Below are 72,089 nucleotides of genomic sequence, written 5' to 3'. Positions count from 1 at the left end.
TGATAATGGAAGACCATTTAAAAATCAAGATGTGAAAGAACTATGTGAGCGATTCCAAATCCAACATAGGTTCTCAATACCATATTATCCACAATGAAATGGTCAAGTTGAGGCATCAAATAAAACAATCCTCAAGATTCTGAAGAAGACAGTCAATGAGGCCGATAGAGACTGGCACATTCAGTTGAACCTTGCTCTATGGGCATATCGCACTAGAATTTGTACACCAATGGGGGTGACTTCATATTGCCTTGTGTATGGATCAGAAGAAATATTACCAATTGAAGTAGAGATACCTTCTCTATGAGTGTCATTGAAAGGACTTATCCCAGAAGAAGAACAAAGAGTTTCTAGGTTACAAAGAATTAGAACTGACACAAGAACATCACCAAAATGCTTTAGATTACTTGAAGGCATATCAGAAAAGAATGAAAAGAATCTATAATCACAAACCAAAGCCAAGAGTATTTCAAATAGGAGATCTTGTTCTGGGAGAAAATCCACACAACCAACAAGATCGAGAGAAAAAGGGCAAATTTGAGCCAAACTAGTTGGGTCCTTTTGTCATGGTAGCAACATATGGATCAGAAGCATAAACATTGTGTACACTAGAGGGTGAATGGTTTGATGAACCTATCAACACCATTCATATCAAGAAGTTCTATGCTTGAAATATCATCAAAATACCATAAAAAGTATAAAAGCAGCAAAATCCAAAAAATAGTACAAAAGAGAAAATCCCTAAAAAGTAGAAGAGAAGAAAATACAAAAATAGTGAAAAAAATGAAAATAGTAAAAAACATTAAATATATGGGAAAATACAATAAATTTAGATGGTGAAAACCTAGCAAACAGGCACTATCTAACAGTCTTCTCTTTTGTCTATGAGTTTGCCTTTTTCTTTTGCATCCATTTGACCTAAGCCATTAGCAGAAATCTGTAGCTCACAAAGCTTATCAAACATGGACATACTTAGCGTAGTCACTTTGCTTGTGTATCTGAACATTTATCTATATCGCATCCCACCATGGTTTGGATCATTAGTGTACATTCATAATAAAGTTTGTTTCTAGCTGGGGGCAACATTGAAATCTAGAAAATCCAAAAACATCAGAAAACATAGAAAAACCAAAAACAATAGGATTTTGAAACAGACGATAAGTGGTAAGGAAAGAAGGCCTAAAAAAAATCAAGATATCCAACAAATCGAATCGTATAATTTGGAGAATCGACAAAGAAAGTGACAACACATATCAAGAATCATTAATCATGATGATTAAGTCTTCTTTTGAGAATGTACATGTGGCATGCATGATTCAATGTTTGTATCTTGATTTCCGTTAATCATGTATCTTATGCAACTTGATTATGTTCAAAACTAGAGGAGCTATGATGGGACGTGGTTATTTTTCTTTGTCTATTGTTTATGGTTTATCTCTTAGTAATGTATGTACTTGTCTAAGGACATGACCGACAAAAGATCATCAGGAACGTTCTGAGCCATATATGGAAGGGGATAATCCTTGTTTGTTATGCAAGAAATATTCAGGTCATCTCGGTTCCTTGCACCTAAATGCATGTAATAACTTTCTATATCAAAATCCATGTAAGAAGTACTTAGGTCATCTTGAATCCTTATATCAAGATGCTTGTATTTTCTTACAACATTTTAAAATCTCAATGATGAATTTAAGCGTTGTTTCAAAAACGTTGAAAATATGGAAATGTCATTTAGGTCTTTGCACTTCCATGGCATTTTCATTTGCATTATAAGAATTCATTATTATTCAAGATCAACGATTGAAATAATGATTGAGTATACTTGGAAAAACAAAAAAAAATCATTTATTCTGGCATTTAGATTCATTTGTATTCTCTAAAGATCATCTCATTATTAATCACATGAAGTGCATTTCATTAAATCATCAATCATGGTAAAATGCATTAGTTTCATTTTATTCATTTAGGTTCATTTGTATGAAATTAATTTGCATTTACAACATTACATCATATCATCATTATAAGCATTTAAGTATCATTTTCATCATTAATAAATATCATTTTCATATCATTTCATTTATAAGCATCATATCATCTATACACATCATCTATATCATCATATAGATTATCAAAACATAAAATAGAAACATGTCATCAACATCAATGCATAACATCATATAATTGTTATGTAAAGATCATCATCATAAATGCATATAATTCATCCTATATCATAATCATGTAGCTCATCTAAAGATCTAATCTATATCATCATCTCATAATCATCAATATCATAGGTGCATCACATAAACATCATCGTCAAGATAAAGAAATAAAGTCATCATCATATAGGTCATCATGAAGAAGTCATAGCAATAAGGAAATCATTATCATGCAGTAGAATCATATAGAGTCCATCAATGTCTGCATATCATCATAAATCAATCCAAGTATACAATGATATCAACAAAAATAATCAATAGTGTACAATGTCCCATAATACAATAAGATACAATCAACTCTCAAATCATGTGGCACTGCCACTAGAATCAGTATGCCTCTGTCAAGAAGGGCATGCCCCACTTGATGGTCCTGCCCTAGGATTCAGATCTTTGTCCCAACAAGGTGGTCCCATGACACCACCACTATCTGTTTGGCCCTATCTACCCAATCACTATGTAGAGACATAACTGCCCACTCTCTAGCTAGGAGGAACCACACTCTCATATATCCCATGCCAGTGTCCGATCTCCTTCCTAGCATGAATCAAAGATCTAACGATATCACCTGAGAGAGCACCTGACCCAAACTATTGAATCTTCTCTAGAGTACTCTCTGCTCGACCATATCTCTCAATGGCAGTATCTCTCTCAAGAGTCAGAGCCTGAACATGTGCCTGCAGCTATGCAATCTGTGCTCTCAAGCTGGCAGTGTCATCTAGGATCTTAGGAGCATCATCATCACCCCCTACATGTAACTCTGGCATATCCTACATCAGATCATTCTCTCTTCCCACCTACTAGAGCTTGTACTGCTACAACTCTAGTGATCATGTGCCTAATCATTTTCACATCATCCTCAGAATCCTCCTCTTCAAATTCCCCATGAGAAGCCAATACACTAGGATCAAGATGAACCTACCCAAAATCAATACCTCCTCAGCCTCTGCTCTTGCTCTCCCTACCTCCATCCTAAACCCTAACTCTCCTAGTTGGTCTACCTCCATCTCTGCCACCCAATCGACCTCTATCGACACCTCTTTGGCCTCTATCTCCCTCTCCCCAGCCTCTATCCCTGCCGCCATCCCTACCTGGCAAAGGTAGTGGTCCACCCCTACCTTGATAACCAAATGGTCCTCCTCATACCCATGTATGACTACCTCTCCTACTACCCCTCTTGCCTCCTCTATCATCATCCCCCTCCTCCACATCCCCTCCTCTGCCACTTCGTCATTGTCTTCTCTCCTCCTCTATCGGGATCATGGTCATCATCATCCTCTTCTCCAGAGCTAGGTGGGGGATCTGCTTGATTTGTGATCCTCAAGAAAAGATGTGCTGCTAGAAATCGAGCATACTCATTAGTGGCAACCGCATCTAAAACATGTGGCAGTAAATCAAATGGAACCATGGGTAATGAAATGAAATCTGCATGAGTTGCATCAAAGGAAAGAGAAGGACCCCAGTCTCACTTGTCCTTGTATGTCCGAGCATACAAGGCAACACCCTGTGGCATCCCCTATGGTCTACCAAACTATCTCAATACTAAAAAAATCAGTTGTCTCTCTATAGAAAAAGGAGTCATGCCAATCAAGTATCTAGTCTGCATGATGAAAGGTAATGATCTTGCATCATCATATCATGGATCATAGTCTACATATGATCTCCAAATCATTGATTCCATAGTGTCAAGAACCCATCACTAGTACTCAATCTTACCTAGCTTGTGATGGGTAATCATGCCACTATACAGATAAATATATGGCTTCTCATCTTCCTGTACCCTATCATGAACAGGTCATGTGATATCTATATGCTCCCAACACCAAACCTATAAGAGAGTCACTCTGGTGGAAAGACTAGATGCACCATCATATACAATCTGATGTAAATCATGATATAAATGAGTTAACACACATACACCCCATGTGTATCTTGTCTTGTGTTGCATCATGCTCAAAAGAACCTTGCCCCATCCAGCTGACAATCCTCGTGATCTTTTATCAAGGAAAATGAAACCTCCAACTAATCCGACCATAATGGAAGGTAGAGTGTCATAGTACATCAACATATTCTCCCATATGATCTCAGACCCATCAATCAACTCATCTCCAAAAACAATCCTCAATGCTACTACTCCTCCCATCTCTCGATAACCATATTGTACAAGCTCTCTAATATTGGGAATATGAATAATCCTATATACATCCTCTATTGTCACACTAATCTCGCTAGTGGGTACGTGAAAGGAGTTGTGGTCATTATGCCACCTCTCCATAAGAGTTGTCAATAATCCCCTATTTATCTTGATATCAAGCATATACAAGAGATATATCAATCTGCATGCAGATCAATATGGCTAATAGCTGCAACATCTAGCTCGAGATCTAAGTCTCTCATCGACAGAAACTATTCATGACACTGTAGAACATCTAATCTCTGGACTATTTTCGCAATCAAGTATGTCTAAGTCAATCAAATCATCTATCCTAGCAAGCAAATCATCTATCATACCTATCAATCCTACCCTATTTATCAGACAATCTATGCAATCAGTCAACAAGTGGTACTCAGTTGCCTAAATTTATCAAGTCTTCATTAGAGACTAGATCGGTCTCTTAGAGCTTCTATCTAATCAATAACCAGTCATCATGGTTATCAATATATCAAATCTATCAATTAAATCTATGGTTGCATTTTTGTTAGAATTTTTCACGCATATACATGTTATTATAGCGCATTTGATTGTTTTAGCATTTTGGTTCATTTTTTTCGCGCTTTTGATTAATGTTCTCACGCATTTGGGATTTGTTATGGCACATATATTTGATTTAGCACTTTTGCTAAGAGTTATCTCACATTTGCCATTTGGTGTAGCACTTTTGTCTAGATAATTATATCTAAGTCAAGTTTTGATTGATTAATGAAGGTTTTGAAGACTAACTTAGCTAGTGTTGTGCAAATATTATCTCCTAAGACCTTGGATATTACTATGAAGGCCTAAATTATATAATATAATAGAAGAAATGCTAAAAATATAGGAGGTATAGTTATTTAAACTTGTGATCAATTACATAAGGTAATGTCTTTATGTGTGATGGATCAATATATAATTCTAATTACTTCATTTACCACCAAAATAGGTTAAGGATATGTTTTACAAAAATGGCGATGTTGGCATTGTGTTGTCATTGATGTCAATCGGTATAGAATGGCAACCAATATGGGAAATTGATGTGTAGTGTTGTCATTGATGTCAAGTGGAAATGGTGTCATTGATGTCAACTAGTATAGCAGGTTACCGGTAAAGCTTGTCATTGGTAAGAAGAGGATGTCAACCTGCATTGTGATCATTGGAGTCATCGATACACAAGTTAGTGTTGGCTTATGTTGAATACATAAGGATTGTGGCCAGTAAGAAAGTAAGGAGAATCCAGATGAAGAGAGTGCAGAACTACTATGCAGTTGGATGTCAATCAGTAGGACTACCACTAAAAGAAGAGGTCATTAGAGGATAATGATATGACCAATAGAGTTTGGAGTGCTACAAGTTAGTAAGGTAGACAAAGTGTATGTCTACCGGCTTATGTGCCAGATTTAAGGCATATCAGTACAATGCAGTAAGAAAAATGTGATGACAAGGATCTACTCCCACCTGTAAGTGATAATGCTCTAGGTCAAGATAGAGAAGTTAGAAGCCAGGTGATTGAAGGCTCACACTGGATCTACTGGTGAAACACTAAGATGCCTGAGGTGCATGAAATCAGAGATGCACCGAATCAGCAAGGGTAGGCATGTTGGGCTATCAGGACAAAGAAGGAAGAGTAAAGAAGTGATACTTGAGATGATGTCTGAGCTGATGAAAAAGAAGGCAAAGTTGAGCAGTTGCAGACAAAGAGTGCAACCAGAATTCAGATGCCTTAGATGGAAACAGTTGAAGATTAATGACATGGTGTCATTAAGGTGGTTACTAGTAAGTATGTCCACTAGTAAAGTTGACAAAGTGATAAGTGAATATCTCTTGTTTGATGAAGATGAGAATGTTGTGGATTGGCATGTTTGGTGAACAGTTAAGGTGTTCCACCGGTAGAACAACAAAGTGCAAGCTTGAAGGTAGATCAGCTAGGGTATAATCGGTAGGGTTAGAGAACCGATAGATGAAGCAACAATATTGTGTGTTGGTCGATGATAGAGACTAAACCGACATGGTGACTAAGCTGAGGTGCATGCCGACAAAGATGCCACGTGGATTCCAGGTCTCAAACAAGTGGATTGTGCATTGTCGGTTAGGTAGTTGGTGATTGGTCAACATTAATATCGATGGCATAAATTACAGGTCGAGAGAAGAAGGATATGACTCGAGACTGATTAGAGGACAGACATCTAATTCATTGGCATCATGATCAATTCAATGTATCTAGGTACTGATCAAGGTAGGTGAAGCCAACTACGTGATCGCTTGATGGTGATTGACAAGTGCAAACTGACAAAGGTGTCATGTTTGCTAAATATGGTACCTATTTTGGAAGCAGCGTGATTGGCGATGATGGGTGATTGAATGTAGGTTGACTATCTCAAGGAGGAGATCCAATCCAATCTGATATGCCTCATGGTTGATGAAGGAACCCTAGTGCGCAAGAGATTTGAATGTCGGTCATGGCGGGAAAACTCAGGTATAAATATGTCGACTAAAGACTAAAGATGATTGATGCTGCCAGATGATTAGGTGTCGGATGTTGAAGAGTGGAGTGTGAAAGTGTAGCAGAGAGCTAGACATCCAGAGACTTCATCAAATATCATAGAGACTGAGTGTTGCAGGTGAAACCAGTGAGAGGGTTTAGCAGAGGCTTAATCGGAAAGGTCAGAGTTATCAGTAAACTACAAAGTGAGTTGCAGTGGTGTAAACCAGTGGTGCTAGAACCTATAGAAAGGAAGAGAAGGAGTTTCAGTGCAGTGTGAGTGGTTTAGGAGATCTGGCAAGCTACAGAGCAGTGCAGGGTTATACCGGCAAGTGGAGTAATTGGTAAGCAGAGAACCGGTAGAGATCAGAGTGGACATAACCGACATAGAGTAGAGTACCGACAGAGAAGAGGTATAGGATGAACCAGTAAGGTTGCAGCAGAAAGTGAAGGAGAGGAGGATCCAAGTGAGCAGAGAATCGACAGAGAGCAGAGTAGGGGAAGACCAGTTGAGAGGAGTAAAACTGGAAGAGAATTTGAAGAGGTTACATAACTCATTTGTAACCAAGTTATCACTTTTGTATTGATACATGATATTGTAATCACTGAGTTGGAGCTTGTTGCAGGGGTTGGTACTCCTTGGGTTGGTGCCCTAAAATTAGGGGTTGGTGCCCTAAATCAGGGGTTGGTGCCCTAAATATTGTAATAGTGTTTATTGTGAGGTTGGATTGGAGGAGTATACTCCAGCAACATTTCTCATCAAGGTTTTTCTCATGTTGGGTTTTCCTCGTACATCCGATGTTATGTGATGTTCCTTTTGTGTGTGGTTGCATTTGTGTTATCCTCTCCCTATCTCACTGGTATGTTTACTTTGTGTTAGATCTACTAATCGGTACACCTTTTAGGAATTAAAAGGGTTAAGTTTGGAAACCACTGATTCACCCCCCTCTCAGTGGCATCTTGTGTTCTACAATTGGTATCAGAGCCTAGGTTCTCGGTTTATAAGATTTCTCCAGCTTGGGTAGATTTTGGTATAAGAACAAAATGGTTTGTTTAGTGTCAACCCCTACTCTGGTGTTTGATGGTTCAAACTAATCTATTTGGAGTTGTAGGATGGAAGTCTACCTATCCTCTCTATGGTATGTTGTCTAGATGTCGGTTGTAAATGGTCTCCCTAGTCATGTCAGTCCTCCCACCGGTTCAGAAGAAGAAATAAAATGTCAATGTAATGATGTAGCAATGAAGGCTATACTCTGTGGGCTTTCCGGTGATGTTTCATCACAAGTGGACAGATGCAAATTAACAAAGAGCTTATGGGACAAACTGAAGAAGTTCTATGGAAATGAACTTACCCCTACAGAACCGGTTTGTGAGAGTAAGAAAAGAAATGGAACACATGAGTCTACATAGATTAGTTAGCAAAAACAACAATGATGAAGAGGAAACCCATCTCTTCATGGCTCAAGACACAAAAGGTGAGAGGCACGCATCTGAATGTGATCATGAAGATCAATCCTACCGAAAAGATGTGTTTGGGTGTGACAGTGAAGATGAAGCGAAAGTTGATCTTGAAGGAGAACTTGTATGTGCACTAGAGGAGATTAGCAGAGTTAGAAATGAATACAAGTTGTTCAAGAATGTTGCAATTGTGGAACAAGACCAATTAATCAAATGCCTTTAAGAGTTATAGCCAATCATTGCAAATCTGACAGCACAAGTGGATGATGCAAAAAGGGTGAGTGTATATTCAAACTCAGATTTGCATATCAAGGTGTGCAGGTGTAAAGATATAGCATCAGAGCTAGAGGCCAAAGACAAAGAATGTCACGGGCTAAAAGATGATGTGGAGAAACTCAACAAAGACCTTGAGAAATGTCAAGATGAACTCAAGTTAAGGATCCGGTTTGATGGCATCAGTGATGCCTTGGACAAGATGTTGAAGAAGCAAAAACACTCCAAGGATACTAGAGGATTAGGTTGTGATGTCGGTGAATGCTCCACCAACAAGAATGTCTCCCACAAGGACATTCAGTTTGTCTCCTCTAATAGAGATAAAAAAGGACATACCTTCACTGTCTGAAATACTCCTAGGAAGAAGGTTGATCTAACAACAACCGGTGAAGATATGAGGATGAAGATTGGTGTTGTTGCAGGAAGGAACAATACAGATCCCAAAGGAAAAGGAAAGTTGAGAGAAGATAGCTTCACTAGAAGAAAGAGCTTGAGAATAAGATATCATAGAAGACATCCTACCAGTAGAAGACAAAGAGATGATGTTGTCCACAAGTCAAAGCAAGTGTGGGAGAAGAAGGGATCATATGGAAGAACTGCAAAGAGTGGACAATCTAAGGTCTATCCTCGGAGAAGAAAAAATAGAGATGCTAAACTGGTAAGATCTCCTCATGCATGGAAGAACAAGTTTGCAAGTTGTAAATCTTCTTTCCATGGTTATTTCTTTGCTTGCAAAGATTATGGCCATAAAGAAGTTGTATGCAAAATGAGGTCTAGGGATGAACAAAATGTTTTTCCTAGGAATGACAATCTAGTATGTCAAAGCTGCAATAGTTTTGGCCATAGAAGTCATGATTGTAGAAAGAAGAACTTGCAGTCATATGGCAGCCGATATAACATCTATGCTCAATATGATAATGGTTATAGAGCATATGGGAGTCAAATTGTTGCATGTAACAAAAGGAGAAGTGTTCCTGCAAGATCAAGATATCCACCGATTCTAGCAGCTGATTACAACAACATGATCAGAGGAAGGAGATCAAATCTGTATGAAAGAAGGTCCTCATATTATGTGTTTGGTATGAACACAATTTGCTTCTACAACAATGCTTCTGATCATGCTGCAGAAGCTGATGGTGCAAGGAGAAATCAGCAAAAGAAGGTAAGACCTTCTCCCAAGACTACAAATGAGAAGAAAAGGGAGATCAAGTAGGTATGGAGGAAGAAGGAAGAAAATAGAACCATGGACCAGCACTGTGCATTCAATGCATAGGTGATATCTCCTAAAGCTTAAAGAAGATGCAGGACCTTAGGGGGAATTACTTATTAACAATATTATTCACCCCCTTAGTGAAAAGGACAAATGGAAGAACAAGTTGTTGCCGGTATAAAGGAAGAAGATGAGATGGTAGTGTGTGTAGTTTCTGCCTTGGCTACACATCTAAAAATGAGAGATGGATTAGTGACATGTGTGTCAGTGGATGGTTCAAATTTCCATGGGAATCAGAGGCACTTGACACAAGAAGATAGAGGTTAGAGGAAGGTGCTCTGGTGGAGATGTTGGTCTAGTATAGTAAACCAGTATGTGCAGTATGTTACTGGTATGGATATTGACCGGTATTGCAGGTTATGTAAGTCAATGAGGTTCGAGATCATTGCAATAACTCTAGTGGTGTGGTGTGAGGAAGGTATGTCTCAGGTGATATTGGAAAAGAACTGAATGACATTGTGTTGGTTTGGTAGCTGACCTTATGTGCATACATTATTTTGGGCTAACCGGTTTGATATTTGGCATGATAGTGATGTAGTATGGTATTGTGTTCACATAAGATCATGTCATAAGCTGTGATGGATATCATGGAGCTGGAAGATCATCAGTAGATCACATATGCATGACTCAACTATTATAAGGTGTATATTGGGTCTCCAGTTTAGGACTTGAGATCTATAGCTTAGGGGGAGTTCACAACCATATTTTTTTGATTTATATCAAACATGCTAGACAAAGGGAGAGAGAAAGTGTGTATGGATGTAGTAGTATGATTGAGACCTTGGAATGTTCTCATCGGTTCATGTTAATGAGTTATTTCAATGCCTATTCAATTTGTACTTATTGAAATCATAATCGGACCACTGGGAGAGTTGCTTGCAAAGAGGAAGAGTTACCTACATAGGGGGAGAACATACATTTGGTATTAGTGTCATCCTCAACACTTGGTATCAGCAAATCATGGTCAGAATAACTTTTTGCATATCAAAAGGGAGATGTTGCAATCTTACTAACAGGTAAGTGGAATTCACTACACATTTTCCTATAATTGATATTAGACTTGTATGTACAAATTGGTATCTGGTTTGTATATGCATTTGGTTGCTGAGCAATTGGTGTCAGTTGGTGTCTGAGCCTTCCATCTCAAGTGTTGCTGATTGAGAGGATGCCAAGTAAATGGTCAAAAGAGGGAGAAACAACCAGTAGAGAAAATAGAGAGAGAAACTATGTCAGTGCCCTTTGCCATTGTTGTCAAAAGGGGAGAGAGAATATGTAGTATGTCAGATACTACATGTGTTGACATCAATGCCAAAGGGGGAGATTCTTGGCATTGTGTTGTCTTTGATGTCAACTGGTATAGCATGGCCATTGGTATGGGAAATTGATGTGTAGTGTTATCATTGATGTCAATCGTAAATGGTGTCATCGATGTCAACTAGTATAACAAGTTATCGATATAGATTGTCACCAGTAAGAAGAGGATGTCAACCTGCATTGTGATCATTAGAGTCATCGGTACACAAGTTAGTGTTAGCTTGTGTTGAAGACATAAGGAATGTGGCCAATAAGAAAGAAAGGAGGATCCAGGTGAAGAGAGTGTAGAACCGGTATGCAGTCCAATGTCAATCAATAGGACTCCCACCGGAAGAAGAGGTCATCATCGGCTAATGATATGACCAATAAAGTTTGGATTGCTGCAAGTTAGTAAGGTAGACAAAGGGTATGTCTACCAGGTTATGTGCCAAATTGAAGGCATATTAGTACAATGTCAGAAGTAGAATGTGATGACAAGGATCTACTCATATCGGTAAGTGATAATGCTCTAGGTCAAGATAAAGAAGTTAGAAGGCAGGTGATTGAAGGCTCATACTGGATCTACTGATGAAACACTAAGATGCCTTAGGAGCATGTAATCAGAGATATGCACAAGATCAACAAGGGTAGGCATGTTGGGCTACAGAGACAGAGAAGGAAGAGTAAAGAAGTGATGGGTTTGTCACTTTGACAAACTAGTTGAGATGATGTTTGGGCTGATCAAGAAGAAGGCAAGGTTGAGCAGCTGCAGATAAAGAGAGCAATAGAAATGCAAATACCTCAGATGGAAACAATTGAAGATTAATGACATGGTGTCATCAAGGTGGTTACCAATAAGTATGTCCACTGGTAACGCTAACAAAGTGACAAGTGAAGAGTTCTTGTCTGATGAAGATGAGCATGTTGTGGATTGGCATGTTTGGTGACTGGTTAAGGTGTTCCACCGATAGATTAGCAAAGTGCAAGATTGAAGGCAGACTGGCTAGGGTATAGCCGATAGGGTTAGAGAACCAGTAGATGAAGCACTGGTATTGTGTGTTGGTCGATGACAAAGTCTAAACCGACATGGTGACTGAGTTGAGGTGCATGCCAACGGAAACACCACATGGATTCTAGGTGTCAAACAAGTGGATCGTGCATTGTCGGTGAGGTAGTTGGTGAATGGTTGACATTAATGTTGATCACGTAAATCATGGGTTGATAGCAGAAGGATGTGGCTCAAGACTGACCAGAGGACAAAGATCTAATTCGTTGGCATCATGATCGATTCAATGTATCTAGGTGTTGATCAAGGTAGGTGACACCAATTATGTGATTGCTTCATGGTGATTGACAAGTGTAGACCGACAAAGGTATCGTGTTTGCTAAATATGGCAAACATGTTTTGGAAGTAGTGTAATTGGTGGTGATGGGTGATCAGATGTAGGTTGACTATCTCTGAGAGGAGATCTGATATGATCTGATATGCCAAGTGGTTGATGAAGGAACCCTAACGTGCTAGAGATTTGAATGTTGGTCATGGCGGGAAAACTCAGGTATAAATATGTCGACTAAAGACCAAAGATGATTAGGTGTCGAATGTTGAAGAGTGGAGTGTGAAAGTGCAATAGAGAGCCAACCAGTCAGAGACTTCATCGAAGATCAAAGAGACTAAGTGTTGCAGGTGCAACTGGTGAGAGGGTTTAGCAGAGGCTTAACCGAAAAGGTCAGAGTGACCGGTAAACTGCAAAGTGAGTTGCAGTGGTGTAAACTGGTGGTGCTAGAACCTTTAGAAAGGCAGAGAAGGATTTGTAGTGCAGTGTGAGTGGTTGAAGAGATTCGATAAGCTAGAGAGAAATGTAGGGTTATACCGGCAAGTGGAGTAACCGGTAAGCAGAGAACCAGTAGAGATCAGAGTGGACAAAACTGATAGAGAGAAGAGTATTGACAGAGAAGAGGTAGAGGCTAAACTAATAAGGTTGCAGAGAATCGACAAAGAGCACAATAGAGGAAGACCGGTTGAGAGCAGTAAAACTAAAAGAGAAGTTACAGAGGTTACATAACTCATTTGTAACCAAGTTATCACTTTTTTATTGATACATGATATTATAATCACTGAGTTGTAGCTTGGTGTAGGGGTTGGTGCTCCTTGGGTTGGTGCCCCAAATATTGTAATAGTGTTTATTGTGAGGCTAGATTAGAGAAGTAGACTCGAACAATGTTTCTCATTGAGGTTTTTTCCAAGATGGGTTTTCCTCGTACATCTAGTGTTATGCGATGTTCCTTTTGTGTGTGGTTGCATTTGTGTTATCCTCTCCCTATCTCACCGGTATGTTTACATTGTGTTAGAGCTGCTAACTGGTACAACTTTTAAGAATTAAAAGGGTTAAGTTTGGAAACCACTGATTCCCCCCCCCTCCCCCCCCTCAGTGGCATCTTGTGTTCTACAGGTGAGATATATTGGTCAATCCTTTAAAATTTATGAAGTGGTCAATAATTACCAGATAGATCAACAAACCATCATGGCAAAAATTGTAGATATGATTATTGTGGTTCTGATTTAAATACTATTTTGATTCTACAATTTATAATTATTTATATCACCTTCTATAGTGGAGGGATCGATTATAATATATAAGTTATAAGATAGGTAGAAAGTTGAGGGCTATAGTGATCAAGCTTGTACTTGACTCCTTTTCCGGTAGTAACAAGTTGGAACTAGTAGCTTTAATCAATATTATCAAACTATTGGATATAACATTACGTAATATAAGTTTTTTTTAGGGATGGATAGGCTTAGTACCCATTAGTCCAAGTTTATCTTAGATCACCACAAGGAGATTGAATTTTGTGCCAAACTTTATGTAAATTTAATGATCATAGTAGTTTGAAAACTTGTCTCTCTTTGTGTAATCACCTTGAAACTAAAGTAGATTATGTAGAAATATACATCGTTTTTTTCATTATATTCAATAATATTTTAGATGATGCAATCTAATAGTTGTCTTGATGATAAACTCATTCTTTGGAATTTTGTAGATGTGTTCCCTGTTGGCAATTTGGAGGAATTGATTATGTGTTGCATTGATGTTTTTCATTGATGTCAACACTAGCTATTTTGGTTGTCTACCGGATTTCGATAGAGTGGTTGAAATTTGATATTGATCTGGAGATCATCTCTAGTATGCTTCGTTTTGTGGAATTGGTTTGGATTGGTTATTCATGTGGTTCAGATGCTTGGCACACTCAATTGGTTAGGGATATGGTGATCCAGAAGCTATCATATGTTCTAGTAAGCCTTTTGGTTATCAGTAAGGGTTTTATCGGCAAAGCTTTATTGAAGATATTTTGATGAATCTGATAAGTAGTGTTGGTGCGGCTTCTAGAAGGTTTTTCAAGATGCTGATAGTTATTGTTTTCGTGTTCTAGTTGATCCATGGTATTTCATTTGGCTTATGGTGACCTATTTTGGGCCCGATCTTATTCTGCTAGGTTATGGACCAGTTTATGTAACGTGTTGGCGGATGCTCCCGATGCGTTACCAGTTGGATTTATTGATAATGTTGTTTCGGTCTTAGACCAACTTGGTTTATCATTGGTTTGCAGGTTTATGTAATGGATTTATTGTATCATCTTTTAGGTGGTTGACCTAATTATTTAGGTCCTGGGTTGGTATAAATATGATGTAAGATCTCTTTGCAGATCTTGGTATGGGATTAAGGATTATCTATGTGTGAATAAAGTTGTAATCATATGCAAAGGATTTGGTCGATCATAGGCGATCGAATTGGGCTTGTGTAAGAGGTTTTAGACCTCCAGTATTGAGTTTAACTGGAATTGTACTTAGATGTTGGTGATAGTTCTGATACTTAATATAAGTATAGATCTAATAGCCAACAAGATGAGAGGGGGGGGGTGAATCATACAAACTTAATCTTCCATAAAAAACATCAGATTCAACCTCGGTAACATATACTTCAGTAATATAATCAAAACTGCTAAACATGCAAACTCAAAAGTATATAAACATCATAAACCTCATAACACCAGATTTAACATGGAAACCCAAATAGGGAAAAACCACTGTGGGATTTCGAACCCACTAAGAAATATACTCTTCTAGAGTATGCTCGGTTAAAAGCAAATCCTGTTAAAGATTACAAACACAATGCTAGATGTGACCCGGTTAAGGGATTTCCCTCAGATCTGTTAGGATCTTCACCTTGTTAGAAGTGACCTTGTTAAAGGATTTCAAACACTCAATTAGAATGTCACCTTGCTAGAGGGTTTTACAAATAAGACTATTAAGTCCACTTGGTTAAGAGATTTTCTGTCACTTTCACAAAATAACAGTAATAAAAATCTATCTGCAACTTCACATCTAAAATGCTAAAGTAGATTCTTATTTGCTCAATACAATTTAGACATAGAACTAATCTTGTCCATCTGCTAGGCTTCTATACTTTGTTATTCAAACAGGTCTTCAAGCTTCTGTGCTCGGTAATCACTATGTAGCATCCTTGTGCATACATTTGCCCGCATGCATTGTTTATCAACATTTCCCTATTTATAAATAGTTAGCTAACCGCTTAATCTCCTTGATCACATTTCCCATGATCAATCATAGCCATCAGATTTTCAATCTTGTCCAGGTTCAATGTATCCTTCGATCTGAAAAACGTTTTACCCCGCCTTGGAACTCGCATATATTTCTTGGAACTTGTGCTAGGGTATTGCGGTTCAATCTGAGATGTAGATCTTCATGCCGATCTTCCATTGCCATAGATTCTTAACAAACTTTATGCATGACATACCAATCATTTAATTAGTTCCAGCTCATCAGGTTCCTTCATTAAATAACGCATGTAAACATTTAATGCATTCTGTTACAGCTCGGTTACAACTCGGTAATTACTCGATGAATACTAAACTTCACTCGGTAGACATTCCACCTTCATTAACCGATAGCGATAACCTTAGGGTTTATCGACTAGGTTCTTTGCTTGATAACATAGTATAGTATTAACCTTACATTTTACAACATATGTATGATGTCAAAACAATCTAAACATCATGATCTCATCATTGTTTGACTCGGTAATAGTTGCCCATTGAATACCTTATTCATCCTCTTATTCATCATAATTTTTCTGTGTCTTTTACCAACATCTTTATACTCTTTAAATCATACTTCTCAAGATATGGCAACATCATACTAAATTAGAAAATCAATTTCTTGACATCAATGAAAAAGTAATAATATTAAGACAGTAAACATCCTTAATCAGTTATATCCATAATCATCAACAACCTTCTCAATATCCTTGTTGAGATGCCAACAATCTTCCATTGTCTATTATAATTCCAAATGCTAACAATCTCCCCCTTTGGCATTGATGGCAAAACCAATTGATTTGACCTTAAAAGATTAGGATTGTTGTGATTCTGAAATGCTGAAATGCTCTCCCCCATACATTAGACTTCTCCTATTTTCTTCAGTCTTTTCAATCAGTCTTCTCTCCCTTCTATTAGTCTTCTCCCCCTTATATAGTCTTCTCCCCCTTTGACAATAATGCCAAAAAGTAAAGAACTAAAACATAATTTCTTCCTGTGTGAAGTGATTTCCTGCTGTTGTGTATCAACTAAGTCTCGGTCAGAGCATTTTGTCTTCAATTCCTGTTCCCTCTATGGTATCTTGTATTGTTTCCTACACACCTTTAGAAAACCTCCTAAAGTGTGTAAATCAACATCAACTCCTAAAAGATATTCGATAGAGTCATCAGATTGATGCTTTCACCGAACTCAGTCAGTGAGTAGAAGATAGGGGTAGGACCCCTAACTTACTTTTGAGATATTCAAAAGTGTCCCTTGGTAGTGGTTTGGTGAAGATATCTGCTATTTGTTCCTTTGTGCTAACATACTCCAACACCACTTTCTTCTCTTGAGCTTCTTCTCTAAGACAATGATATTTGATAGAGATGTGCTTTGTCTTAGACTGCATAACAAGATTCTTTGAAATGTTAATGGCACTAGTATTGTCACAGAATATTGTTACTGGCTCGGTAACTTTCTCATTTATACCTTCCAATAGTTGTTTGATCCATGCAATGTTGGTACAATTCAATGCTGCAGCAATGTATTCAGCTTCTGCTGTTGACTGTGAAACACATCCTTGTTTCTTGCTAAGCCAACTCACTAGTCTTTCTCCTAAAAAGAAAGCTCCTCCACTTGTGCTTTTTATGTCATCAATGTTGCTTGCCCAATCAGCATCAATATAAACTGTTAAATCAAAATCATTTCCTTTCTGATATACTAAGCCATAATCTTCAGTGCCTTTCAAGTATCTAAAATTTTTTTTGATTGCTGTCATGTGTGTTTCCTTAGGATCTACAGAGAATCTTGCAACTATCCCTACTGCATGTGCTATGTCTAGTCTGTTGTGAACAACATATTGTAACTTTCTAATCATGGATCGGTAAAGTGTCTCATCAACAAATGCAGATTCATCATTCTTTGATAATTTACAGTTGGTAGTCATAGGAGTACTTACTGGTTTTGAATACTCCATTCCAAATTTCTTCAAGATTTCCTTTGTGTACTTGGATTGAGTAATGAAAATCTCATTTTTCATTTACAGTATCTGTAAACCTATAAAATACTTTATCTCACCGATTAATGACATCTCAAATTCTTTGCTCATTTTATTTCCAAAGTTCTTACATAGAGAGTCATTTCCACAAAATATAATATCATCAAAAAATATGGCTGAGATTAGTATTCCATTTTCATCATTCTTCATGTACATATTGTTGTTCTCACTTGTCCTTATAAAATCAATCTTAATCAAATAAGAGTGCAATCTTTCATACCATGCTCTAGGTGCTTGTTTCAAACCATATAAAGCTTTGTTCAATTTACATACCTGATCTTTATTATTGTCTTCAACAAATCCTTCAGGTTGTTCAATAAAAACTTATTCTTCTAATATTCCATTCAGAAATGCAGATTTGACATCCATTTGATATACCTTGAAGTTTTTGAGAGCAACATATGCCAACAATGTTCTTACTCCTTCAAGTCTAGCAACAGGTGCAAAAGTTTCACCATAATCAATTCCTTCTTCTTGAGCATAACCTTTGCAAACTAGTCTTTCTTTGTTTCGAATGACCTCTCCTTTTTAATTTAGCTTGTTTCTAAAAATCCACTTTGTATCGATTACATTTTTGTCCTTCGGTCTTGGGATTAGTGTCCATGTGTCATTCTTCTTGATTTGATCAATCTCTTCTGTCATAGCATTTATCCAATCTTCACTGTTAAATGCCTCTTTCACTATTCTCAGTTCAAATTCAGATATCAGACATGTGTTCTGTCTCAATTTGTTCCTTGTCATCACTGGATCATCCTTATCTCCTATAATCTAACTTGGTGCATGATGTCTTTTGACATACTTGGCTAATACAGGCTCGGTAGGCTCTATATGATCTTCTTCATCACTCGGTAACTGGATATTCTCTTCATTTTCTTCAATAGTCTTCTCGGTAAGACTTGTCGATTGAACATAGACAAATTTATCATAGTCTTCTGGTTCCTTGGAATTTCCTTCATCATTTCTTTCTGCAAATTCATCAATTTTCACATTTGCACTCTACTATTTTGTTAGATGATTTGATCAGACATTTAAATGCTTTGCTTCTAGAAGAATAACCTAGAAATGTTCCTTCTTCACTCTTCTAATCAAACTTGCCATTTCTATCATCTTTGTGAACATAGCATCTACTTCCAAAGATTTTAAAATAAGTTACATTAGGTTTCTTATCATACCAGATTTCATATGGTGTCATCAAAGTACCTTTCTTCAATTGTACTTGGTTCAAGGTGTAAATTGTTGTGCTTATTGCTTCTCTCCAAAATGTTTGTGACGCTTTCTTTTCAATCATCAGTGTTCTAGCACAATCCACAATAGATATGTTTCTTCTCTCAGCTATTCCATTCTATTGTGGAGTTCTCAGTGCAGAGACTTGTCTTTTAATACCATGATCATTGCAAAGTAAGTTGATTTCATCAGATGTGAACTCTCCTCCTCTATCTAATCTAAGACATTTCAGTTGTCTTCCTGTTTCATTTTCAACTCTTGCCTTGTACCATTTAAACATTTGAAAAGCTTCTGATTTATCTTTTAAAAACATTACTGACATCATCCTTGAATAGTCATCCACAAATAATATGAAATATTTATCACCATAATAACTTTGAACTTTCATAGGACCACAAAGATCAGTGTGCACAAGATCTAAAATTCCCTTAGAAGTGTAAGACTTACTTGTAAAGCTTGATCTTATCATCTTACCCATCTGGCATCCTCAGCACATAGCATTCTCAGGTTTTTCAAGACTCGGTAGACCTCTTACTCGGTGCTTCTTGCTTATTTTGATCAAATTATCAAAATTTACATGACAAAACTTTTTATGCCATAACCAGGTATCATCTATCTTTGCATACAAACACTTGTTCCGAGTTGAGTCAAGGTGAAATGTGTTACCTTTTGTTTGTGTCCCGATAGCAGCTAACTTTCCATTCTTGTCATGAACTTTGACAATTCCTTTCTGAAATTCTATTCGGTAACTTGTGTTGTTTAGCTATGCTACACTCAAAAAATTGTATTTCAAACCTTCAACCCAATAAACATCATTGCATCTTGCATTGTCAAGAAGTGTTATAGATCCTTTACCTTTCACCGGACATGGTGCATCATTACCAAATCTTACATAGCCTCCATCATAATCTTCTAACATAACAAACTTGTGTTTATCACCTATAATATGATGTGAGCATCCACTATCTATGATCCAAGAATCATTAGTGTTTATGTGAGATATTAGGGGTTTTTCCTCATACCTTTCTTCATCTGATCCATCTTTGATAGCCACATAAACTACTTCCTCTGTATCGGTTTCATCTGATTTATCATCGTTGGATTCCTCATCGGCTATTAAGCATGTCTTTCTATCTCTTCTTTTGAAGTCTCGGTGTCCTCTGTAATGATTGTCTTTCTGTCTGTCATCTCGGTAATCTTTGTTTTCAGTAGAATCTTTGTTAGGACAGTTATAAGCCATATGTCCTATCTTATCACAATTGAAACATTTCAAAGGTAGTTTTCCTTTATACTTACCTTTGCCTCTTGGTAACCTTCTGGCTAATAATGCTTCAAACTCTTCCTAGTTTCTGATTTCCTCATACAGTTTGTGTACTTCTTCCATGTTCTTATGAAATCTTTCACTTGCTCCATTGTGATCTCCTTCAAAGTACTTATACTTTCTTTCATTGTAATCATTAGATTCATCAAGATGAAAATAACTAAATGCAGATTCAACTTTATTTACCGAAGATCCAATGTTATCAAAGTTACTTAACTCAAATGCATGTAGCTTACCAATAGTAGCATCTAAAGAAACTAGCATATTAGGTACATACCTCAATTCATTGATTGCAGAGATTCGGATTGCATAAGCCGGTAGAAGGGTTCTTAACAACTTACTTGTTATATCCTTCTCTTCAATAGTTCCACCTGCTCCTTTGATTTGATTGACAATCTCCTTTATTCTTGTACTGTACTGAGTTATGTTCTCACCTTCACTCATCCTCATGGATTCAAGTTGTCCTCTTAGACTATCTACTTTTTCTCTTTGAACATGTTCATCTCCTCCATATACTGATATGAGCTTATCCCACATTGCCTTTGCATCATTGCAGCCTTCTAGGTCATTAAACTCTGAGTCGGTCAATGCAGATGTTATTTCAATCATTGCTTGGATATGCTCTTGCTTTGTCTTTATCTCTTCCATTGTCAATGGATAGGTGCTTGGTGTAACAAAATCATTCTCTAGATAGTATACATCATATTCTCCAACTCTTGATAGATGCAGCTTCATCCTTTTCTGCCATGTAGAGAAACTTGACTTGTTTAGCTTTGGTGCATCCCTCTTATACATCTTTGGATCTTTAACTCAAGTGCCTTTAAACTTTTCTTCTGGAGTCTAAAGCTCTGATACCAATTGATAGTTCTGATACTTAATATAAGTATAGATCCAATAGCCAACAAGATGAGAGGGGGGGGGGTGAATCATACAAACTTAATCTTCCATAAAAACATCAGATTCAACCTCGGTAACATATACTTCAGTAATATAATCAAAACTGCTAAACATGCAAACTCAAAAGCATATAAACATCATAAACCTCATAGCACCAAATTTAACGTGGAAACCCAAATAGGGAAAAACCATTGTGGGATTTCAGACCCACTAAGAAATATACTCTTCTAGAGTATGCTCGGTTAAAAGCAAATCATGTTAAAGATTACAAACACATTGCTAGATGTGACCCAATTAAGAGGTTTCCCTCAGATCTCTTAGGATCTTCACCTTGTTAGAAGTGACCTTGTTAAAGGATTTCAAACACTCAATCAGAATGTCACCTTGCTAGAGGGTTTTACAAATAAGACTGTTAAGTCCACTCGGTTAAGAGATTTTCTGTCACTTTCACAAAATAATAGTAATAAAAATCTATCTGCAACTTCACATCTAAAATGCTAAAGCAGATTCTTATTTGCTCAATACAATCTAGACATAGAACTAATCTTGTCTATCTGCTGGGCTTCTATACTCTGTTATTCAAACAGATCTTCAAGCTTCTATGCTCAGTAATCACTATGTAGCATCCCTGTGCATACATTTGCCCACATGCATTGTTTATCAACAGTTCCCTATTTATAAACAATTAGCTAACCACTTAATCTCCTTGATCACATTTCCCATGATCAATCATAGCCATCAGATCTTCAATCTTGTCCAGGTTCAATGTATTCTTCGATCTGAAAAACATTTTACCCCGCCTTGGAACTTGCATATATTTCTTGGAACTTGTGCTAGGGTATTGCGGTTCAATCTGAGATGTAGATATTCATGCCGATCTTCCATTGCCATAGATTCTTAACAAACTTTATGCATGGCACACCAATCATTTAATCAGTTCTAGCTCATCAACTTCCTTCATTAAATAACGCATGTAAACATTTAATGCATTCTATTACAGCTCGGTTACAACTCGGTAATTACTCGGTGAATACTAAACTTCACTCGGTAGACATTCCGCCTTCATTAACCAATAGCGATAACCTTAGGGTTTACCGACTAGGTTCCTTAGGGTTTACCGACTAGGTTCTTTGCTTGATAGCATAGTATAGTATTAACCTTATAATTTACAACATATGTATGATGTCAAAACAATCTAAACATCATGATCTCATCATTGTCTGACTCGGTAATAGTTGCCCATTGAATACCTTATTCATCCTCTTATTCATCATAATCTTTTTGTGTCTTTTACCGACATCTTTATACTCTTTAAATCATACTTCTCAAGATATGGCAACATCATATTGAATTAGAAAATCAATTTCTTGACATCAATGACAAAATAATAATATTAAGATAGTAAACATCCTTAATTAGTTATATCCATAATCATTAACAACCTTCTCAATATCGTTGTGGAGATGCCAACAATCTTCCATTGTCTGTTATAATGCCAAATGCTAACAGTTGGCCCCTTGTTGTAATATTTATTTAGCTGATCAGTGGATATATATTTTGGGTCTCCAATCCCACCGTGGTTTTTCCTCATTGAGGTTTTCCACGTATAAATTTGTGGTATTATGGTGTTCATCATTGTGATTCCATTATTAGTTATTGTTATCTACTTTTATGTTTACTAGTTGCTGAGTTGTTATGTTAATAAGGTTAAATTTATTCATTCCAGCAAAACACTGATTCACCCCCCCTCTCAGTGTTCTTGGATCCCAACAATTGGTATCAGAGCCTAGTGCCTCAGAATAAGTCTAATAGCTTGATGAATATCCTTTATCCGGAATCTATGGAGATAAGTTTGAGGAAGGAAATTCAAGTAGCTCTTGAGGACTATGATGTTGAAAGATTGAGGAACATGAAGTTGCAAGATGAGCTGAGATCTACGAAGGAATTCATTTTCACTCTATAGGAGAGGTTGTCATCTACACAAGCTAAAAGGAAGGAACTTTGGGAACAATTTCAAAATCAAGATGATGAAGAAAGAATGCCCTTAAGGAACTATGTCAGAAGCTAAGTCAGGAAAATGGTGTCATGAAGAATGAGATACAAGACCTAACCATGAGGATGTCCAAGGAGATTGAATACCGGAAGAAGAATAAAGAAAATATTGCCATACCTCTGAAAGACAGATCTGAGGAATGCATTAGGTTGGCGCATGAGAATGATATATTAAGAACTAAATTGGTACAATCATAGAACAATGAGAAAGAGTTGGAAATAATGGTGACAAACCTAAGAGGTGATCTGGATGCTGCAAATGAAAATAAAGAAAATTTCAGGGTTAGTTCTGCTAAGCTTGATGAGTTATTGCAGAATCAAAGGGGCAGTAGAGATACTAGAGGTCTTGGATTTGAGCATGGAGAAAGCTCTGGTACTGCAAATCAGGATGATACATCCCATCAAAAGGTTAATCGGAATCAGAGGTCATCGGTAAGACAACCCAATACACATAAATTTAATGGTAGATGCTTTGTTTGCAATAAGTTTGGTCATAGAGCAAGTCAATGCAGAAATAGAGCAAATAAGAATAATAATTCAGTTCCCGGTCAGTGTTCAAATTGCAAAAAGTATGGTCATAGGACAATAGATTGTAGAATGAATGTGAAATGTCATACATGTGGAAAGTTTGGGCATATGGCTAATCAGTGTAGGTCAAGAAATGATCAAGGTTACATCAAGGCAATTCAGAAGAACAATGTTACTTGTTATGCACACAACAAAATAGATCATATTGCTAAATTTTGCAGAAGCAAGAACCCACTGACAGGAAATGATGAGAAGAAAAAAAAAAGATTGATGATATCTAGAAGGAACATGAAAATAAATGGATTTGAAAGTCCGAGGATCAACCGACTGAAGCAAATACTTTGGTTACCCAATCAACAGAGAAAAATGTTCTTGCATCGACAGGAAACACATCTAGTAACTAAGGCATTAGCCTTAGGGGGAGGCAAATTGATGATAGATCTTGCATTGCCCCTAGTAGTGGTTTGAAAGCCCGTTTAATACTTTGGAGAAGTTAGTTTGAAGGTTAACCGGTGAAGATTTGTTGGATCTTGGGTCTTGGATCTGGTTTGGTTTACCAATAAGTCACTTTATGAGTTATGGTTTGGTCATACACCTACAGTTAAGTATTTCAGAATCTTTGCTAGTAAATACTATATATCAAAAGAGATGATTCCATTGGAAAGTTTGATCCTAGATGTGATGAAGGAATATTTCTTGGTTATTCTAATAAAAGCAAATCATATAGATGTTATAACAAAAGATTGCAGAAAATTGTGGAGAGTGCCAATGTCAAGGTGGACGAGCAGAACAAAGATCAAATCAGATCTTATGAGAGAGAAGTGGAAGTGGAAATGGTTATAACTAAACTGGTAGCACCTATATCGAAATAAAATGTTGAACTAGTTACCCCAATAGTATCAAAAAATTCAACAGTAACTGAAGATCAGAGCAGGGAATCAGAAAGTCAGAAGACTCCTCGGTATGTAAGGTTGAATCATTCAGAAGATCAGATCATTGGAGAAAAGAGAAAATGAGTAATGACAAGAAGAAGGTTGGCAGCTCATGAGGTATGTTTAATTTCTCAAATTGAACCGACATCAGTAGATGAAGCACGTAAAGATGAATGTTGGATAAAAGCTATTTAAGAGGAATTGGATAAGATAGAAAAGAACAACACATGGACTTTAGTTCCTCGACCTAAAAATAAGAATGTTTTTGGAACTAAATGGGTTCTTAGGAATAAATTGAATGAGGATGGACAAGTTGTGAGGAACAAGGCTTGATTGGTCTGCAAAGGATATTTTCAGAAGGAAGGAATTGATTATGTTGAATCCTTGCTCCGGTAGCTAGGACTTTTTAGATATTCTCAAGGATTTTCAGGTATGGTTTATGGTTTATGATGAATTTACACTATGTGCATATACAGATGCAAATTGGGCTGGAGATGTTGATCCGATAGAGCTTTCTTTCTTGGAAAGAAAATTGTTTCATGGATCAGAAAGAAACAATCATGTACTAATTTATCTACTGTTGAAGCTGAGTATGTTGTTGCTACTACTAACTGTTCACAATTTCTATGGATGAAGCAAGTGTTGAAAGATATAAGGGTAAATTTCAATGAATTGATAGTTATTCACTGTGATAACTCTATTTCTATTGACATATCAAAGAATTCGATATTTCATTCTAAGACAAAGCACATTTCTATCAAGTATAACGTTTTGAAGGAGAAGATGGAAGCTAATAAAGTCCGATTGGTTTATGTGAACACTAAAGAGCAGATTGCAGATATCTTCAGTAAACCTTTGCCTAAGGAATCATTTGAGTACTTCAGAGACAGACTGGGAGTCTCTACCCCTCTGGTAAAGACTTGAGTGATGTTGATTGGCATCAATCTGATATGCATTTATTAGACTTATTATTCATTCTGGATTCATGTGATGGTGCTACTACTTAGGGGGAGTAGTCAGCTGTATGGTTAAGAGGTTTTATGATTTTTCTTTGATGTTTATGTTAGATTTCTAGCATTGATGTCAAAGGGGGAGAGATATACATGGAAAAAACAGAGCTCAACAAAAATATCAGTCAAAGGGGAGAGATCAAAGCTTAACAGAGATATCTTTCACAGGGGGAGTTTGGTCTGTTGTTTTAGAACTTCAATGTTATATCATCTTGGGGAGATTGTTGACCATCTTCCATTGGGGGAAACTTGTTTGGCATTTCTTGGCACTTGGATGTTTTTCACATCTAGTGTTTCCATCAATGCCAAAGGGGGAGATTGTTGGCAATTTGGAGGAATTGATTATGTGTTGCATTGATATTTGTAATTGATGTCAACACTACCTATTTTGGTTGTCTACCAGATTCTAGTAGAGTGGTTGAACTTTGATATTGATCTGGAGATCATCTCCTGTATGCTTCAGTTTGTGGAATTGGTTTGGATTGGTTATTCATGTGGTTTATATGCTTGTCACACTTAGTTGGTTCGGGATATGGTGATCCGAAAGCTATCATATATTCTAGTAAGCCTTTTGGTTACCAGTAAGGGTTTTACCGATAGAGCTTTATTGAAGATCTTTTGATGAATCTAATAAATGGTGTTGGTGCAACTTCTAGAAGGTTTTTAGGATGCTGATGGTTATTGTGTTCATGTTCCAGTTGATCGGTGATATTTCATTTGGCTTATGGCGACCTATTTTGGGTCCGGTCTTATTCTGATAGGTTATGGACCCATTTATTTAACGTGTTGGCGGATGCTCCCCATGTGTTACCAGTTGGATTTATTGATTGGATAATGTTGTTTCGGTCTTAGGCCAACTCGGTTTATCATTGGTTTGCGAGTTTATGTAATGGATTTATTGTATCATTTTTTAAGTGTTCGACCTAATTGTTTAGGTCTCGGGTTGGTATAAATATGATGTAAGATCTCTTTGCAGATCGTGGTATGGGATTAAGGATTATCTATGTGTGAATAAAGTTGTAATCATATGCAGAGGATTTGGTCGATCATAGGTGATCGAATTGGGTTTGTGTAAGAGGTTTTAGACCTCTGATATTGAGCTTAATTGGAACTGTACTTAGGCATAAGAGATGATATTCTTGCAGTTCAATCTTCATTCCGGATTGTAGTCAGATGTCTTCTGTAGTCAGTGAGACTCCTTTTGTGGTGAGTAGTGCGCTCTACGCTATTGGCCTTCCTGCATGTGCAAACTCCTTGTTGTAATTTATTCAGATGATTAGTGGATAAATATTGTGGGTCTCCAACCCCACCGTGGTTTTTCCTCATTGAGGTTTTCCACGTATAAATCTATGGTGTTATGGTGTTCATCATTGTGATTGCATTGTTACTTATTGTTATTTTCTTTTATGTTTACTAGTTGCTGAGTTGTTATGTTAATAAGGTTAAATTTATTCATTCTGGCAGAACACTAATTCACCCCCCCCTCTCAGTGTTCTTGGATCCCAACATTCCCTAGTGAGTTGCTAGGGATGCTACCTTTATGTGAGTTAGATTTTGATATTGATTATATTTAGATTTAGATGAAAGAAATCATATAGAAGGTCCTTATGTATTCCAATATTTTTTATTGGGAAATAGTACTGGAAGTCATGAAGAAGGGTGAGACCCTTTACTTTTGCACTGCCTACTGCAAGATGAATAAGGGAGGATGAAAATCCATTATCCTTTGCCAAAGCTCAATTTTTTTAATTATATTGTGAGACCCAAACTTTTCTTTAAGATTTACCTAAAGTTAGGGCATCACTAGCTAAGGATTATAGAAGTAAACATTCACAACTTATTTTTAGTCACTTTATAAATATTAGAAGTTCACAAAGGTTTCTTGTAGGTTGATGAATTCCCCTCTAGTGTTTTGAGGATCATGAGCATTATTTTATATACCTTCTTGGATGGTAATTTGATCTTTTCATTTTTTTAGGAAGAGCATGAGGATCATTTATATCAAGTTTTGTACTACTTGTAAGATAACCTATTTTTTGAAATAATGGTGATGTGCACATTCTTTCAATTTTAAATACAATATAACATCTCAAAAATGGAATCTTAGCAAAAACTCCTTAAGGATTTGATATATGGTGGAGTGACTACGACTCACCAATGTCATTGAGATGAGGATATTCATTTGAAGGGTATAACTACATGTTTGTACTTATTTATACATGATTTATCCTAGAGTGCATACTCCATCATTTCCTTTTAGTGAAAATGAAAGAATCTTTTTGGGTTAGAATACCTTATGAGAGGAATTTCATATCCTTAAGGAATGCATTACTCCTTCACCTACCTTTTGGAGAATTATATCTAGTTTTAGACTTTGTGGTGTACAAAAAATACTTATTTAGAGCATTTGGGAGTAGTCCTTATGTAGAAGGGTTAAATGATTTCATATGTTATTAATCATGAGCTGAGCTACCCCACTCACAACATAGATTTTGTATGTGTTTTTTTATGAAAATGTATATTGGAGGAATTTCCTTTTTTGGAATTATTTTGAGCTTAAATTAGACCATTATATTCTATAGCATATAGTTGCATAGAATTGCCTTAGTGCTTGACAACACCATTAGATTAATTTACTTTGAAAATATGACTTCCATGCATAGTGTATTATGGGCAAGGAGAATATTGTAGATAATATATTTGAGAAGGTGATAGAATGAGGTATTAACTATGACCCTTAGTAAAGGTCTAATATGATGCATCCTTAAAAAACTTATAGTTTTTGAGATGCACACTAGATTAGGATGATTGTTTATGTCACCACATATTAGGTGGACTTTACCATAGCTTTAATCGATCCACGTGCTGAAAACCTTTCGGATTATATCAAGGTGTGAAGAATATGTATTCCATCTTAATCAATTATACCATTAAAATATATTGAAAGAGATATTATAAAATTTATCATCCAACATTAATTTTATACCTATTTATTAAGAAATTAAAAATCCATAATAATAGAAAAGGTGATTAAAAAGTTTCTAACTTCTTGGAAAAAAAAGATTACTCCAAGATCTATATCACCAAATCATGACAATACAAGATAACCCATGATCTCTATATATTTTAGTTGCACATCACATTAAATTCAAACCCTATATATATATATATATATATAAACCCACGATATAAATTAATAGACTCCGTTTTCTTTTTGGCTACAATAGTTTTTCTACAAATTTTGGGCACAAATAAAAGGTGAAGACACCTGCAAATTTTGATAGAAGTAGTTTGAAAATGTACAGTGAGATGTTGCATAAGGTTGAAAATTGACTTATCAGAAAATGGTTGCAGAAGACAACCAGGCCAGAAGTGATAATGAAACTATTGAGATTACAGCTTAGCACCTAGATAGCTGGGCAAAATCATCAGAGTCCAAAAAATATAGGATGGTCGAAGGTTTACGAGGAGAGGCTTGGGTTAGTTTATATCCTGATCACTGTTTGTAGGAATATCAATAAGAGGAAGCTCTTCACAGTCAGGGATGGAGGAGAGTGGTGAAGGTGGATCTGATACCCTAAAGGAAGCACTGAGGTAGGTGACTGAAAAGATACTACCAGTGGGGAGGATTCCCTCTATGGAGGTTGGATAGAACAGAAGATGGGGGCCAATTTATGGTGCCTAGGATTTCTGTCAACATACTATGGAGTGGAGTGGTACCAAAGAACTCAGTTGAGCCAAAGTATTCTCTATCATGCCTTATCATCCACCATTAATATCTGTAATTAGTTGCTATCAATTTTCATTAAGCATGCATTGGTGGACGGCCCTGAAGGTACAATGAGACTTCACTGTGGGTGCAAGTTGAATCTTGCTCGTTGGATTAGATCTAGGTGAGTTGGTTACCACTTGATATTTGAACAATTTGAATACTTTTTTCTCATCACTTGAAGTTGTGGGTTTATAGTAAGGTTAAATGGAGGGTTGACTTCAGAAGGTGGTAAACTGATGTTTTGAACTGAATACAAAACCATTACAAACTGAAATACTAACTGATATCCTAATCAAGAAAGCAAGCCATTACATATTGAAAGAAATTACATAGTGAAATATGAATTAGTATTTTGTTCTAGGGATAGTCATTGTATATATATGTTAAGGCTTGAAAAATCCGAGTCATAACATGTAGATGGTATTCTTCAACTCGTTTTTAGGTATTCGGTTACTTTTTTATGTTTCATTTTGGTGCACATGCCAAAAACATATATCCGTTTTGTAGAGCTACCTTTTTAAAACAAAATACTCTATATAATATAATATAATATAATATAATATAATCGATATTATATTATATAATTTTTTATATATATTTATTTGTTTTATTTATACTTTTTATATGTTTTACCTAGAGACAAATATATGCTTCAAATGGATATTCATTCTACTTTGGTTCAATCCATGGCAATATGTACTTTTTACTCGACCCGAATAAAAAGTCGAATTTTATTTCGCATTTTTCGACAAATGAAAAATGCTTTTTGTCCTCTCATTACTTTTTGGACCCTCATTATCTTACACTCACTCTTGTATAACAACGTCTTTTTCTTTGAACCCTCTTTCAAATTGTTAATTTCATTCGAAGGATTGGCTCCTCCATCGTTAGTGCTACTATTGGTATTTTTCTTCAAATATTGAAACAACTAGTTAATTGTATCCATAAGACAATTTTCCCTCTCAACCACATCATTCATTGTCTTCACATTTTCTCTAAATTCTTTTTCATGATCTTCCATTTTTCCTTCTTGTTATAACTTATTTCATTCTCTTTTTTCGTATCTAAGTTCCTTGTCGCTTGGATACATCAATCATTAGAAGAATCTACAAGATGACAATATCACTATGTACGCTAATATTACTATAATGTACTTAGATTTAAAAAATTGATAATAAATTCATATTTGTTGCTTGCGTCAACAAAGCTTCACAAATTTATTACATCTAGAAAATTTACAACACATCTAGCAAGCTAATCGACATCAAAACTTCACCAATTGAACCCTAAGTATTTGTCTAGATATATATTTTTTTTAGAAAATATGAGATGATTAAATTAAATTCATTACAACATCTACAACAACATTATCAAATCTATAAACAACAACAACAAGCCCATCAATTCAATGTCAATTTAGTTTGTCTTGATATTGCTACCTTATTTCAACATTTTTTACATAACTTTAAGAACTTTTGAGATTTGTCATAAAAAGATTTATTAACACAAAACATGCATATACAATAGAAATAACTATAGAAACAAAAGAAACACTAAATTCTAGAAAGCATTCTCACAAGTTACCCTCACCAATACACTAAAATTATTGCATTGAAACTTAATTGTTTTATTCCAAATTAAAGCCAAATGCTCAGGCAATACCTAGAGATGATCCAAAACAATAAAATAAATAGAAAAAATCTTCTTTCTCAACAACAAAATAACTTACAACAAACCACACCATACAATAAATCCTCATGCACAAATATATCACCTACAACCTGCAAACAAAACAACACACAGAAAGCTGAAACAATTACAATAACTTAAGCTCCAATGCAAATCTTGAGTGAAATTACCTCTAAGAAACTAATGTGGTTTTATACATAGTCTCCAACCTTCATTAAACCCAAATGAAAAATAAAATTCTTTAATGTATACAACTTGGTCCACCAAATCTAACACTCTTGAAAGGAAAATAATTTAAAATTATATAAATTTGAAATTCCTATCATAACTAGATGTTCACAAATGCCTATCAAATCATGTTCAAATAATTCAAAATTGTAAGGCTTTAGGATAGATTTGTATTGATTCTATAGAAGGTATTCTCTTATAGAAGTCTTGATGATGATCTACATGTATTCATGGCTAACAAAGAGTTTTAGGGAATAATGTATGTGTGTGTGAGAGAATTTACTAGATTGTTCTCATTATTGATTATTTGACTATTACAATAGTTGTAAAACCCACTTAAAGTCATTGGGAAGTGATTTTCTCATAATAACATACATATATATGAAATATTTTTAAGTAGTTGTGGACTATTAAAGTATTTATTATTACGTGAAGATTCTTTTGTCTTTGATTTGCATATTGATGAAATTACAACTAGAATAATAGGATGTTGTAAGCATTTATTTATTACAAATTTGTAACATTGAAATATACCTTAAATTTTGGAATCGTTGATTGTTGAAACCTAAAAGAATTATAGCATTTTAATAAAGTTTATTCACTAGGTTTTCACAATCTTTCTATTCCATGAAACCTAGGGTTTGTGTTCTAAAATTAAAATTAAAATTTAGATCCATAAATTTTTTTTGCAATTTTTAATCTACTGTGAATTTATATTTCTCTATTTAGCAAAAACCAAAAACCCTAAAAGTATTAAAAAATACCTTAATATTTTGAATAAACTTACCATAAACCCTTAACCATAAAAGAAAAATAAAAATATATTAAAATTGGAAGAAACCTATTTGAAGGTGAAGAAATTGTGGTTGTGAAGGGAGAAGGTGAAAATCGCTAGTTGGCGGGGTTCACTAAGAAAGGTACCTAGTTTTAGTTGGCATCCGAAGAAGTTGTCATCATGCCTATAGGTGAAAAATGAGTTTGTAGAGGTTTTAAAAAATACCTTAGTAAATGTGTACTCATAGTGAAATGAGTACACATTCATAAGAGGTACTCATTTAGGCATGGAACCCCAAACCATAACGAGTACCCCATTTGAAGCGAGTACATGTTTAGGTTTGGGGCTCCATTCCTAAATGGTACTTATTTTTTATGAAATGAGTATCTCTTGTCAAGATTTTTTCAAATTATGATACTTCCATTGGGAGTGGACCCATTAGCTTGTACTTACTTAAAAAGTGTCCAATGAGGTGTAAGAGTAGATGTGTTCACATATGTGTGAGTACGATATGTGTAAGAGATAGGGTGGCTACTTTATGACACGTGCAAGAGGTGGGGTGGTTACATATGTGTGAGCAACATACTCACACGTATGAAAAAAAGAGTAGGATGAGTAAGAATCCTCACATGTGTGGAGACATGAGGGATGTAGGGACACCTATCAAGTGATGGAAAGTTTAGATATTGATCCATGTAGATAGATTTTATTATTGAGATTAAATGAATATGTATGATGATGTGGATTTAAATACTAGAGGAAATAATAATAATAATTAATGAGCCTAAATTAATTAATTAAATGGGCATTAATCAATATATTCAATTAAAGGATTTAGGAATAAGATTAAAATTAATTAAATAAATATAAATTAATATAATTAAGGATGAGAGAGAAAGGTAAATGATTAATTATTATATATTTTTTATTAGGATAGTGTGAATTTAAATATGGTTGGATGTAAAAAAATTGCATGTCTACATTTTGCCTCTTTTTTATATGGTGTCACAACTATAAAAGGCAGTGTTGCATCAAAGAAGAATATTTAACATATAGTGGATAGAAATAGTCATTGGAAAGATGAGTAGGGATGACAAGGAGGGATGTCTTATTGGGCATGCTAGAATGAAGAAAGAAAATAAGCAAAAATTATAACTTAAAGATTCTAATGCAATAATGGAACCTTGTATCTTATTTCTTCTTGTCTCCACTGATTGAATGGAAGTGAAGTGCACCTTTGCTCCATTTGATTCTCTCTTTGTGATGTGTTGATGAGTGGAAAGTGGTTGCTTAATAAACCAACAATATGATGGTAGGGTTAAATGATGAGAGATTAAATGAACATGTTAATATCATAGAAGGAGATGTCAAATGGATTGCATGATAATAGCATAAAAGTAGATGATCAAACAAAATGAGGGCCTCTCATATATAATGTTTTTCAAGGGAAATCAAAGTCCATAAGATGCTTTGGTTAATGGAGTGCTAGGATTTGAAGAAGATGGTGAAATGGATTGAAATTGTAGGCATGTGACAAGTGTTTCATAAGATTTTAGAGTAGGTGTGCTCACACATGTGTGAGCACTATATGTATAATAGGTAGGGTGTATACATGTGTGAGGAGCATATTCACACATGTGTGAGCAAGAAATAGAGTGAGTAGGCATGCTCACACATGTGGGAGCATGAGGGAGGTGGGGACACTTGTCAAGTGATGACAAGTTCATATTTTTATCCATGCAAATGGAATTAATGGTTGAAGTTAAATGGATAATTTAATCGAGGATGATATGGATTTAAATATTAGAGGAAATGGTATTGAATATTAATTAACTTAAATCATTACTTAAATGGGCATTAATTAATTGATTTAGTGGAGGATTTTGGGAATAAAGCTAAGTTTTATTAAGGTGAAGGATAAAAATTAATTAACTAATTACTATGGACAAATTTTGATGTTTATAGAAGTGTTTAAGCAATGATTTCTTAAAACAATCAAAACTTCAAGATTTTCTTAATGAACAACTCAAACACTAGCTTATCATAATAAAATTGTAGAAAAATGTTAAAAGGAAGGAAAAATTGTGTACACTCACATAATATATTTTTTCATTATATTGTGGATATATAATTTCAGCATTCTAATTTTTTTCACAATATATTTTCAATCCTTAAATTATAAGATAACAATAAGAAATTTCTAAATCATCTTTTATACGCAATTATACATTTAAAATCACTTGTTTAAACAAACAAATATAAATAAACAACTATATGGAGCCATTCCCTGAGCAATTTGATGTTTGTGCTCAAAACATCACCTCAACATAAGCTTTCAGATAGATAAGTTCTATGGTCAATATCAAACACTCGTTAAGCCAAATTAAGGAAAATACGAAAAAAAAACACTAAATACCAAAAGAAAAACTTATTAATAAGCTAAAGCTTCGGTCGGACAAATCTTTTCTGTCACCATTAGAATGTGAGCTGTGGGTGCTACTGGTAATCTCCGACTTAAGCAAAACATGTACTGCAACTCAAGAAACAGATGAAATGAAACGTCAATTTGACCTAACAGAGTAAGAAATTTACTTGTACAATTGTACAATTCCGAAGGTTGAAATTTTTCTGAGAAACCAGCCATGGAAGAATAAGAGGTAACACCAATCTCAACCCTGAACAGGAACCCAACACGATACAGAAATGATGGGCCTGGACTTCCAACCCAGCACCAGATTTCCATTCTCCTCTTCAATTCTATATCCGTCATTGAAAAGCCCAAGAAGAAGCTTGGCCTGGCATTGATTGAACATACTCAGAGGACTACTTTTGAACCCGAGCTGTGAAGTAATGAACTCACTCCAGCTCCTCTGGTTAATATCTGAGCAATGCTTGGATGCCAGAGTGCTAGAAATCCGAGGCCCGAAGAAAATACGCTCCACAAGAGATCTGGCAACGCTCTGGGGCGGGAAACTTGCTTCCACAGAGTCGAAAATTGCAGAGTAATGGTGGAAAGTTTCCATGAAATGGGCAGTGTAGGAAGAAGCTGAAGGTGGAACAGAATCCGGGTCTTTGCAATTGAGGTGTTCTTGGACCAGGGTAAGAATCCGCGGGTAAAGGTCTCGGATCCCCAGGAGGAAAGAGGAGATTGAATTGGGCTTCCGGTGGGTCATGTGAGGGAGGTGGAGCATGCAATTGACTGCTAGAGCTTCGCCCTTAACGACTCTAATGGCAGACGGCCGGAACATGTCGTCGCTGTCGAGCCTTGTTTGGTGAAACGAGAAGGGCAGCCCGATTGAAGCGGCGAAGGCACCAAGGCGCTTGCCGGTCTCCTGCACTGTGGAGAGACCACGACGGGTTCCGGTGGATGACCTGGTAATGGCTGTTATGCGGAGGTGGGGTGCCCCTTCCTTGCGGGTCGCTAGCGCCTGCATCAACGACGGCCATTGGATACCTTCCATTATGTCGAAATCGATGATGTGGACCCTCCGTTCCCTTTGGACGGCCTCCAGAATGGCCTGGTTCGCAGTCAGGTGCCCGAATTTGATGTAGGGACAGATCTCCTGGAGTACTTGGAAGGACGCTAGGATGTCCCCGGGTGAGCAATCGGGACTGGCGGAGGGGAAGAGCCCGGCGCCCCTGCCTCCTTCCAGACGGGCGTAGAGTCCGTGGGAAAGGTAAGCGGCCAGTCGTTCCATGGTGTTGTTGGCAAAGGGGGAAGCCAAAGCCTTGAGCCGAACCAATATCACCGATGCCAAATCCCGGTTTCGGGCCTCCACGGCCTCTGCTGCCGCCATTAGGAGATGCACCAGGCGGACGCCTTTCATGTTTGAGCTCTTCTCCTCTTCCTCTGGTTCAGGGTAAACAGCCGGAATGGTGAATTCAGTGCACCAGTCTGAGTCCTGGTCCATTAGATCAACATTCCGCGCTTCTAAGGTTGGTTTGCCGGACATGGGAGGCAAAATTAGGCCTGAATTGGAGGGCGGGTCGCCGTTGGTCTGGCTCGAACAAACGGCGGAGAGAACAGAGCCCTCGGATTTGGGGGCGTGGGTTTTCTTTTCAGGGGAAAGGGGTAGGGATTTCTCAGTTGGGAGCCACCCCAAATTGGGATTCTGATCATCAACCTCGGGCTCAATTAGGCGCTCGTTGGTGTAGGCTTGGGTTTTGGTGAAGTCCATGAAGGAGAAATCAGAGGGAAATGGGTTGAAATAGCGGTGATCAGAGAATTCGCCACACATTTCATAGCGCTCGTCTTCTCGAACATAGGCCGGCAGGAAGGACTCGGTCGCTACATCCATTTCGGCTTCGTAGGACAAATCTGATCCCGCGCTTGCCGTTCTGCTCGCCTCTTTGCTCCTCGACCCGGCATACGGCAGGGGAATCTGGTCCCACAACTTGCTAATCGATTTGCTGTGCACATCTTCTACACAAAACAATTGCGATGGAAAATCCACCCAGCGCTCCATGGTATCCATTGATGTCACACAGTTCTGTCTCTACCAGTGAAGCAAAAGCATTGGCTTTCTAGATTTCAACTTCAATCCAATAGAAATCCAGAACTTCAAGATTTCAACTTCAGGCTGAACAGAAGTAGGTCGCACATGGAAACAAAAGCTCAGCTCCAATCCAGACCAAATACTGAACTTCAAGATTTCAATTTCAGACTGAACAGAAGCAGGTCGTGCATGGAAACAAAAGCATTTTGTTTCAAACTGGGGGCTGAAATTCAGATCAAATAGAAGATTTCAATTGTAGGCAGGCTTGTTGGAAATAAACCAGACCCAGATCAACGGTTGCTAGTAGAGCATTCCAGCAACAAACAATAGATTGAAATTTAGTTCAAATACTAAACTTGAAGATTTCAATTGGAAGTTGGCTTGTTGGAAATAAACCACAATCAGATCAATGAGGGCTGAGCATTCCAGCGACAAACTGTGGGCAGAAATTTAGACCAAATACTAAACTTAAAGATCGCAATTGAAGGCTTATTGCAAACAAGCCACACTCAATGGATGACTGCAGGTGAAAGATCTTAGATTCCAGTCCTACTTGATCTATATGAACTGTGATTCAACAATTGAAACTGGGTCTAAGGAAGTAGTATTTTTTAACTTGATCTGCCAAAGGAACAATGTTCTCAACAAGATTAGGTAATACACAGCTTATAACTTGTTCGAATGGCCTCGTAGCTCTGTGGAGGCATACACTGATGATTGAGCTATATAAAGGGCAGATCAGAACACAAAACAAAGAGCAGACGGCAAACATTCAATCAAGACGGTGACCAGAAGAAATCATCAGGACGAAAAACAAAAAGTGATAATAACTTCCCCCCGAAGCTGTGGATTTAATGAGAGCCTCTTCCGTTGACATAGCCGTCCCCCTGAAGATGGGCCAGGGGGGCCGGAAGACAAGAAGCTAAGATCTCGACATTTCGTATTCCTTCCAAACAAAAACAATTCTTTAATGGCTTCAAGCCGGCAGCCTAGTCGGAGCACAATCATTGCGTTTTTTTTTAATGTCCCATTCCCTGACCTAAGCAAGATCAGATTTTTTTAAGAGTTGATGAGCAATTTGGTAAAACCGACACCCATCAGCCCTTTCTCGTGAGCGATCATACGAGAATGATTAATCTCATTTTTTCACTGTTCCAACTCCGGCGAGCTTGGAAAAATGGATCCACCAAGAACATTACGTGGGCTGCGTAATCATCAAATTTATTAATTAAATCAGGAACCCATTTCCGGTTTTATAAAACAGAGGCACATATCTAAATGATCAGTCAATAGAGTTGGAAAAATGTTTGTTTTTTTTAACGAGAATCTAGGAGTCCGGTTAATCATCAAATTTATTAATCAAATAGGGAACCCATTTCCAGTTCCAGGTTCACTAAATCAGAGTTACAGATCCAAGTGACCACTCAATGGAGTTGGAGAAATGTTTTTTTTTTCCACCAGAATCTAGGAGTCAGGTTAATCATCAAATATATTAATTCGAGTTTTATAAAATCAGAGGCACAGATCCAAGTGACCAGTTAATGGAGTTGGAGAAATGTTTTTTTTTTTCACCAGAATCTAGTAGTCAGGATATTCATCAAATTTATTAATCAAATTAGGAACCCATTTCCAGTTTTAAAAAATGAGATGTACAGATCCAAGTGACCAGTCAATGGAGTTGCAGAAACGTTTTTTTCACCAGAATCTGATGAATTGTTTTAATCGTGCTCTAAAAGTGCCAACAACAATCTAATGATTCCCAGTACCAGCAAATGAATGCCAAGGCAGCAGAAAATGAAACAGTACCAACCAACATGAATGCCTTATTGGCCAGATTAAATATACTTTTATGGCTTGATTGCGTATGGTTACTGTGGCCATGAACATGTCTGAAAAAAAGCTGACACATTTTTTGTCTTGTTAAGTTATAAAAAAATCCAAGTTTGGTGATCCCACCATTATTTTAGCAGTGCTCAATTTCGATTCCAAACCAGGGAACCTCTAAAATCTATGACATCTTCACTACTATAAGCAATTCTTTACGCTTACTCGATTACAATATGATTTATAAACTAAAAATTCTGGTTTATTTTATTGAGTTCACCAGATACATTCGAACCTTTTGAAGGCATCGACATATTCCAAATACGTCGAACTCATGACATAATACCCGCTAAAAATAATTTGAATTTGAATTATTTTGTTAGCGGGTACAACGATGAAGACCTCCCCTTTTGCTAAATAAACATTTGCAATATATTAATTGTTCATAAATGGATAAAATTTAATTATAATTAAATTTTGAATAGTTTAAGGAGTTGATATAAATTTAAATGCATTAATTGAAGTTGAAAATAGATGTGTTGGAACAAAGTAATAGGAATTAGGTTGAAGATTTTTTAAGTGATTATATGTTGTTCTTTTGTATATTATTTCATTATTTTTAGTGGTTATATATTGTTTTTGATATTAATAAGCATCAAAACAAAGGTATTATATATGGTTGTTTGATTATTTTTGATATTTTTATTTTCTAAATATCAATGTTTTTAGGTTCTTTAAAAGTGTTCAATTTGATATATGTTTCTTGATCTTATATTTCTATTTCTGACATTTCTTTATTTTTAGGTTATCTAAAGGTGTTCAATTTGATATATGCTTCCTTATCTAATATTTCTATTTCCGATATTTCATTATTTCAATTTGAAAATAGATGTGTTGGAACAAAATGGGAGGGATTAGGTTGAAGATTTTTTTTAGTGCTTATATGTTATTATTGGACTATTTTTTATAATTCTATTTCTTAAATTTAATTATTTTAGTGGCTATTTTAATATTTATATTTTTTTAGATATCATTTTTTTAGGTTTTTTAAAAGTGTTCAATTTGATGTATGTTTCTAGATCTTATATTTCTATTTCTGACATTTCATTATTTTTAGGTTCTTTAAAAGTGTTCAATTGATATATGTTTCTTGATCTTATATTTCTATCTTTGGCATCTTGATCTTATATTTCTATTTTTGATATTTCATTATTTTTAAGTTCTGTAAAAATGTTCAATTTGATATATGTTTAGAATTATCTTCTATTTCCATTTCGTAGATTCATTACTTTTGGGTTCTTTAAAAGTGTTGAATTTTATATATGTTTCTTGATCTTATACTTTTATTTCCTAGTTTTCGTTATTTAGGCTCTTTAGAAGTGTTCAATTTGATATATGTTTTCTAATCTTATATTTATATTTGGTAGATTCATTACTTTTAGGTTTTTTAGAAGTGTTCAATTTGATATATGTGTTTCTTGATCTTATAATTCTATTTTTCTAGATTCAATATTTATAGATTCTTTAGAAGTGTTCAATTTGATATATGTTTCTTGACCTTGAAACAAAATTGCCTCAAGCTAGAAATTTTAATTTTTAAAAAATGGGCACATATTGTGCTATTATACGTAAAAACTTGTCATTAGTCCCTCTAGTTTATCAAGCAATAATAGCTCTATTTCAACATCTTTTATTTTAAGTTCTATATTGATAGAGAATCTAGACATTGAAACCTTATAAAATTTGTATATTGATTGAAAAGTATAAATATTGAATTGGGAAAAACGGTACAAGGAAATAATATTGCCATCCACTCTAAATTTTGATTTTCATTATGAATTTTTTTGTTTCATATATTATACTCAATTGTAATGGATTTGATAGGGTTTCTATACTATTTTGGAGATTTTGCTTCTTAAAGTATACCCTAATTAGGTCTTACATAAAAAATTAACACAATTTGATATTTGACTTATGTAACATTTTGACAAAAGACTAATGATACTTGAAGTCAAAAATTGGATAAAATATTAGAGACCTTTAATAATTAACATTTGATATTATGTTGATGGTTGGGTTTAGATAGCATGCTTTTGTCTAGGTAGGGCGATTCTATATTTTGTGGAAATCATACATTCCAAAATGTGACTCACCACTACTATCATAAACTGCAAATGAGCATATACATGTGTTGTACACGTTTCATTGAATTGTTGATATATTACTCATATTGTGGCAAAAACAAGTGAACTGGTGAAGTATCTAGAGAACTACCTTCCTCACAAGGAGTATTTTCCTAATGAGTGGAAATAATGTTGATTTGAGTTGTACAAATTCCTAAAGGACCACTCCCTTCACAAGGAAAGACTTCATGATGGATGGCAGTGTTAGCCAATTCAAATGTGGTATTTGTATTATGCACAATGACTTTTGTTTACAAAGTATAAATGTCTTAATATTGAGTATTTCCAAGAACAATATTTGTATAAATAGTTTTTAGTTCAACAAGGGTTTCAAGTTACTTAGTTCGATGGTCAACATGCATTAATTTTCTTGTTGTATCCTTTCTAAAGTGACTTCTTATTTGATAAACTCAACAATTACTATATGATAGTAACAAGTCCCTTAGCTCATTGAGAATATTTTATACCCAATCTCCCTAATTCCTAAATATATAATAGTTGTTTGTAGAACACAAGATGCCACTAAGAGTGGGCGTGAATAAGTGGTTTCCAAACTTAACCCTTTTAATCCTACCGGTTAACATATCAAAGACCAAGTAAACATACCGACAAGATAAGGGAAGAGATCAATATGCAAGCAGATACAATGACACATCACATAACATCGGATATACGAGGAAAACCCAATATGGGAAAAACCTCGGTGAGAAATGTTGTTGGAGTCTACTACTCCAATCCAACCTCACAATAAATAGCTGAATACAAAGTTTAGGGCACCAACCCAAGGAGAACCAACCCCTGATTGTTTATGGGCACCAACCCAAAGGAGGACCGACCTGATTTAGGGCACCGACCCAAGGAGCACCAACCCCTGCACCAAGTACCAACTCAGTGGTTACAATGATTATAAACAATACAATAGCAATTCCTTGCAAATGAGTTTTGTAACCTCTACGCTTTAATTCTCTCTTCCGGTTTAACTCTTATTTTTTGGTTTAACTCTTCTTTGTTCTCTACTTTACCAGATGAACCTCTTTTCCTCTCTCTCCCTCTGCTCTACCAGTTCTCTGCTTTTCTTTCCTCTCTGCTACAACCTTACCAGTTCAGACACTGTCAGTTAAGTGAACTAACAAACATTGTAATTGCTTCACCAATTATCTCAACCCTTACCAGTTGAATCTCTTTCTGCTACTCCGTCTCTGCTCTACCTTGTCGGATCTCCTCAGGCACTTACTCTGCACTGCTTCACTCTTTGCTGCCTTCTTACGATTCTAAAACTACCAGTTCACTTGTCTGCTACAATCTTTAGTAGCTTACTGGTTAAACCTTTGTAAACCCTGTTACCAGTTATGCCTCTTCAAAACTCAGTCACTGTGATCTTCTACAGATTACACTCAGATTGAATCATTGGCACACTCTTCTTCCCCTCTATCCGGCCTGCATTATCTGGCATCATCACTCTACTAAGGTCTTTGGTCGACATGTTTATATTTGAACTTTTCTGTCTAGATGGACATTCAAACTTGGCGCGCTAGGGTTTCTTCATCGACCACGAGGCATACCAAATCCAATCAGATCTTGTTCCTTGGATTGACCATCTGCAATAGATCACTCAACTCCGCCATTTGTCTTCCTTCCAGTACATGTTTTCTATACTTAGCAAACACGACTATGCTTTAGTCAATCACAATAAATGAACTCACGATTCCCTTCACCAAATCCGATCTGTACCTCAATATCCTAAATCGATCATGATGTCAAGGAATCAGATCTCTGTCCTTCGACCTGCTTTGAGCCACAATCCTTTGCACTCGCCCCATGATTTTTGCATACTGCATTCAATTTGGACTTAGTCGACAACTACCTCACCAATGCACCATTCGTCTACCACTGCATGTTTGACACCTGGAGACCCTGTGTCATCTCTGTCGACATCCACCTCAGTTCACTATGTCAGTTTAGGATGAGTCACCAACCAATAACACTCTACCGGTATTCACCTTATACTATCAATCTTCTTGCCTTACCGCTTAGACCATAACAGGTTAACCTTCAAGCCATGCTCTTCTTTGTTTGGTCGGTTAGGTCATGATACCTTTTCTCTACACATGACTTGATGCCTTGTTCCTTCTAGGCTTAGCTTGTCCCTTGCATGCTTATCGGTGGACTTACTGGTGTACATCATCTTCACAGAGTTCATATCATTCAGTTATAATTGAGCTCTCTGGTTCACCAAAATTTATGCGGTTGCAATCAAAGACTCATACCAATGCTATGAACATATATCTAGAACCGCAACACCTGTATATTTTCCAATCATCCGTACCCGGTTGCTTAATCACCTCTCTGTTCCTGTTTACTGGTAACATCCTTGATGAATCCATGCCATCAATCTCCAACTGTTACCAACAGTGGTAACACCAAACTCTATCTTCATCCTGGTATAACTCCATGTCTGCAACTGCTAAGCCTTTCCTTCTCCTTCATCAGCTAGGTTCTCATCTCAATCGGTTTGTCAAAGTGACATCACAACTTACTCTTCCTCTTTTGTCCTGGTAGCTCATCATGCCTTCTTGTTGATCTGGTGCATAACTCTCTTTTCACACACCTGAGGCATCTTTATGTTTCACTTTGGTCATCCGATATGAGCCTTCAATCACCTACCTTTAACTTCTCTGTCTTATCCCAGAGGGTTATGATATTGCCACCAACTAGTGGGAGTGGATGGATTGATGCACTTAACCTGCCATCACCCGGTGGGAGTGGATCTTTGCTTCCCATTCTTCTTTGAGCACTGCACTAATAAGAAGATACATCTTCAACCAGAGATATGACCTGGTAGACTTCCCATATATCTTCCTTGCTATCTTGAGGTAGCACAATTACTGTCAGTCTTCTATTCGTTCAGTGACAACATCTTCATCCGGTGGGAGTCTCGCTGAATGTCATCAATCAAACTGCATACTAGTTACCTGCCCTTCTTCATTATTTTAACCTTGCTTTCTTACCGGTCACATGCTTACCGGTTGGCAACAACACATTGCCAACACATCGCTCACTAGTTGACATCCCATACTTACCGATGACAATCTATACTGGTAACATGCTATACCAGTTGACATCAATGAAAACACAATGCCAACAATCTCCCCCTTTGGCATTGATGTCAACACATGTAGTATCTAATATATTACAAATTTTCTCCCCCCCTTTGACAACAATGGCAAAGGGAACTAACAAAAATTTCTAGCGGTTTCTTCTCCCCCTTTGACCATTATAATCTGCAACCTCTCATCCATCAACACTTGAGATAGAGGGTTCAAATGCCAACCTGATATCGATTACATGTACCAATCTGATACCAATTGTATATTCTCCCCCTGTGCAGGTAACTCTCCCTCTTTATCAAATCTTCCCCTTTGACATATTCTTCTCCCTTGATGTAGGCAACTCTCCCTGAACCATAGAACTTAGTTCCTCTTTGTCTGTCAAGTTCTAGACCGGGGCTCCAATCTGCACCTTGTACCGGTAGAGCTGAGTATATGTGATCCATTGATGATCTTCCAGCTCCATGATATCCATCACAACTTATGACATGATCTTACATGACCACAATGCCAAACCACATCACCATCATGTCAACTATCAAACCAATTAACCCAAAAATAATGCATGCATATAAGGTCAACTACTAGACCAACTACCTTACTGGTAATGCACTTAACCTACCATCACCCGATGGGAGTGGATCTTTGTTGCCCATTCTTCTTTCGGTATTGCACTCAATAGCTGATACTATTAGAAATTTGGAGGAATTGATTATGTGTTGCATTGATGTTTTGTCATTGATGGCAACACCGGTTGTTTTGGTTGTATACCAGTTTCTGGTTGGTTCCAGTAGAGTGGTTGGTTTATGATATTGATCTGGTATGATCTGGTATGCTTTGGTTTGTGGAATTGGTTTGGATCTATCATTCATGCTATTCAGATGTGTATCATGATCATTTGGTTCGAGATTTGATGACTCGAGAGCTATCATTTGTTCTAGTAAGCCTTTTGGTAACTGGTAAGGGTTTTACCAGCAGAGCTTTGTTGAAGATCTTTTGATGCACATGATAAGTGGTGTTGGTGCGGCTTCTAGATGGCTTTCAGGATGTTGTTGGTTATCTTGTTCATGTTCCAGTTCATTAGTGGTGTTGGATTTGGTTTATGGCAACCTATTTTGGGTTTGATGTTATCTAGGTTATGGACCGGTTTATGTAATGTGTTTGAGGATGTTCCTGATGCGTTACTAGCGAGATTTAATGATTTCTTTACATTGTTTTCGGCATAAGCCAACTTGGTTGATCATTGGATTGTGGGTTTATGTTATGAACTTATTGAATTATCTTTTTGGCTGCTGACCTAATTGTTTAGGCCCCAGGTTGGTATAAATATGATGTAAGATCTCTTTGTGGATCAATGGTATGTGGGTTATAGGTTTATCTGTGTGTGAATAATATTGTAATCATATATAGAAGGTTTGGTCGATCATAGGTGATCGAATTGGGTTTGTAAGAGAGGTTTAAGGCCTCTGGTATTGAGCTTAATTGGAACTATACTCAGGCATAGGAGATGCTATACTTGTAGTACACTCTTCTTTTCAGATTGTAGTCCGATATTTTTGTAGTCACTGAGGCTCCTTTTTGTGATGAGAAGTGTACTCTACGCTGTTGGCCTTCTTGCATGTGTAGGCCCCTCATATTGTAATCACATAATTACTGCAGAAGTATTATTGATCTGTGGGTAGGCTTCCCACTGTGGTTTTTCCCTTTACTGGGTTTTCCACGTACAAATCTTGGTGTCACGTGTTATGGATGGATGGTAACTGTTCTGTGATTTATGCTTATGTTTAATTTCTATATTTATTATTCTGGTATTTGGTTTATGTGTTCCGATAATAAGGTTTTGAATGCTTAAAGTCCTGTAATCTAGTAACAACTGATTCACCCCCCGTCTTAGTTGTCCTCTGGTTATTTGAGTTGTCTAATAGATACATCTTCAACCAGACATATGACCCGGTAGAATTCCCATATGTCTTCCTTGCTATCTTGAGGCAGCACAATTGTTGTCAGTCTTCTCTTCATTCGGTGACAACATCTTCATCCGGTGGGAGTCCTATTGAATGTCATCAATCAAACTACATACCGGTTGCCTACCCTTCTTCATTAGTTTAACCTTTCTTTCTTACCGGCCACATGCTTACTGGTTAGCAACAACACACTGCCAACACATCATTCACTGGTTGACATCCCATACTTACCGATGACAATCTATACCGGTTGACATCAATGACAACATAATCCGGTTGACATTAATGACAACATAATGCCAACATTGTTAAAGGCAAAACTTGAAAGTGCAAGAAATATAAGCAAAGTTCTCTTAGATTCCTTATCATGTATCTTCTTTATTATTAGAAATAGGCTATTTTGTATGGTTGTTGATGTTTATGCAAATTTTTGGGTCTGTTTGGATGTTTGGACAATTTATTACAATTGCTTGGTTTGTTTTCACCATTGTTCACTCTAAGTTGTGTTGTTCACGAATAAATTTGAAGCTCTTAGCTTAGATTCCAAAGGTACCATTTTTAATTTTTTTTTTTTAACTTTGTAGATCTATGATGCAAAAAATAAATGAAATGAAACTAATATTTTGCGTTTTTTAATTTTTTTTTTTTTTTTTTTATAGATGTTCAGGTTTAAAAATATTTTATCAAATAGAAATGCAAAAATCAATGAGCAAAAATTCCTTTTAATTTAAAAATTTAAGTGTGATAATATAGAAATCAAGAGGAAAAAGTATGTTTATGCAAGCAATCATCAAATGGACTAATTTTTTTTATAATTTTAGAATTAAAATATTGATTGTCTATTCAAAAATTATGTTACCCTTGGATAATATTAATGTTTGTATTTGAGTGAATTAATTGTCTTTTTCTTAAAAGTATAATGTGCTAAAAATTAGGGCTTCAACACATTAATTGATAAAACCACTAATTTGTCTTAGGACCACATTACAATAAGGGAAGGGAATTGAATTTGGTTGATCCAACCCTAGAAGGACTGAATACAAATCAAATTAATGCTGGCAAGAGACACTACATTGGTGTTCAAATGTTGTCATTGATGACAACTTGAGTCAGATATCCAATCCACAATTCATGATTCATTCATACTGAAAGATTGATTCAGGTTTAGTGAGGTCCGACGAGAAGAACAGGACATCCAACAGAGTGTACAATGTTTTGGTTGGCAAATCATTTGTGTTGAGCATTTGATGTTGTGGATCTTGCAAAAATATTGTGGACATGTAATATGCCTTATTCTAGGTTTATGGCCTTTGGTGTTGATTGTTGAGTAAAATGGAAGATCTAGTTGACAAGTTTTTGGTTAGAATAGTGTTCATCAGCAGTAACATGTGGATATTCATTGTGCGGATCATGTAGAGTAATTTTGGTGATTGTTTGTGTTTGAGGATATTAAGCCAACATGTGGGAAGCGTGTGGACAACTTTTTTTGGCTCGACATGCAAAAGATTTAATTTGATGTTGCAGATATATATATGACTGATTGATTTGATCATTTTTGATATCAATGCTTATGTGTGAAGTATGCATGAGCGATTGTGTGTAGTTTCATGTGCACATTTGAAGGATTTGTGCTTCGAAATTTAGCAGAATAACAAAACTAAGTAGTGTTGTAGAACAAAGTATTGTGTGCTTATCTGAAAATGTTTTTGGCATTTGTAGATGTTGCTTATTAGTTCAGACATTCCAATTATTATTTGTAATCATTTGTAAGGTAGTGAGCCTTCTGGGGTTGTTTCCCCTATTGTAATTTGGGCAATGAGCTCTAGGCAATGTGCCTGAATGCATGTGTATTTCCCTCATGTAATATTAGTATACTTATAACAAGGTATATTAATATTGTGGGTTTCAATCCCACCGCAATTTTTCCCTTAACCGGGTTTCCACGTAAAAATTATGTTGTTATGGTGTTGTGGTTATTTGCTTTGTGTATATGCACTCTACTTTATTCATTTGCATTAAGTGGTTTAAAGGACAGATTAAGAATGTTAAAAATTCTAGAACACTGATACACCCCCCCTCTTAGTGTTCCTTGATTCCAACAATTGGTATCAGAGCCTAGTTCCTCGGAAGAAGCCTGTCAACTTGAGGAGGATCCAAGAAAGTGAATAAATGGATTTTGGTAGTCTTAGACAACAACTTCTTGTTGCTTTTGAAGGTCTAGATCAATCACAAGTTAAGGTCCAACAAGTGAAAGAAAGACTTAGGGATGCTGGGAACTTCATTTAATCATTGAAATATTAGTTGAACAAGTCAAGGGAAAAGAGAAAGGAACTTGTTGATAAGTTGAAGGAGAAAGAAAGTCAAAGCATTGATGAAGAAACCCTAAAGGAAAAGACAGAAGAGTGTGAGAGACTTGCTAGAGCTAATACAGTTAAGAAGAATGAGATGGAAGCCATTGTGATGAGATTGACAAAAGAGATTGAGGAAAGGAAGAAGAATGAGGAGAAGCTTGCTCAGTCCCTGAAAGACAAATCTGAAGAATGTTGCAGACTTGAGAATTAGAATGGACAGTTGAAAATTGAATTGCAAGAAGCCAAAGAACATGAGGAAGATATTGGAAAGTAGGTACTCCTTAAATATGATCTTGATGTTGCGAATGAGTATAAGGAGAATTTATGGATTAGCTTAGCCAAGCTTGATGAGATTCTTGCAAGTTAGAAGAATCCAAATGATACTCAAGGTCTTGGATTTGAGAAAGGTGAAAGCTCTAAATCAACCCAACAGAAGAACAATTCAAGAAGGCCTCCGATGAGGCAACCTAATGCTCATAAGTTCAATGGTAACTATTTTGTTTGCAATAAATTTGGTCATATGGCTAGTCAATGCAGAAATAGGATGATCAATAATGGTCCATCTTTTACCGGTCAATATTTTAAATGCAATAAGTATGGTCATAAGGCAAATGAAAGAAGAAGTACGATGAATAACTTTCAAAATAGGAGAAATGGCGGATGTTATGCATGTGGTATGTTTGGACATGTTTCTAATCAGTGCAAATCAAGAGCAAATTAGATGAACTTCAGGCCTATTCAAGGAAATGTTGTTTTCTATGTTGACAACAAATTCGATCACATAGCTAAGTATTGCAGAAGCAGAAATGTGAATAGGAGAGGTTTGGAAGACAAGAATAAGAATGTGAAGTGAGATGAGAAAGGAAAAGCAAAGGTTGAAGAGATTAGAGATCTGATGAACAAGACTTGGGTTAAGAAGAGTGATTCAAAGGAAGGAAGTGGGTCCACGCCTGATTCTAGTGTTGGAACCTCATCTAGTAACTAAACTAAGACATCTGACCTTGGGGGATGCAATCATGAAAATCCTAAAAAACTCCTTATTTGAGATCCGTGCCTGTTTCTGACAAGTTGTAGAGGTATATGCGATGATTAGAGATATTTTTGAAGGATTTTTGGAAGAGTTCAAGTAGGTTTGAAGGTCCGCAAAAGACTTTTATGAAATGCAGAGTATCTGGAAGTATTAGGGAAAAGTACATTTATCACAATGAAAAGTTAGGTTTGTGATAGATAAAAAGAGATTTCACCACTTCATTTCTATTTGAAGAGAAGAAGTTTGGAGAGCCCTGAAAGCAAAAAATTTCAGTGATCGAAGTGTGAAAGATATCTCAAGAAACCCTAATCCGATGATCAAGGTATTTATCAGTTGAACTTTTCAAGTTTGAAATTTGTGATTTCAGAAATGACTACATCTGGTGTTGCTACCCCTCTTGTTGTTGATATTTTTGAGCGTGCACGACCAAACTTCAAGAATATTCATTCATTTCGATGGAAGATGACCCTAAGAGTGCATTTTCATCAGTGCCCTACAAAGTTTTGCATATTGAAGACATTAGGGTATACACACATTGTCCTATTGAGGAATTGGGAAGCAATCACATGTTGAATCTGTACAATAATCAGCTATGAGATAAGAGTTCGATATTGAAACCAGAATTTCAAGGATTGGAAGACAAGGGTTTCAAACAGTTTTTTAGATTTTTGTTGTTCTATGAACCTCAATGGATCTGATTCATATTGAGTAGAATGCACGATGAATTCATGTGGTTGGATAAGCCCCACAAGGTCACCAAGATAGTTATTCAAGCTATGACATTATTGTGTGCATCCGGTGAGCTACCATCTTTGAAGGTTGTAAAGAATGATATTGTTATCAATGCAACCAAGTCAAAATTTGATAAACGGGTAATAAGAATTAATGACATCCTGGAGCATGACATCAGGTTTGGATCGATGGTAATTGGCTATAAGATCTATTATTCTAGCAGAGAAAATTATGTCTCTGGTATTGCTATATACGTTGCTTATGAAATGATGAGAGAAAACAAGAAATATGATCTTTGTGAGTTTCTCTAGAGTGAGATTATTAAGAATTTGAAGAAGATAAAAGAAAATAAGAAGCATTTGTTCAAATACAGAACCCTAATTCTATGCATATTCTTCTACTTCATGAGTGAGGTTCTGGGAGTTGGGAAAATACAGTGGGCATTTGATTGACCGGTAGGAGTACAAATCCAGGAATATCTATACAACTTCGATGACTCTAAGGTTCAAAATAAGAATTTATGGGGTTATTTTAAAAATTTCCAACAGGAGATGCATGAGAGGGAAAGAATCCCTAAGACCATTATAGAGAAATATCAAGACACCATTTATTATATGGCGGATACGAATCAATGTTTGATAGAAGCAGTAGAGTCTCAGACGAGTGAATTATGCCTATGGGTTATGAGGTTGAAGAACATATTTTGGAATTGTATGCACAATATTTGTTGAGTAAACCAATGGACCATGATGAGGAGAGGTTCAGAACATGTTTTCATAACTGATGGTGTTGGCACAATTGGTTCATCAGTTAGTATTGTCATTGATGAAAAACACTTAATGATGAATAAGGCCAAATGCATAGGCAAGGAGGTGTGGTAAACCTCAATGATTTACTCATGGCTGCAATCAGTATGGAGGATTCAGTGCTTCTCTAATATGCATTATTGACACACTTAAGTAGTGTGATGGTCAAAGAACTAATCGGTTTAAGGATATACAGAGTAGCTGACTAGTCAGTCAAGCATTCTATAGGTGTTGAGATTAGTTTCTCAAACTGTCAGTTGAAATGATGATGCAGTCATAAGAGGTGACTTAGATTGTAGTTGAGTAGTCTTATGTATAACCAGAACATTCTAGATAGACAGGTGATCAATATGCTTGATGATCAGCGACCGATGGCAAAAGATGAAGAATTACACCAGTGAACTGGTGATACAGGCTAAAAGTTGCTTTCCACTAAAAATCTCGGAGTGGTGACCAGTAAGTTGGATGCGATGACCAAAGGTGAGTGAGTTAGGGAGAGATATCCTCAAACAAACCACTAGTGAAGTTTACAGCAGTTAACAACCAGTAAAAGCAAGATTTGTGCGGATTTTCCAGTTTGCATTAAAAAAAAAGGGGGTCAGAACATGACTCAGAAGTTGCTAAAATTATGAGTTGCGGTGGTAGATAAGGATGAGTTGTTGGCAAGAATTATGGAGAGTGCACAGAGAAAGTGCGGGAAGATTTGAATTTCAAATCTATCGAGTTTTAGGCTCAAACTCATTTAGGAAACAACAGTTGTGTGTTGGAAAAATATGGTATAAAGGTTTCTGGTGAAAACCATTAAGTTTGGATCGTAAAATTGCTAAGTGCAATCGAGAAGAGAGGCATTCCAGTAAGGTGAGAAGAAGTGCATAACTGCTAAGTGAATAACAGAGTGGTGAAGAACCATTTCAGACATGACAAAAAGTTATCCCTGCCCTAATACCTTTTTAGGTCACTCTCCAGGTCCCTTAATAAACATAGGAATAACCCTTCCAGCCCGATTCTCCACTGCGGGCTTTTGTTGCTCATCTATGAGCATTGCAAAAACCTTGCCCTGCTGGAAAATAAGAGGATTTCTGCCTCTCCGAGTAAGAGAAAGATGGAAGAAGGAGACTCCAGCAAGGAGAAGGCGTCCTCTAGCAAAAAAAGGAAAAGTGCCTCTAGGTTGGAAACATAGGAAATTGAAAAGGAAAGTAGTGGTATGGAGATGGATGACTCCATTGGTGAAGACAGCTGGAAAGATGAGGAGTTGGGTAATGAGGAAGAAAGTGGTGGTAATGAGCCTAGTCATGAAAGCCCTATCCTCAATGATTGCCCTGGTAAGGACAATAGCCATCCGATGGCAGAAGTGGATTTCAAGGATAATGAGGAGATGGATGTGAATTCTGAGAGGGGAACAAACAAATATTCTAAGAAGGACCTGACTAAGGACAGGGTTAGTGAGGATAAGGAAAGTGCGGGTAAAGGGCTAATCTTGGATAACCTCAAGAAACTCTCCGAGGTGAGAATGGACTACGACAGATGGACCTATGAGAACTTGAAGAACCTGGATAAAAAGGGGAAAAACATGGATGAGAAGAGGGAGGATGAAAATAGAGAGCACCTAAACTGGAAGAATAATATGGAGGATAAAGTTAAATCGCTGGAAGATGGGAAGGTAGTGATGAAAAATCTTATGGGCGTTATCCCGAGTTTCCTTTCTGCTATCATTAAAAACGTGGAGGATATCGCTAAGGTCTGTGATCAAACCTGATCTCCAAAACCAGTTGTGGATCTTGACTTGGATGAAGAGACCATCCAGACTGGTAGTGGTGATGCTACTCTGGTGGGTGGCACTGCGAAGAGGACCAGGGCTAGTGTCAAGAAAGTTGTGGCTGCTCCTGCAAAGAATCTCCCTAATCTCAGGGATAACATCAAAGAGCTGCACAAAATTAACAACACTCTGGCAAAAGCTCTAGAAAAAATCAACTAGTATCTTCTAGACTCTGGATGGCCTGCTGGCTTTGTGGGGCTTTTTCTGGTTTTCTGCTAGTTTTTCGTAGGCCTGTTCTCTTTTGTTTCTTGTCATTTTGTTGTTTAAGTTCTGCTTGTAAAGGGTTTCGGGGCCCCTTCAAAACCTACTTTTACCTTAATAAAAAACAGAGTGGTGAAGAGAGTGTACAAAGATTGAATAGTGTATAGAGTGGAGAAGGAGTGCAGAGCACCAACAGAGTGTAGAGCAAGCATAACCGGTGGTCAAAACCAAGAGTTTAAATTGGATCTAATTAAGCTAAGAGTAGTTGTTTTAGCAGATCATTCTCTCTGTTGTTTTCCAATAACTACAATAGTAAAATCCCTTAACCAGGTGGACTTTAACAAGTTGTTTTGTAAAATCCCTTAACCGGGTGGCATCTTAATTAATTATTCTAATTCCTTTAGCAAGGCTACCTCTAATAGGGTAAAGGTTCTAACATGCTTTGAAGAAAATCCCTTAACCGGGTGGCACCTAACAGTGTCTTTGTAATATCCTAACAGGGATGGCTCCTCACCGAGCGTACTCCAGAAGAGTGTAGATTTTGTGAGTTTCTACTTACACTATGGTTTTCTTCCATTTGGGTTTCCACGAGATAAACCTTGGTGTGCATGTGTGATTGACTTTATGTGTGCATATTTCTTATTAATACTTCTTATTCTAATAAGTGTTAAGTTTGAGTAGAAACTTTGATTAAAGGTTAAATCTGAATTAATCAGTATAGTGTTGATTCACCCCTCCCCTCTCAAGACTAGTTGGGTCTAACATAACATACAAAGAGAAGAGCTTAAAATTACATTGGCAGTTTAGGAAGTCGGTAATCTAAAAGAAGGTGAAGAAGGAAGTAGAGGCTCTTGTAGAGAGCATGGGGATATAAAAAAGGAAGTATTTTAGAAAGCTAGAGAGGAGAATACTCTCTTTTAGGAGAAGACTGTGAAGAAGAAGGCTAAACCCGAAGCCTCTGCCCCTAAGCCAAAATAATCAAGGAGCTCTACACCCTCCTCTGGTGCTTAGAAACCTATTAGTTCATCTAAGCCTCAAGCCAAACCATCTGGTAAAGGAAAGAGGAAGAGATGGCAAGCTAGAGTATTCATTCCTGTTGATGAAGAAGAGACTGAATCAGATGAAGTTGTCAAGGAGGTTAAGGATAAAGCTGCTAAAGCCACCAAAGTTGCAAAAGAGATATTATCTGGTGGAGCCAAATATGGTAAGAAACCTAAGCCATCTAAACTTGATGAGGAATTAAAGAAAGGAGTACTTGAAGTTAAGCCTCCTACGTCTTTGAATGAGATTGTTAATGAGGTTGTGAAGAATGGTAACCTGAAGCCATTAATAGAATGGTATGGAAATTTTGATGAATCCAACAAAAGAATTTTAGAAGAAGAAACTGTAGAATACTTGAATGTATATAGTAAAGCTCTATTGAACTAATGTCAGTCATACCCAAGAGCTTGTATGAAATTTTGGATGCTAGGAGACAAACAAAAAATAAGGAAGATGAGAGATTGAAGGAATATATATTAGTCAACTTATGTTCAGTTATTACTAAGGAGGAGATAGATAGATTACTTAAATTAGCAAAGAATGAGTTCAGGAGTAAGTACAGAGTAAATAAAATCATGTTTGGGAAAATTGATGAAGTTGCAAAAGAAACTGAGAAAATTTGGACAAAAGTTTTGCTAGAGAACAAGTATGAAGTTAATCAGGCAAAAGGACAAGAAGAATCTCATCCAAAAGAGAAAATCATGCCATCACAAGCCAAGTAGACAATGGATGATACTTATGTCCTGGAAGTTCAAGCAGAGGTTAGTATGCAAGAAGAAGTTAGAGAAGAGGAAGCAGGAAAAGAAAATGAAGGAAAGAACAATGTTAAGAATCCTCCAGTTGTTGTAGTTAATCCTCCGGTTCTTTAGAAGAACACAGAAAAGGAAAAGGAAAAGGTGGAGGTTAAGGTTGAAGTTAATTGTAATGCCCCAACAGGAAACCCCGAAGGGATTAAGCCATAACACATTAATAGAGTGCAATAATTTTTTTTTTTTTTTTAAAATTACACCACATAAGATACAACAAGGTATCAAAGATTCAGATTACATAGCGGAAGACATCAACTAACACCTAAAGAGTTTCCCAACGAGATTACTTAAATATCACAATTCACTTAACTCACACAATTAATCCAATAAGCTAAATATCTTAATAACGGGATAATTCTGAATCAGGATAATTTCTTTCAAAAGATGGAAATATAAATCACAAACAAAGATTCATCCATTAAGATCTATTCATAATCTTCATTCAAGCTTTTCATTTAAAATTACAAGCCATACATCTAATATTCTAACACACTAGAATTGTATCAAAAAACATAAGAGATCTTTCAAGCATACTAAATTTCCTTAACAACAACTGAATATATATTCCATTACTCCAAGGTACATCCTTTCACATTCCAATTTATTGCATTTAAAAGACGATTGCATACATGCATCAACAAAAAATCTCATCTAAACCACTTACGCATTCGATCAACATGGCTTTCAAGAAGGGACTGAATATAAGCATTTAAAGTTAATTCCATTTATCCACTTATCCATTCTAACATAAGCTAATCATACAAGATAAAGTTGAATAAAGGAAACATAAGAGAACACATCACATAACACCATAATGATCTCGAAGTTCACCCCTAAAGGGCTACATCTCCGGGTCTGCTCAACTGCAAGACCCCTCTGATAATTAATAAAGTTAAGAATACAAGAGGTTACACCATTACAATCCGGCCATCAAGGCGAAATACAAACAATAAACAAACGACCGCACCGGTCAATTAATACATAAATGATCCTTGAAAAGAACAGGATCCAACTGAACATAATCAAAGCTAATACAAGAGTCTAGGAGAGCATCCATAAAACTGAGCCATCACCACCCAAGGTCTATCATGAAACCGATACTCAACAAGGGCAGAGACAAAAGGACGACCCACAAAGGTACTCCTAATAGGACAAAACGACAACACGCTAGCGAACGTAGGGACAAGCGTCATCACACAACCTGGTATGGTTACCATGGCAGGTCTTCATAGGTCCCGGCCCCATACACTAGGTTACCCTGGCAACCTAATCCGAGCCTCTGGCCCATCCAAGCCTCATGTGGACCCACACATCCTCTCGTGAAGACAAGGATGGTGGTTTGCCATTTCAGGCCTTCTCACAGCATGTCGAGTCTATGTTAGCACTCGTCCCATGTGTGAGGCACAATTATCTTACTTAGAGATTACATTCTAATCTACTTATAGGTTATCACTTATTAGACTCACTTTCGACGGGTTACCCAGCAGCCACTTTGGGCGCGGCCCCCAATCGAAAGCCACTTTCCCATACGACACTAGACTATACTCAGATGAACTCAAAACCAAGGAATGGACATGGTCAGACGAACGGAGTTCAAGAAGGGAGAAACAAACATCTGGTCAAACATGACTCACAAATGGTACACTTACTGACGGTACTCTAACTAGAGACCCGACAAACTAAGGTCAACCACGAATCATCATTCGACTCACACAAAGAGGATATGACCAAATATGACACTACCACAATACAATAGTCAACTCGGAACCGAGGACTGAAACAGGTACCCCAAATCATTCCATACGATAGGGTCCTAACAAACAAAGCATGACTTGCCATTTCATAATTAAGAGCGAATACAGAAATTAAACTCGCAAAGGCAATAAACAGAAAGGACAATATTCAATAGATGCAATCTTTCCGAATTGATCTAAACAATAAACGTCGATCAAGTTTCCTACAAGATCTATATCAGATAACAGTTATCTACCTCATCTAGGGATAGGTTGTTCTTGGTTTTCTAACTCTCTAAGGTTCAAAGCATCGAATAGGCATATAAAGCCATAATGAGTTTTTAAACCAATTCATATTAATAAAATTCAGACAACCATTAATTAACTAATTTAAAATTTCCAAAAGCACATCAATTAAATTCAATGATCCAATGATAAAAATATTACACTTACTCCTCAATTACTCAATTGATATGTTCTTGGATAATATTTAACATCATCACTTGGTAATTATATCATATTTCGATGATTTTCCATTAACATAATATTCTATTTTATTTTTTATTTTTTAAAACAATACTACCTCAATTAGCCAACTTCCCTAATCAGCTAGAAGGTAAGATATAAATTTATTAGTCCAAGATCAATCAGAATATAATCGATAATATCCAATTGCGAAATTACAGTTGTAGAACTTAATTAGATGGAGTGCATAAGCCATAAAATGAAATTGAATAATGATTAACCTATAAACTCCATTATAAACTTAATCAATATCAAATTAACATTTATCAAGATTAATGCCACCTTAATCATAATTAAGAAACTAATTAAAACTTAACATTAAAATAATATTTAAAAATATTATATGCATTTTTTTTTTGAATACTAAAAAAAAATACATTAAAAAAAAACATTTTTAAAAACTAATTTAAAACAAAGCATTTTAAAAAGGGCGAAGGCAGGGCCCACCTCCCAACGGGGACGGCTGGGCGCCCAAACCATAGCCGAGGGAAACTCCCGCGCGGGCGGCGCCACTGCGGTGCCCGCAGGTCCCGTGGTGCCCTGCGGCCACCGCGGCGCCCTGCGGTCACCACAGTGAGCCGCGGCCGCTGGAGAACGACGAGCAGGAGCGGGGGAAACAAGCGGGGGAGGGGAGGAGGAGCGGGTGGAGCTCCGCTCCCCGCCCTCCAACCCCAACCAATAGTTAAAAAAAAACACACGCACAGCTCGGTAAAATATATATATATATATATATATATATATATTTAAAAGAAATGCACAGTTCGATTAAAATACGTTTTACACAGCGCTATTTTATTTAAAACACAGTTCATTTTTTTCATTAAAAAAAACGGAAAACACGAAATGCTTCGAAATCATATATTTCGATTCAATCATACACGAGGTCCATATTATTTTTTTTTTTATAAGAAACGTGGGTTTCAAACACTCCCACCCACAATAGCAAAACCCCATAATAACATAAAAAAAATAGTCTTAAAAAGAGACTTACAAGAGGATATTGCAAAACCCAAACCATTTCCATAACAACAAGGAAGAACAGTTAAGGTAAATCCTACCTTCACACGCATTCTTGGAATAACTGAAGGAGAGCCCAATCCTGCCAGATCCAGAAGCACTTCCTTCCTCCCAAAACCCCCAATTTCATCCCAAAAATATTTTCCAACCAACCATTTTCCAAAAATATCCATATCTCACTCAAAGGCTTGATGGTGCTAGGCACACCATAGCGGTGCGACCTTCCATACAAGACCTTTGTGAATATCCCTTGTTGAGCAAGGTGGTTAGCCTCCAAGAGATAGTCACCACACATAGGTAGGTAGTGGGTACTAGCTGCAACACAGCCTCACATACCCCCATCCTCAAGGTTCCCTACAACTACTTCCTCGCACACACTCTACCAATTCCGTATCATACGTCCTTGGAGAGGAATTTCACATTTCGACACAAGACCAGCATCTGAAAACAATAAGGATAAACCAGTTTAGCCACCAAAGTACAGATGAATGAAGATAATAAATCACCAATCCAACAGTAAGGCAAGAAAATAATCCAGAATTTCAACACCAAATCAAAAGTGCAAAAGATCACAAGATCATGGCTAAACCTTCAACGGAAAAGTAAAATAAATTGCTGATCCCCAAAAATATAAAGAATATCACAACTGCACATAACATCACTGTGTGACTAACATCTAGCCACCAACGAGGAAGGAAGGAACAACTGACTAGCTATTGCAGTAGCTCATCATGTGGTGCGACATAGTCACACTACCCACATGGCATGGCGGTGTGCACCTCGACATCACCCCGCATCACGTCGTCACGTGGCATGGCAATACCCCAAGTGGAGAAAACACACAATGGACGTATCTCGCATGGTAGTGTACCTTGCGGAAAAAGCACGCGCAAGTCACATCCCACATAGCGACGTATCTAGAAGGATACTCGCCGTAAGTCAGAGGTATACATGACTAAGGTCCACCCACATGCCCACCAACACATACTAACTGGCAGCACATGTGAATACACCTACCTTTCATGAAGACAAGGCAAAGGATCCTCCAAATTATACCATCACTATACACAAGAATCACCATCCATATGCTCAAATAAAGGAGAGGAACAGGCTGACACACGTAAACCTATAAATAGATTCATCAAAGGGAAAGTATTGAGTACACCTTGATACAGTTTAGTAGTACAACCATATCATTCCTCGAAGTAGAGAAGCTAACGTCGCTTCGCGCCAACATTACTCGTACGCCAATCCATACTATTCAAGGAATGGTTACTTCGAATACTACCCCTTAACATACTGAGTTACCCACAACCCGAGGTTTGGTACTCAGCAGGGAAACAAATAAGCAACATCACAAATACAGTATGGTTTCCCATACTCATAAGCAACATATCCTCCATGGTTGATTACTTCACCAATCCATGGGCACATATAATAAGCACTGGTTTCTTACAATACAAACAATTACACCAGTACTGGTTTAGTCACATTTACGAGGAGTACTTTTCAGTACGCTAACATCTATACAAGGAAGATTTTAATTATGCTTTCTACATAAATAACTGAATCAAGTTTACTCTAGATACAAGTACTAAAATTATTAACAATTCACAATTTCATAAGGAAATAACATCATTCCTATATCTTTATCACATTTCACCAAGCATCCGCACCTAAATTACTAGCTATGAAAATTCTTTTCCCAAAGAGGACTTCATCTATCACTATGAAGCCAAAATGCAATAGTACAATTTCACATGTTTTATAAACATTCTATTTAACTCAATGCATTCCTTAATACCATTTCTAAAAATCTTATGATTAGGCAAGGAGAAGGGGAAAAAGAGTTTGATAACCAAACTATTTCCTACAAAAACGCAAGATCAACAGATCACACTATAATATAAAATTTCTCACTATAAGCCTATCATTTAATTATACAGTTTTCATTTTGCTATCGTTAGAAGGATGACAATCAGCGTAACAAAACATTTCCAATAATTATGGTTGCAACAGGAGGTTCTAGTTTCCAACAAAACAGAGATCAAGAGAGGCAATCTTTTCGATAATACAAGACCTCTTACGAACACTCACTTATAATAATACAATATAGACACATGTCATAATTTGCAACCTATTAGAGAAGATCACATTATGATCAAAGATAAGCAAGGAGCTATTACCCAAATAAAACATATTAATGCATGCACATCAAACAAGCTTTTCATTCACACTTTCTAAACACATTAAGGTAATTACATATACCCAAAAGCGAGTTTAATGGAGCATTTGCTAAAATAAATCTTCAATCAAACTGGTTTAATGAAACACATAAGACAATCTTTCGGAAAACACATAAAACAATCTTTCAGGGACACATTAATACTCTCTCGAAGCTACAATAACATGCTCTTTTTAACACTTCTTCAAACCAAGCAGTTTCACATAACTCAACTATTCGCATAGGAAGCACCTTACTAAGATAAAATTTAATCATGCTACTCCTACAAAATACACATGGAGAATTCTTTAAACATACACATACAGTTTTCTCCCATTCACCCAAAATAAATTTTTAAACCCATAGCCCTTTAATAATTTAAAAACATAAGCATCATAAGGCTCACTCAAGGGTTCAAGAAGTCACACCCTTTTCTCTCTTGCAAACAAGAAACTCAAATCAAAGATAATTACACATATCTTAATCATTTTAATTTCCAGAAAGAAGAGAGGAATGGTGATAATCATTTAATTTTCTACAAAATTAGCATTCAATAATTACCATACTAGTCCTTCAAGTGGACAACATTAAGCTAGATCATAATCTTTAAACAAACACAATTTGCACTTTCAGATTCAAGACAAGCACGGACCAATCCAACTGGATTAGTCTAAGGAGTACAACACTCAATAAGGGAAGGTACATACGACTCTCTTTCAGAATAAGAGTAATCATAGACCAAGACATCAATAAGCACACAATGCACATATAAACACTCAAACACCAACATCAAGAAGGCGAAAACAAGGTGTGAACACACACGTTACACACAAGCTAAGGTCTGCTCAATCACTCACATGCAAAAGGAGGACAAGCATACACATAAGGTCGATACACCTCACACCAATAGAGGGCACACGCGACACCAGAGATCCCAATGTTTGCAACATGGGCTCTGATACCAAATGTAATGCCCCGCCAGGAAACCCCGAAGGGATTAAGCCAAAACACAAGAATAGGGTGCAATAATTTTTTTTTTTTTAAAGATACACCACATTAAGATACAACAAGATATCAAAGATTCAGATTACATAGCGGAAGACATCAACTAACACCTAAAGAGTTTCCCAACGAGATTACTTAAATTACACAATTCACTTAACTCACACAATTAATCCAATAAGCTGATTATCTTAATAACGAGGTAATTCATATTCAGGATAATTTCTTTCAAAAGATGGAAATATAAATCACAAACAAAGATTCATCCATTAAGATCTATTCATAATCTTCATTCAAGCTTTTCATTTAAAATTACAAGCCATACATCTAATATTCTAACACACTAGAATTTCATCATAAACATAAGAGATCTTTTCAAGCATATTTAGTTTTCTAACCACAACTGAATAGATTCCATCACTCTAAGTTACATTCTTTCATACTCCAATTTATTGCATTTAAAAAGATGATTACATACATGCATCAACGATAAATCTCATCTAAACCACTTACGCATTCGATCAACATGGCTTTCAAGAAGGACCGCAATAAACATTTAAAGTTAATTCCATTTATCCACTTAACCATTCTAACAAAAGCTAATCATACATGATAAAGCTGAATAAAGGAAACATGAGAGAATACATCACATAACACCATAATGATCTCGGAGTTCACCCCTAAAGGGCTACATCTCCGGGTCTGCTCAACTGCAAGACCCCTCTGATAATTAATAAAGTTAAGAATACAAGAGGTTACACCATTACAATCCGGCCATCAAGGTGAAATACAAACAATATACAAACAATCACACCGGTCAATTAATACATAAACGATCCTTGAAAAGAATAGGATCCAGCTGAACATAATCAAAGCTAATACAAGAGTCCAGGAGAGCATCCATAAAACTGAGCCATCACCACCCAAGGTCTATCATGAAACCGATACTCAACAAGGGCAGAGACAAAAGGATGACCCACAAAGGTACTCCTAATAGGACAAAACGACAACACGCTAGCGAACGTAGGGACAAGCGTCATCACACAACCTGGTATGGTTACCATGGCAGGTCTTCATAGGTCCCGGCCCCATACACTGGGTTACCCTGGCAACTTAATCCGAGCCTCCGGCCCATCCAAGCCTCATGTGGACCCACACATCCTCTCGTGAAGACAAGGATGGTGGTTTGCCATTTCAGGCCTTCTCACAGCATGTCGAGTCTATGTTAGCACTCGTCCCATGTGTGAGGCACAATTATCTTACTTAGAGATTATATTCTAATCTACTTATAGGTTATCACTTATTAGACTCACTTTCGATGGGTTACCCAGCAGCCACTTTGGGTGTGGCCCCCAATCGAAAGCCACTTTCCCATACGACACTAGACTATACTCAGACGAACTCAAAACCAAGGAATGGACATGGTCAGACGAACGGAGTTCAAGAAGGGAGAAACAACTATCTGATCAAATACGACTCAAAGATGATCACTTACTGACGGTACTCTAACTAGAGACCTGACAAACTAAGGTCAACCACGAATCATCATTCGACTCTCACAAAGAGGATATGACCAAATACGACACTACCACAAGACGCGAGGTACACTACCATGCAGGATACGTCCATTGTGTGTTTTCTCCACTTGGGGTATTGCCATGCCATGTGACGATGTGATGCAGGGTGATGTCGAGGTGCACACCGCTATGCCATGTGGGTAGTGTGACTATGTCGCACCACATGATGAGCTACTGCAATAGCTAGTCAGTTGTTCCTTCCTTCCTCGTTGGTGGCTAGATGCTAGTCACACAGTGATGTTATGTGCAGTTGTGATTTTCTTTATATTTCTTTGGGGATCAGCAATTTATTTTACCTTGACTTTGAAGGTTTGGCCACGATCTTGTGATCTTTTGCACTTTTGATTTGGTGTTGAAATTCTGGATTATTTTCTTGCCTTACTGTTGGATTGATGATTATTATCTTTATTCATCTGTACTTTGGTGGCTAAACTGGTTTATCCTTATTGTTTTCGGATGCTGGTCTTGTGTCGAAATGTGAAATTCCTCTCTAAGGACGTATGATACGGAATTGGTAGAGTGTGTGCGAGGAAGTAGTTGTAGGGAACCTTGAGGATGGGGGTATGTGAGGCTGTGTTGCAGCTAATACCCACTACCTACCTATGTGTGGTGACTATCTCTTGGAGGCTAACCACCTTTCTCAACAAGGGATATTCACAAAGGTCTTGTATGGAAGGTCGCACCGCTATGGTGTGCCTAGCACCATCAAGCCTTTGAGTGAGATATTGGATATTTATGATCATATTATTGTTCTGAGATCAGGCATACAGATGCTGATCGTGCATTTTGCCTTTGACAGAGCATTGAACATGCTCACATGTGGCCTTTTCTATTATGCATTCCAGTTATGTGGTTGGTTATTATTTGTATCATGGAGTAAATTGTGTTAACTTGTCACTATGTTATGGGACATAGTCTTTGGAAAGGTTTTCTTATGCCTGGCAAGGGTAAGCAATTGAGTTATTTATGTTGCTCTTATTACATGAAAGTTAATTTGGTTGTAGAAATTGATATTTTAAGCTAGTTCTATGTTATAAAATTTTATGATAAAGATGGATTGGTAAAGGAAATTGATCATTATGGCATGTTTTCTGGTCATGTTTGATAGATGATTATGGTAAGTGTTGTTTACCTCTTTGTAATGCTTTAATTTGGTGTAATGAAAGGAAGAAAATTCTTGTTTCTTTGCTATGATTGTGGATAATTCCTATAATATTTTAAGGAATGTACGGATTTAGATGTATCTTGCCAATGGATAATGGCGTTTGTAAAGGATTTTGCAATAATATTTCATTTGATTGTGGAAAGATTTCTATGTGCAATTTGATCTTTGTTGAATGAGTTTCAGGGCTGATGCGTACGACATGTTCTCCATCTAGCCTTACGACTTCCAGGAGTAAGTCGGAACCTGGGGGGGAGAATGTAGTACCCCTACCCTAATCAATTTCTAATCTTGGTTTAATCTTGGTTAGTTTATCTTAATTTAATGTTATAGTCAGATGTTTGATTTAATGCATAGCTGTTGATGTGGTTTTCACACTAGTTATATGCAAGTTGTTTAGTGTACCTATTTCGTGGTAATAATATCGGGCTAACGCTTTCATTAAATTTTATATATGTATGCATGTATGACTCTTGGTTGCAGGAGATTTCAGGTAGATAACTGTAATCTGATTTAGATCTTGTAGAAAACTTGATCGACATTTAATGTCTAGATTAATTTGGAGAAAGATTGTATCTGTTGATTATTGCCTATGCGAGTTTAATTTCTGTATTCGCTTTTGATTATGAAATGGCAAGTCGAGCTTGTTTTGATAGGACCCTGTCGTATGGAATGATTTGGGGTACCTGTTTCAGTCCTCTATTCCGAGTTGACTGTTGTTTTGTGGTAGTGTCGTATTTGGTCATATCCTCTATGTGTGAGTCGAATGTTGAATGTGGTTGACCATTGTTGGTTGGGTCTCTAGTTAGAGTACCGTCAGTAAGTGATCATCTTTGAGTTGTGTTTGATCAGATGGTTGTTTCTCCCTTCTTGAACTCCGTTCATCTGACCATGCCTATTCCTTGGTTTTGAGTTCGTTTGAGTTTAGTCTAGTGTCGTATGGGAAAGTGGCTTTCGATTGGGAGCCGCGCCCAAAGTGGCTACTGGGTAACCCGTCGAAAGTGAGTCTAATAAGTGATAACCTAATAGTAGATTAGAATGTGATCTCTAAGTAAGATAATTGTGCCTCACACATGGGAGGAGTGCTATCATAGATTCGACATGCTGTGAGAAGGCCTGAAATGGCAAACCATCATCCTTGTCTTCACGAGAGGATGTGTGGGTCCACATGAGGCTTGGATGGGCCGGAAGGGCTGGGGAGACCATGACGTGGTCTCCACCCAGCCTAGGCTGTGTGGAGAGCACGGCATGGCCTCCCACAGGCCTCTCCCCAAGCTAAGGGAAAGGGAAACCCGCGTGGGAGAAGCCCACGTGGCCTCCACGTGGTTTGCTTTGAAGTTTTTTTTAAATATTGTATTTCATGTTTTTTTTATTATTTTTTTTTAAATGAAAAAAAATAAACAAATAAATGAGTTTGTTGAATTAAAAGTATTTTTTTAAAATAAAGTTTTCAGTTAATTATTAATTATTATATATATATATGATTAATGGAAATTAATATACGTATATAAACTAATCGAGATTTAATTCGAAACTTGTGCAAATGAATTAATTATTAGTAAGATATATTTTATTAATAAAGATTAATAATTATATATTAACTAATAATTAACTGGGTTATTGTGCACTATTAGTCGTTAATTGTGTATATTTTATTTATCGTGGAATAGTAAATATACTCTTTAATTAACAGTTAATTTTGGATTCTTTTATACATGCGTAGGGAAGTGAGATTTGGATTTTAGAAATGATTATCTTCATTTGGATTCCCTTTTTATATTTATATTTTTGTGATCCGTATAGAGCAACTGGACTTGAAAATATGAAACTGTAGAAGTGGTTTTGAACCAGTATGTCAATGATGGTTTATTGGAGATTAAATATCTTATTTAAATGATTAATGGTTGTCTGAGTTTTATTAATATGAATTTGGTTTAAGAACTCATTATGGCGTAATGTCTGTTCGATGCTTTGAACCTTAGAGAGTTAGAAAACCAAGATCAACCTATCCCTAGATGAGGTAGATAACTTTTATCTGATATAGATCTTGTAGGAAACTTGATTGACGTTTAATGTTTAGATCAATTCGGAAAGATTGCATCTGTTGAATATTGTCCTTTCTGTTTATTGCCTTTGCGAGTTTAATTTCTGTATTCGCTCTTAATTATGAATCGGCAAGTCGTGCTTTGTTTGTTAGGACCCTGTCGTATGGAATGATTTGGGGTACCTGTTTCAGTCCTTGATTCCGAGTTGATTGTTGTATTGTGGTGTTGTTGTAGTTGGTCATATCCCTTGTATGGGTGTCGAATGATGATTCGTGGTTGACCTTAGTTTGTCAGGTCTCTAGTTAGAGCACCGTCAGTAAGTGTACCACTTTTGAGTCGTGTTTGACAAGATGTTTGTTTCTCCCTTCTTGAACTCTGTTTGTCTGACCATGTGTATTCCTTGGGTTTTGAGTTCGTCTGAGTATAGTCTAGTGTCGTATGGGAAAGTGGCTTTCGATTGGGGGCTGCGCCCAAAGTGGCTGCTGGGTAACCCGTCGAAAGTGAGTCTAATAAGTGATAACCTATAAGTAGATTAGAATGTAATCTCTAAGTAAGATAATTGTGCCTCACACATGGGGCGAGTGCTATCATAGATTCGACATGCTGTGAGAAGGCCTGAAATGGCAAACCACCATCCTTGTCTTCACGAGAGGATGTGTGGGTCCACATGAGGCTTGGATGGGCTGGAAGCTCGGATTAGGTTGCCAGGGTAACCCAATGTATGGGGCCGGAACCTATGAAGACCTGCCATGGTAACCATACCAGGTTGTGTGATGACACTTGTCCCTATGTTCGCTAGTGTGTTGTCGTTTTGTCCTGTTTTGAGTACCTTTGTGGGTCATCCTTTTGTCTCTGCCCTTGTGAGTATCGGTTTCATGTTGGACCTTGGGTGGTGATGACTCAGTTTTGTGGATGCTCTTCTGGACCCTATTTTAGCTTTGATTATGTTCAGCTGGATCCTGTTCCTTTTAGGGATCATTCATGTATTTATTGACTGATGCGGTCATTTGTATAATGTTTATGTTTCAGCTTGATGGCCGGATTGTAATGGTGTAACCTCTTGTATTCTTAACTTTATTATTTATCAGAGGGGTCTTGCAGTTGAGCAGACCCGGAGATGTATCCCTTTAGGGGTGAACTCCGAGATCATTATGGTGTTATGTGATGTATTCTCTTATGTTTCCTTTATTCAGCTTTATCATGTATGAATAGCTTACATTAGAATGTATAAGTGGATAAGATGGAATTAACTTTAAATGCTTATATGCAGTCCTTTCTTGAAAGCCATGTTGATCGAATGCGTAAGTGGTTTAGATGAGATTTTTCGTTGATGCATGTATGCAATCGTCTTTTAAATGCAATAAATTGGAATGTGAAAGGATGTACCTTGGAGTAATGGAATATATATTCAGTTGTTGTTAAGGAAATTTAGTATGCTTGAAAGATCTCTTATGTTTTTTGATGCAATTCTAGTGTGTTAGAATATTAGATGTATGGCTTGTAATTTTAAATGAAAAGCTTGAATGAAGATTATGAATAGATCTTAATGGATGAATCTTTGTTTGTGATTTATATTTCCATCTTTTGAAAGAAATTATCCTGATTCAGAATTATCTTGTTATTAAGATATTCAGCTTATTGGATTAATTGTGTGAGTTAAGTGAATTGTGATATTTAAGTAATCTCGTTGGGAAACTCTTTAGGTGTTAGTTGATGTCTTCCGCTATGTAATCTGATTCTTTGATATCTTGTTGTATTTTAATGTGGTGTAACTTAAAAAAAATAAAAAATTATTGCACTCTATTCTTGTATTTTGGCTTATCCCTTCGGGGTTTCCTGCCGGGGCATTACAGGAGTAAGTCGGAACCTAGGGGGGGAGAATGTAGTACCCCTGCCCTAATCAATTTCTAATCTCGGTTTAATCTTGTTCAGTTTATCTTAATATTATGATTATAGTCAGATGTTTGATTTAATGCATAGCTGTTGATGTGATTTTCACTCTAGTTGTATGCAAGTTATTCGGGGTTTCCTGGCGGGGCATTACATTAATAATGAGACAAAAGAAATTGCAGAGACAGTGAAGGGAAAGCAAGTCATTGATGATCCAAGGTTCAATGTTCAATTAACCTGGCCTCTTTGTCTTCAATTTAGAATCTTTAGTTAGCATCATTTGCACAAGAAAAAGCCAATGACGATCTCTTGAGGTCTCACTTAGAAGATAAAATATTTTGGATTAAAGAAAAATAGGTTTTGAAGGGGCCCTGAAACCATTTTAAAAAAGATTCTAGGAGAGTTATAATAAAAGATTAACATAAATCCAAAACACCATAGGATCCAAAAGATAAACATTACAAACAATAGCCAAAGAGACAACAAAAGCCTAGACGAATAACAAAAACTAGCAAAGAGAAAAAAACATAGAGCCAACGAAACAAAGACAACACTGACCACAGTCAATAGAGCCATAGACCCAATTAATGTTGGCAATTTGGAGGAATTGATTATGTGTTGCAATGATGTTTGTCATTGATGTCAACACTAGCTTCTTTGGCTGTTTACCGGTATCTGATTGGTCTCGATAGGATGATTCATTTCTGGTTGATAAGATCATGTTGATTTAGTATGCTCCGGTATGCTTTGGTCTATGGAATTGTGTCAAGTCCCCTCCTTGATCGTTATATATATCCTAAATGAAGCAATAATTATTATTATTAATATAATAATTATCAACAAATGATTATTTGAAATTTATTTATTTATTAAATATTATTATTTAATTAATATTTATTACTAATAATATTCTTGAAATATTCAAATAAAAATAAATTAATATTATAAAGACAATCTATACATTATAAATTATAAACATAATTTACATATTCTTAATTGTAAACAAAAATTATATATTTAAAATAATAAATATATAATCTATATATTTATGGAAGACAAAGAATTAGTCCATAATAACAATATAATATAAATAACAATTCACTAAAGATGGAAGTTATGTGTGGCTATTTTTGGAATGAAAAAATGTGATTAATACTAAAGGTGGCAGTGATGATATCCAAAGGCATTGACTATATCCACGAAAGTAAGGAGTGACTTCATTATAAATACAAGTAACGATTGACTTTAACAACAAAGATAACAATCAAGCAAATGAACAACGATTGAAGATTAAACATATATGTATTTATATCTTAATCACTCTAATGATTAAATACAACTGCGATGAGTCTATATTAGACATCTTATGAAGTGTGATTTGTTAAAAGAAAAAAAGGGGATGCCATAAAGGTGTGATTAATAAATAGTTTGGAAATAAAAATGCAAACAAAGTATATGCTAATAATGAAGGGGACACGATTTAGCGCATGGTGACTATTACGTAGAGATGTCTCTCATTCAAGAGTTGTGTCTTCTTAAGCATATAAAGGAATTAAATATATTTTTGAGAGGAGGGCATAGAAGGGAGATGGAAGAATAAGAGATTATTATCATCTGCAGTTCCATATTCATTGATGGGTAGCAACATCCCTGCTCTTGGTGGTATGCATGGGGATGTGTTTATTACATATGCTTAATATATGAAGCTGGTCAATGTTTTTATGCAAAATTTAATAGTAATAGTAATAGTAATATGTGAATATTAATATAAATATTATTAAATAGATTGCAATATGCATGAAAGTCATATTTAGTATCATATATAGTGGCAGACCAGATCTGACGCATGTCAGATCTATCTGCCTTACAACCTCTAAATAGACTAATAATAGTATTAATAATTTATATATTAGGTAATAGATAAATATTTGATAATATAATATAATTTATTAATTTATTTATATTCAAATCAGAAAATAATAATATATATATATACATACATACATACATACTTGACATAATATCAATAAGATTATGTTTATATATTTATAGGAGCATAAATTATAAATATACATATTATTATGAATATAATGGATGGTTTTCAATAATAGAACTGAATATGATATAAGAAGGGAATTATACAAAGACAATGGAATACATTAGATAATTTACACGCTGCGAAACAGGTAAGTGGTTGATTTACATGCCACAAGGAAATATATGTGTGTGGACGTGTGTGCCACACACACACATATATATTTATGATGGTCCCATCGTATGAATAGTATACCAATCTCTTTGACAGAGTATAGTAGGATAATGATATTATCTCATGTGTATGTAGCAAATGATATATGAATGTATGTAGAATATTTATATGTATATAGGATCAATAATGGAAATTAAGGAATATGTAAATATGGGCATAAATTATGGATTGAAAGAAATGATAATGAAATGTAGAATGTTATATGAATAATGTGGCTATGTGATGGAGGCTATTGGGAGGAAATTCCCTTAGCCTAATTTAGGGATTATGATAGTCCCTAGTAGGCAGTATATATTGAATATCTATATGCATATATGTTATGGCTTGGTTGACAAAGTTCATCCAAGAAGAGATGGATCTGGTCGGTCCTCTCTGGTAGACTTGGATGATGAGATGCCTCATCCAAGGCAAGGAATTGATCATATATGATGGTCTTCCTTGGTATGGTTTGGGTGTAAGAAATTACACCCAAGACAGGAATCGAATTAACCTTCGATTTCCTGGTATGGCTTGGGTGTAAGAAATTACATCCAATACAGGAATCGAATTAACCTTAGATTTCCTGATATAGCTTGGAACCAAGATGGGTTCCAAGAAGGCGAGCTTCACAACTACCTAAGGACATGTCCTAGTACTGCACTCATTTCCTTTTATTAAATAAGAATTGAGATTAGTGTTAATTAAGTAATTGAAGTTTAATTGCAAATTAGATTAGTCATATATATATATATATTTGTTGTATTCTAACAATCTGTTTTGCAAGACAATGATCTCTACCTAGTAGGGACAATACAGTGGTACTAGAGCATAATCCTACCATCCTGTGGGACAAAACTACAACATTGCTCTTTAATATGTGTGTACTTTCTAGATGAATATTTTATTCCTTACAAGTATATGCTTCCTACCTTGTGAATATTTGTGAATACTAAATTCATTCTTCATGTATGTTCCTTACCTAGCTCATGCCATGCGTATATTCATATAGGTTTCATATGCTTCATATTTTATGTACTTATGTACATGCTTCCTGCTTTAAAGGCTAGTGGTGTGAATGCTTATGAATGTGCTTAATGCCTTGCCCGCATTTATGTGCTTTACATGTGTACTTAATATGACATGTGTATTCATTTGAAAGTTTCTTGCCCTAATTAAACAATTGACAATGTAATTCGAATAATATTGTAGTGATGGGATTCTTCGCCTTTCTCTAATACTTGCAAAGATAGGGAGTGTGTGGGGGAAAGGCAGAGTAAATCAGTCACATGGAGAAAATGTCCCAAGACGGGTACCAAACCTTGAGGGAGCCGCATGTAGACTGTGTCATGCGCCATTGGCACAATAAATCCTCCATCTTGTAAACTTTAGCGGAATAGGGAAGACGAGTCTCATGTATCTATGGGAAGTAAATAATTGTGGTTCTACTTTTGGTTGATCTAGAATAATTCCAAAGATATGAATTGATTGGTAAATGCAGATCAATCCAATGTGCTTTAGACTACATGCTTACTCCAAGTATATCCTTCATATGTGCACTTGTGTTTGCCTCACACTTGTTTACTCCATGAGGACATTTCTCATGTATGTTTAATGTCTGCTTGGTGTAATAGAGTGTACTATTTCATGCTTTATGTGCTTGATGTATTCATTGCCTTATGCTTGACACATGTACTTCATGCCTTACATCCATGATTCATGACTTGCAACTATCCAATGAGCGTTTGTTTCTTATGCTTTAAAATTATTTGTATGCCTTGAATGAATGCTCATATATTTGTATGTATGCTTCATGTCCTATGTAATTTATGTGTATTCATATTAGTGTTTCATATCTTATGTGTATTCATATGTATGATTATAACATAAGTATTTTCATGTGTATGACTCAGAACATGTGTATATTCATGCCTTGCAATGTATATGCCTAATGTCTTGCTCATATCTATGTGTTGTACATATATAATGTATACTTCATGTGTTTTCATGTGAATGCCACTTACCTTGAGTATATTCATGTGTATT

General features: G+C 36.4%; 1 protein-coding gene across 1 annotated transcript; it reads right to left on the bottom strand.

The window, feature by feature from the left end:
- Positions 1 to 34,632: 34,632 nt before the first annotated feature.
- Positions 34,633 to 37,734, bottom strand: LOC131060255 (protein NODULATION SIGNALING PATHWAY 2-like). Its single transcript, XM_057993433.2, has one exon. The coding sequence runs from the start codon at positions 36,736 to 36,738 to the stop codon at positions 34,933 to 34,935; it is 1,806 nt and encodes a 601-aa protein (XP_057849416.1). The 5' UTR covers positions 36,739 to 37,734; the 3' UTR covers positions 34,633 to 34,932.
- Between the last annotated feature and the right edge of the window lie 34,355 nt (positions 37,735 to 72,089).

The sequence above is a fragment of the Cryptomeria japonica genome, chromosome 11, assembly GCF_030272615.1.
Source record: "Cryptomeria japonica chromosome 11, Sugi_1.0, whole genome shotgun sequence".
Lineage (NCBI taxonomy): Eukaryota > Viridiplantae > Streptophyta > Pinopsida > Cupressales > Cupressaceae > Cryptomeria > Cryptomeria japonica.
Note: the sequence above shows the minus strand (reverse complement) of the source record. Positions and strands in the feature narration are given on the sequence as shown.

Bases quoted from the DNA above. Each gene is read 5' to 3' on its own strand.
- LOC131060255 (XM_057993433.2), bottom strand. From the start codon at position 36,738: ATGGATACCATGGAGCGCTGGGTGGATTTTCCATCGCAATTGTTTTGT.